Source organism: Hylobates moloch, unplaced genomic scaffold (assembly GCF_009828535.3).
Source record: "Hylobates moloch isolate HMO894 unplaced genomic scaffold, HMol_V3 SCAFFOLD_20, whole genome shotgun sequence".
NCBI lineage: Eukaryota > Metazoa > Chordata > Mammalia > Primates > Hylobatidae > Hylobates > Hylobates moloch.
The window spans coordinates 25,364,513-25,435,702 of NW_026652295.1; the positions used below are offsets into that span (position 1 = coordinate 25,364,513).

Consider the following 71,190-nt stretch of genomic DNA (forward strand, 5'->3'; position numbering starts at 1 on the left):
ACTCCCTTTCCTTTGTTGGAATGGTGTATAAGTCCGTGAGTCTAACTGCTTTTTTAAGGTTTCACTTTTTTTTTCTCTTTGGGAACTCTGTGCATGTAATATACTAATAAAATTGTATGCTTTTTTTTTTCGTATGTTTATCTGTCCTTTGTCAGTTAAATTTGCAAGACCCTAGTTAGTGAATCTAACAGTACAGAAAAAAATGTTTCCTCATTGACAGTTTCAAAAACTAAATAAAATTGAGGCAAGAATCTTTTTCATCTTAAAATGGCGAATTTTAATTTCCAAATGAATGGTTCCTTAGACCTAAGCCAGTAAGCTATATGAACAATTGTGATGGAATAAAACAAAACTAAAGAACATGAACAAAATTGAGAAAACATATGGAAGACTGAATCTAAAGACCAAGTAGAATGGAAAATTTTTCTAATTTTTAACTCTATAAATTAAAGGAATGTGTTTCATTTTATGGCTTTCATCTGTGGAAACATGTTTGCAGAAGACATTCGAAGTTAGGATTAATTGAAAGTACATAAATCAAATAGATTAAGACCCCAAAGGGCACTGAAGGAAATTAGAAAATCAGCTATTTTTGCTTGGGTTGATTCCTCTCCTGACTAACTCTTGGAGATTATAAGAACATCAACTAATTGGGTAGCCATGATAGTATCTAAGGGAGAAAGGAACACAGAAGTTCAATGTACCATAACTTTATTTTTATTTATTTAGTTTTTTGAGACAGAGTCTGGCTCTGTCACCCAGGCGGAGTGCAGTGGCGTCATCTTAGCTCACTGCAATCTCTGCCTCTTGGGTTCAAGTGATTCTCCCGTCTCAGCATCCTGAGTACCTAGGATTACAGGTGTGCAACACCACGCCCAGCTAATTTATTGTGTGCTTTCATGGCCAGGCTGGTCTTGAACTCCTGACCTCAAGTGATCCGCCTGACTCAGCCTCCCAAAGTGCTGGGATTACAGGCGTGAGCCACCGCTTCCGGCTTTTTTTTTTTTTTATGACAGAGTCTTGCTGTGTCGCCCAGGCTAGAGTGCACGATCTCGCCTCACTGCAACCTCCACCTCCCGGGTTCAAGCAATTCTCTGCCTCAGCCTCCCGAGTAGCTGGGATTACAGGCACTTGCCACCATGGCTGGCTAATTTTTATACTTTTAGTAGAAATGGGATTTCATCATCTTGGCGAGGCTGGTCTTGAACTCCTGACCTCGTGATCCACCCGCCTCGGCTTCCCAAAGAGCTGGGATTACAGGCGTGAGCCACTGCGCCTGGCCTTTTTTTTTTTTTTTTAAATTGTGTTATGTTGAGATGGAGAAACAGGAGGAGGTGGAAGGGATCTTAATATACACACGGAAAAATAAAAAATGGAATAACCAGGAAAATTCTGAAAAAGAATAATGAGAGAAAATTAGTTCTATCAGCTATTAAAGTCATGTTACAACATCTCGGTTAATTAGTCTCCCAAAGGGGACACTAATGTAAATGCATGTTTAATAAACTGCACCCCCAGTGGATGCCTGAAACCACAGATAGTACTGAACCGTATATACAGTTTTTTTGTATATACACATGGCAATGATGAATTTAATTTATAAACCAGGCACTGTAAGAGATTAGCAATAACTGATAATAAAACAGAAGAATTATAACAATATACTGTAATAAAAATTATTTGAGTCTGTGAACGGTGGTTCACGCCTGTAATCTCAGCACTTTGGCAGGACGAGGTGGGCGGATAACCTGAGGTCAGGAGTTCGAGACCAGCCTGGCCAACTTAGTGAACTCTCGTCTCTACTAAAAATACAAAAATTAGCTGGGCATGGTGGCAGGTCCCTGTAATCTCAGCTACTTGGGAGGCGGAGGCAGGAGAATCGCTTGAACCCGTGAGGCGGAGGTTGCAGTGAGCCGATATCGTGCCATAGCACTCCAGCCTAGGTGCCAGAGGGAAATTCCGTCTCATAAATAAATATAAATATAAATACAGATATAAATATAAGTTATATGACTGTGATCTCTCTCAAAATAGCTTACTGTTTTACTTGTGATGATGTGAGATGATAGAATGCCTGTAATGCGATAAACTGAGGTGAATGGAGTAGGCATTGTGAAGTAGCGTTAGGCTTGATAAGGTACTACAGATTTAGGTATTAGTTGACACCTGCCATTTGTCACATAATCATCTCAGCATTGAGGATAGCACACAGCACAATGTTTAAAACAGTACAATTCTACCTTAAGAATTGTGGGAATGACTAAAGGAACAAAATAGAAACCTGAGACAGTCCAGCTGTCCATGCAATTTTAGCCTATTAGCCTATGACAAAACAGCCAAAATTGATAGGAGTGTGGCGGGTGCCACGGGAGGAAGAAGGGAGAAGCAGAAATGAAAGTTCATAAATGGTCTTGGGAGAAAATATGCCCATATATTAAACCTTACACCAAAATAGAGGGTTCACCATGTAAACCGTGCTGTAATGTAAAATTAACAACACAAAATTACTTAAACCATGGGAGAATGTTTTTTCCTTCTTCTCTGCCTCTGTCTCCGTCTCTCTTCTTGCCTCCCTCCCCTTTCTCTTGGGATGAATCCGTGGTCACTATCACTAACAGAGAAATTAACTCACTACATTCATCATTGTGGAGATGGTAGAATAACTGAGCAGCTTATCTCCAGAAGCCCCGGTCCCCATAATTTAGGTCTCACCAAAATGTGCCCACCAGATTTTAAAAGAAGTGAATATAACACGCTAGGCTTTCTGTATTCAGAAGCAGCATGGATGTCAAATAGAGGGAACCATTAACGAAGCCTTTATTAGAAATGTCTCCCATTTATCCATACACTCTAAATAGTTAATAGTACAAATACTTTGTTTTCTGCATAGAAACATTTGGACTGCCAAACAAAATACGTTTAAAGGAACTTCGATTTTTAAATGTTGGTGTCTGTCTAAACACGGCAAGTAACCGTCATGCGAGGACAAAATGGCTGGCTAAAAGTTATGCTTTCGGTATGATCAAAATCGATACGCTCAAATCTGTCAGTTTAGCGGAACGCTACATGATATGAGGAACAAAAAGCTCCCTAGGTCCACGATTGCCTTGGGTGGAGGAAGGGCTACTGCCGCTGTTGTGGCTGTTTTTTAAATGCATTCCTTCGTTGCCACAGGAATGAGAAATTAACAGCAGAGGAATGTAGGACAAAGGTACCTGCACGCACTCTCCTCCCAGGGCTGGATGTTGCCACTACCTCCAGGAAACATCAACTTGACTACCAACAACATGGAAAGCGTCCGAAATCCCGGATATTAATATCAAGAGAAAAAGAGGCAAAACTTTAAGTCACAGTGAAGCAAAATACAGAATAAGCAACGTCTGCCACCATCCAATTGAAATACCGAAGGAAAGTCACGTACTAGAAGAACGGACCAACCCGGGAGCAGGGCGGGACTTTTGAACTTTTTTAGTCCAATCCGGATATTCCTTTGGACTAAGAAACTGGCTCTTGCTTTGCGGTCTTTTCTGCCGTTCACAGGCCTGAGGCGGGGCTGACTGCCATCCCAAAAACATCCGCCAGCAGGAAACGCCTCGGAACAACAGTCGGGACGTAGCAACCGCAATAAAAGTTTAAGTGCTGTAACCTCACTACGGCCACTCCCCCACTCCGTTACCCAATTCGTCTCTGATAACCTCAATAACTCCCATGCGACTAACCTTAGTAACAAGGCAGAGCAAGAAAAGAAAGGCAGGTAGCAAAGCCAAATATCCAGCTCTTTTATTGAGATCAGTGGTGGCTCTGAAAAGAGCCTTTTGGGTTTTTGTAAGTAGGCGTTCGCCTATTTCTTCTTGGGTGCCGCCTTCTTAGGCTTGACAACCTTGGGCTTTGCAGCCTTGAGCTTCACAGCTTTCGCAGCACTTTTGGCAGCTTTCTTAGGCTTCGCAACCTTGGCCTTCTTTGGGCTCTTGGCCACTTTCTTGGTCACAGTGGCCGCCGCCGGCTTCTTCGCTTTCTTCGGTGTTTTCTTAGCGCTCTTCTTCGGGGTAGCGCCGCCAGCCGCCTTCTTGGGCTTCTTGGCTGCCCCAACTGGCTTCTTAGGCTTGGTTGAGCCCCCCTTCTTAACCTTGGGCTTGGCTTCCCCGGAGGCTGCCTTCTTGTTGAGTTTAAAGGAGCCAGAAGCGCCAGTACCTTTCGTCTGCACCAGAGTGCCCTTGCTCACCAGGCTCTTGAGACCAAGTTTGATGCGGCTGTTGTTTTTCTCCACATCATAGCCGGCGGCAGCCAACGCTTTTTTCAGAGCAGCCAGAGAAACTCCGCTGCGCTCTTTAGAGGCAGCTACCGCCTTGGTGATGAGCTCGGATACAGGGGGACCAGACGCCTTACGAGGCGCCCCCCCAGCCTTTTTGACCGCCTTCTTCTTTACAGGGGCCTTCTCCGCCGGAGGCGCGGCAGCGGGAGCGGCAGGAGCAGTCTCGGACATGTTGAGGATCAACAACTCGGGTACAAGTGGCAAAGCGCCGATGAAGCAGTGCTTGGGCAGGGCCGCTGTATATATAGAGCGCAGGCGCGCTCTGATTGGTGCTCTGGTCGCCCGCCTGGCTGGCAGGCTCTGCGCCGCTGCGCTGCTCCCAAGTTGTGTTTGTTCCACCTCACAAAAGGGGAAAAATATTAAAATTCCCCGCACCAAATCATCCGGGTTTGGTCAGGAAAGGATCTCAGAAGCCTCGGGCTTCATGCTCTTCATTTACTTTTCCCACAACCACAAAAACAACGCGTCCAGGCGTTCCCAATTCCCCCAACTCCGAAGGAAGTCTGGGGCAGTCAGAGACCACTTTCTGTTTTTCTTATAAATTACCTGTTCGCTCCTTTGCCCCTGAAAGTTCTTTTTCCCAGGGGTGGTTGGGCACATGCTTCCCTTATTTTTGAAAAAAAAAACGAAATGGTTTCCATCTAAATTTTCATGATAATTCTGTTTCTTCACAAGGGAAGTAACACAGGTCCTCTGTGAATTCTTCGTGCAGTCGCACAGGAACTGTGGACTGGGACAAGGATTCCAGGGCCAGTCCAAAGCAATTAGGGCGGGATGGGAGGGGGTTCATGAGCCTTGGTAGGGTCCGGGGTGGTGGGGGGCTAGAGACTTAAATCTTTGATTTGAAGACATTGAAACTATCAAATCCCTCTTTTCATAAATGGGGGCGGGGCATCCTTTTCACTTCTCTACAGGAGAGAAATTGGGCTCTTTTTAAAAAGCTCTGCGGTCCCCCTCTGAGTTGTGTAAGGCAGGAGGTCTGGCCCTCAAGATAGAGATAATAAACAACAAGGGAGACCCCTTAAGTCTGCAAAAAAGCCAATAGATTTGGCAGTTAGAGGCACTGAGATAATATGTTTTCAAAGAAAACAAGCATTTATTTATTTATTTATTTTTGTACGCTGCAATATAGACATGAATTTCAGCCCATGAAAATTGTAGGTTACTTTCAGTAACCATACCTTACACAAGTTACCGTATAGGACAGTCTCCAGTTGGGAACTCAAATATTATCTTTTGAGTTGCAAATAAAGCAGCTGACTTTAATAAAACCCACTCTTGACTTCTAAGATGAACAATATATTTGAAATTTATTTTTTAAATAGCAAAATTTAACACAGAAAGACAAGAAAAGTACCAGAACACGTAATTTATTATAAGATCTGTTGTTGATGAGCTGACAAATCACCTCTTCTCATCCCCTCTGAAACTATTCTGTTCTAAAGTTTGCTACTTTAAGGTTCACTACTTCTTATTTTACTCTCCGACCCCAAGTAATTGCTATTTTTTTCTTGAGATTAAAGGCAAAGTAAATTGTCTGCCCATATATTTGATATAATTATAGATTCATATTTAGGGACAAAGGTAATATTACAACTCACCAACAATTTCTGCTCAAATATATGTTTTCATGAAAATATGTGTTAAAGAGAACAGCCTTAAATTGTGGGAAAATGAGAAGGGAACCTACAAATTGAGTTCAATGACAAATGAAAAGTGAAACATCTTAAGGGTGACCCCATTGTTTTATTAAATAACATTTGTCCAACATTTGTAAACATTGTCTGCTTGTGCGCTTCTGTCCTCTGGGAATTAACGGTCTAATGAGATTAGTGATGGATGAATTAGCAGTGGTGGAAAAACACTTTAGACCGGCCATTCCTCTGAGTGACAGGGTATAAGAATTATACAAAATTATGGAAAGTGTATAAACAATTGAAGCACCTGCATCATACTAATATGTTATAGTAAAAGAAATAACATAAGGCTGGGCCCCGTGGCCCACGCCTGTAATCCAGGCACTTTGGGAGACTCGGGGGCGGATCACCTGAGGCCAGGAATTTGAGATCAGCCTAGCCAACATGGTGAAACCCCATCTCTACTAAAAGTACAAAAATTAGCTGGGGGTGGTGGCACTCGGGAGGCTGAGGCAAGAGAATCGCTTGAACTCGGGAAGCAGAGGTTGCAATGAGCCGAAATGACGCCACTGCACTCCAGCCTGGGCGACAGTCAAAAAAAAAAACAAAAGAAAGAAACAATATAAGAACATGTCACTTAGGCCAGGCTTGCTGGCTCACGCCTGTAATCCCAGCACTTTGGGATACAAAAATTAGCCCGGCATGGTGGCAGGCAACTGTAATCCCAGCTATTCGGGAAACTGAGGCAGGAGAATCACTTGAACCCGGGAGGTGGAGGTTGCAGTGAGCTGAGATTGCCTCATTGCACTCCAGAAGCCGATATTGCCTCATTGCACTCCAGCCTGGGCAACAGAGCAAGACTCCATGTCAAAAAAAAAAAAAAAAATAGAACATTTCACTTAGATCTTATTCTATGTGCAATGAACCCCCTTCTCATTTAAAACTCAGCTAAGTATATCCATCATGAAAATAGCTATGAAACGTCTCAATTACCAGGTAACTGGACCTTCTTTCACTATAAATTGGTGTCCTGGTTTATAAATCGACATGTAAATTTAATCGCTGTGATTCAGTTCTCTAATATGATTTTTCTAGTCGACTCAATCTAATCACATCTCTTTATATGCAAATCTGAAGTCCACACCTCAAGCCATTAGGACATCCAGCCACCCAGAATCTTGTCCCCAACCTCCTGGCAACATGGTGGAGGCCAGAAGACAGAGAAACATGTAACCAACCCTTTTCTAGATCCTTTATAAAGTGTGTTGAAAAAGTTATGCAAAACTTAAAAGCAATGCAAAAATATTTCTCCATATCCTTCCAAGCTATTTAGAGAATTATCTAAAAAGCCTACTTATGTGGTACCTGATGATGTAAGGCAATACTAGACAGTAAAATTGAATGTGAATCATATAAATACTTTCCAGATTTCTAGTGGTCATATTGAAAGAATGAAAAGAAACAAGTAAAATTAATTTTAAGATATTTTATTTAACTTAATATATCTAAACTATTATCACTTCAACATATAATAAATAAGCTAAAAAAAAAAAGTTGACATTCTTTTTTAAATGATAAATCTCCAGAACCTGGTGTGTATTTCACAATTTTACAACATTTTAAATCAGTCTAGCTACAGTCCAAATGGTCAATGATCACATGTAGCTAGTGGTACCTTATTGGACAACACTGTCCTACGTGAAAGTAACTCTGACTTAATGTTTACATTTTATTGGTTGCAGATTATCTAAAAGTAAACATTCACTTGTAGAAGTTTAATAAATTAATAAGGATTTTGTCGTAGAGATGGAAATGAATTCTTAATATAGAAAAAATGACCCTAAAAGTTATTATTGTATTGACTAATAAGGCATTAAACAACTTTATATCTGATTTTCCATTCCTCTTCCAGTATACATTCTTTCCCTGATCAAATACATATTTTATTCTCCCATATCTTCCTTTGACCTAATTGTGATTCTGCTTCCTCCTTCATTAATGAATTAAATCATTCTTTGACACATACACAAGCTCACTATATATAGTACATATATGTCAGTCATGTTTTTAACTTCCTGAATATTGTGCTTTGACACTTGGTTGTTCAATTTGGCCTAAGAGCTCTGAATCAGAACCTTTAGAAGCCATTCTGAAAAACTGGAAGATACAAAGCTTTTGACTATCAACTCCATAGCAACCTGATATCTGGTTGGTGTTCCATGGAAACTGTATTTCTCTAATTTTGAAATAAGATTGAACAAGCCTGTGAGCAACAACAACAGAAAAGTCTATTAGAATGACCTCCGGCCGGGCGGGGTGGCTCACGCCTATAATCCCAACACTTTAGGAGGCTGAGGCGGGCAGATCATGAGGTCAGGAGTTTAAGACCAGCCTGACCAACGTGGTGAAATTCCGTCTCTTCTAAAAATACAAAAATTAGCTCGGCATGGTGGCGTGCACCTGTAATCCCAGCTACTCAGAAGGCTGAGGCAGGAGAATCACTTGAACCCAGGAGGCGGATGTTGCAGTGAGCCGAGATTGCGCCACTGCACTCCAGCCTGGGTGACAGAGCGAGACTCTATTCAAAAAACAAAAGAATACCTCTAAGGGAAAGTTCAGATTAAGGATGTGGTCATCCCACCCAAAACTCATGTCCTCAAGAAAGCCACAAATTGAGGACACAGTTAAAATATTGTAATGCAATATATTGTGTATTCTTGTATTTACACACACATCATAAATATTATAGGTCGACTAGTGTTGTTTCATGCCACACTCTTCAGGCTCTGGAAACCCTGGTAGAAAAAGTTAAAAATGCAGAGCAAAATGTCAAGTCCAAACAGCAGTAATGGGGCTACAGAGAGACTCAAACAGCCAAGATACATTCAAAGGATAGTGAGAGGAGTTGTTGGGACAGGCGTAAGGAATGAGGGTGACAGCTGGTTTTTCTTTCACTTTTTCCTTCTACTATGCCAACTAGAGTTCTTTGTTTTTGGTAGAGACAGGGGTCTCACTGTGTTGCTCAGGCTGGTCTCAAACTCTTGGCACCAAGTGATCCTCCTGCCTCAGCCTCCCGAAGTTTTGAGATTATAGGTGTGAACCACCAAGCCCAGCCTTAGAGTAGGGTTCTGTCAGCTTCTGGATGTAGCTAACCTAATATTAATATATCCTGTATAGGCCAGAACTTCAAATGATTTAAAGCTGTTTTTTCCTGACTCACCAATTAATGAGGCTAATAATAACAGCCACCCCACTGGCAGTGCCTGCCTCAAAAAGTAAGTGTTAGTGTTGCTATCTGCGTGAGACCAACAATACAGGGACTCCAGGATATTTTCAGCCTAAATAAGATTGTAGGGGCTCTTGTCTGTTGCCTGGCTTCAGCCCCATAAACTTTTTTTTAACATATAACCCAGAGCCACAGTTTTGCTCATTTTTCAATCTTTGAAGGGAAATGATGGCCAACAATTAGGAGATTAAACCTGAGGCTAAATAGTTCCTCACCTCAAGGGCTGAGACCAAAGTTACTGCATCTGTATTCTCTAACACGCCCTCAAAATGGGTTGCAGAAAACAACAGAAAATATACTAAAGCACACAGTGAGAGCATAATAAATACATTGATTAGCTGGGTGCAGTGGCATGCGCCTGCAGTTCCAGCTACTCTACTCATGAGGCTGAGGCAGGAGAATCGCTTTTGCCCAGCAGTTTGAAGTTGCAGAGAGCTATGATCGCAACACTTCACTCCAGCCTGGGCAACAGAGCAAGAATCTGTCCAGAAAAATAAATACATAAATATAAAATTTACAAATATAAATAAATACATAGAAAGTATTATAAAAGGAACAATATATTGCAAAATATATTTACCTAACATTTTGAAATTGCCATTATAATTGTATAAGTGACGGCGGAAACTGGGTCATTAACAGCTATCTTATTCTTCAAGCTTCTTTCAAATGATGTCAAAGCATTTCAGAAAGTCAAACCTACCCTCAAAGGATAAGAGTTTGTCAATTGTGAGGATATGCACATTTTTACACCTTCTAAATCTGTGTCTATATGAAGGCAGTTATAAAGCACAAGATGCAAACGTATATTAGGCGATAGTCTTCATCAGAATAAGTACATAACCTGACACAATGACTATTTTGGAAGAAACATGGAAATGCAAATTTCAATAGATTGGTTGACATTATTTTTTAATGTATAGCTTTTTACTGTGCTGTGTTTTTACACACTTAATGAGCACTTGTTAAGCACAGGACACCAGGAGAAATAATAAAAACTAAGATCAGCCTAGCAGTGTGTCCTCTCAAGAACTTATACCTGATGGGACAGATACAGACAAATATAACCATCATAGTGTGAGAAATCTGATAGGAAAGACACAGCCACTGAGAGAACAAAAGAATAAAAACATAAAAATGTTAATGTGCTGGTTAAACGTTTGCCTTCAAGTATTTACCAGTCTAGCTGGGAAAATAAGACAGAAGACAACAGCCTAAAATAGTGGTTCTTAAACACTTAGATATCAGGACTTCTTTATACTCCTAAAAATTATCAGGCCTCCAAAAAATCTTTTGCTAAATATAGGCATTTATCACTTTGGAAAACAAAGCTGAGTATTAAGTTTTTAATTATTTATATTAATATTTATTTGATAACCTTTAAAATATTATATAATTAATATTTATTCATAATGCATATATGTGATTATATAGTTCATATGTAGCTATATAATTATCATATATACCATAGATTTATGTTATATATTACATATGTATTAAGAAAAAATGGAAAGTAAACCCGAAAGTTCCCCATTCCCTAACCCATTCAAAACCCTGGAAGTCCCAGGCTAATCTGAAACTTGTAAAGCTGCCTGCATGTTGAGAACACAGCTGAGCTGGTAGTGTGGAAGAGCGGAAAGACAGCAGTTCTGGAGCAAGGAAGCTTTATATTTAATCCCAGTTTCTCCATTCATGAGCTTGGTTACCCTGCCAAGTTCCTTCTCTGTAAAATGGGAATAATACTCCCAGAAATATAGTGAGGATTAAATTAGATAATGTGCATACAGTTCCTGGGATTGGGATAAGCACACAGTAGCCTCTCTTTTGAGGCATATTTGCATTAGATCCTTGCTGTATGATAGCCTTTTCTGTTTCTTTTTTTTATTTCCTTTGGTGACCCTGAGAAAGATGATACTCTCCTTAACTTGGAGGGCTGGATGGGAAGAGCCCAAATCCAACAAGCTGGTTCGTTCTCTCTAATTATGTGTGCTTCCCTTAGCTGCCTCTGAAAGGATACAGGCCCTAGGTACTAGCCCCAAGACGCCTAATGATTAGAGACAGAGCTGGACCATCAGAGAAGAGATGAGTGTGTGTGTGTGTGTGTGTGTGTGCAAGCAATTATATGTGTGCATTTAGGAGTGGTAGGTGCGTAAACAGTCTAGAACACTCACTCTCACTGTGACGTGAGGATGTATCCCCACATCGCTGTTCTGGGAGCTCACTCATTGTCCATCATCCAAGCTTATGATGGACAATTCTTTCCCAAGTGGGAAAGAATTCTGATGACACTCACATAACTACCCAGTCCCCACATTCTGCATCCCAGGTGTGTGCATACCTTTGATAGCAGGCAGGTGTGACTAGCCAATACATTAGGAGCATGGTATTCCAGCACTCTGCACTTTTTTACTATAGAATTCATCTCAACCTGCTTACATTACATAAAATTTTTGATTGATATCAAATTTTTATTACGTTTGCTTATCGAAGGATTTGTAATTATGGTTCAGTTGATACATAGATTGTTTATATTTTTCATGGTTACTTGAAGCACTTATATTTTCCTCATACTTTTACAAAGTAATCAAGGAAAAATACAGAGGCAGCTTAGTATATTAGTCAAAAGAATAATTAGACTGGTTTGGAACCTGGAATGTCTGAGTTCAAATTCAATTTTGCCGTTTTACCAGCTGTGTGACTTTGGATGACTTAATAAACCTTTTCATGTCTCAGTTTTCTCACCTGTAAAGGGACAATAATAAGCCTACCTGTTTCATGGGTCATTATGAGGATTAAGGAGTTAATATTTAAATAGTTCTTAGAACAACCTCTGAAATATTTTAAGTACAGAAATATATACATATATTAAATAATAACTTTTCTAAAACATCTTACCTACAATCTTGTGTGCAAATTGGTGGCTCAATTCTGCAACTGTTGTTGTTGGTGTTGTTGTTAAGCTTTTGTCATGAATGTTATCAGTAATATTAATACAGACAGTTAACTGAACCCTTCCTCTGCACCAGGCATTATATGCACTATTTTCATTCTGACTCCCTACACCCTGTGAGACAACCACCATTGTAATCATTCTCACGTTGCCAATAAGGAAGTGGAGAATGAGAATTCAGACTTCTCCAAGAAGTGCGGCAGACTGATTATAAATCATGCATCCTAAACACACACATATTAAAGTATTAACTGAAATCAAACAATAAAACTTTTGTCTATCTACAAAATGCATGAATTAAAATATGCCCCAACTACTTAACTAATATATTTAGCAAGTAGAGGGATGGAAGTGTTTTCACTCCTTCAATACATTCTTCATCAACCTCTCTCACCTTACCCCTCTGTCACAGGCATTTCCTACGTCATGCTGTTTTTCTGATGTACGCTAGGTGGCAGTCAAAACCAGGAACTCTTGAAAGAGAGTATATTCCTATTTTTCTGCAGCCTCAACCTCCAGGGCTCAAGCGATCCTCCTGCCTCAGCCTCCTGAGTAGCTGGAGCCACAGGTGCAAGCCACCACACCTGGCTAATTTTTAAATTTTTGATAGAGACGGGGTTGCCATGTTAGCCAGCCTGGTCTGGAATTCCTGACCTCAGGTGATCTGCCCGCCTCAGCCTCCCAAAATGTTGGAATAACAGGAGTGAGCCACAGTACCTGGCCGGTAATTTTTAACTTCCAGCTATACACTTAGTTTTTTGTCCTTTTCAGTGGACAGAAATTATAATGCCTGTTTGACAGGGGATAATTCTGAGGCACTGGGAAGTCATGAGACTGCATGGATTGCACAGGCAGGCAAGAACATGGGAGGGAACAAGTGTCTTGGACTCTTGTCTCAGTGGTCTAGAAAAATATGCTAGCTGATTCATTCACTCCACAAACAACTGATCGACATCTTCAAGAAGCCCAACAATGTACTGAGTTCAGGGGACAAGACAGTAATTAAGACAGGCTCTACCTTCACGGTGGTGTTTGAAAAATAGGGATCTAGAAAAAGGTAGGTAATAGTGGCTGTGCAAAAGATATCAGAGATGATATGAAAAGGAGGGACTAGACCATTTTACCTGGGAGTGGAGGTTAAACATAGGGTCTTTAAGGGAAACGTAAAAATATTAATTCTTTTCATTTTTGAAGTAAAATGACCATCGCTTCTCGGCCTTTTGGCTAAGATCAAGTGAAGTAAAATGATTACACCGAGGAAGATGACAGAAATAAATACTGCTGTACAAACATGGTAGCGCTGAAATTGGCTCTTGCCTGACAGGAAGCAAAATTATAAAATTCATTATTTAGGTATATCAATAATGATGGTGATCATGGCTGTAATAATAATGTTATTAATCATTATGTATCAATAAGAATACAGGTTTGTGACTTTACAATGTGCCTAAGAGCAACCCAATATTTTGATTGTAAACCACATTCCCTTAAACACACACACACCTTAAACAAGACCCCATAAAGCAGACTGCACTAAAGTGGAGGTTATATAAAAGTCCAACAGAATAAGAACCCTCCCCCATTGTATATTAATCTGTGAACTAAAAAAAAAAAAAAAATCATTAAATTGAAAATATCTAATTGTCAACTAGCAATTTTAAAGAGTTTAGGCAGAGAATGAAATATAAAGCTTTTTTTTAACTTTTAGATTTTTCAAGGCTAGCAGAACTGCTGAAGAATAACAATTTGAAACATAGGTTTGCTTTGGTTTCAATCTCTGTAGCAAAAGGCATTTACAATGTAGGCTGTTGTTTGTGCTTGCAGACACTAGATGACGCTCCAAATCAAAATGCCGGTAGTGGGACAGCCGCTGATCAAGCCGCCTGGCAAATCATTAACTGGGTTGACACTGTATTACTCAGCAGATTTCAAAACTCATTCACATACAGAGTCTTTTGATGGACAAAAATAATTATTACCCACAATTGACAGTGACAGTACTGAGAAGCTGGGAAACTGAAGTAGGACCCCGGAGCATACAGAGCCTGGCTCCCAGGACCTATAGACAAGAAACTCATGTGAGTTGATTCATTCACTTCCCCAAAACAATTATTAAGCAGTAGAAATTATAACTACGCTGGTAGTAGGCATAGTTTACAGTAAAAGGGAAAAGACATGCAAAAAAAACAAAAAAAAACGGGGCCGGGCGCGGTGGCTCATGCCTGTAATCCCAGCACTTTGGGAGGCTGAGGCGGGCCGATCACGAGGTCAGGAGATCGAGACCATCCTGGTTAACAAAGTGAAACCCCGTCTCTACTAAAAATACAAAAATTAGCCGGGCTTGGTGGCGGGCGCCTGTAGTCCCAGCTGCTCGGGAGGCTGAGGCAGGAGAATGGCATGAACCCGGGAGGCGGAGCTTGCAGTGAGCGGAGATCGCACCACTGCACTCCAGCCTGGGCAACAGAGCAAGACTCGGTCTCAAAAAAAACAAAACAAAACAGGCAGTGATGTTTTATGTGGGTCAGTTTGAAGTAGTGATCAAAGGAGAAAATGGCCGATCTTACCAAATAATGGATGCAGAAATAATCTTCATGGAGAAGCCACTTTAATTGTGTCTTAAATGAGAGCAACAAATTAAACATAAGAACCTGTAGGGACAAAGGGAAAACTTACTCTTTGGCTTCTGAAGAGTCGCTGAAAACCACCGACAAGAGGAAGATTAATAGGATAAAATGCATCCAATTTATTATTTCTTTTTTTTTTTTTTTTTTTTTTTTTTTTTTTTTTTTTTAGACGGAGTCTCACTCTGTCACCAGGCTGGAGTGCAGTGGCCCAATCTCGGCTCACTGCAACCTCCGCCTCCCGAGTTCAAGCAATTCTCTTGCCTCAGCCTCCCGAGTAGCTGGAATTACAGGCGCATGCCACCACACCCGGCTAATTTTTTTTTTTTGAGATGAAGTCTCGCTCTTGTCTCCCATGCTGGAGTGTGATGGCACGATCTTAGCTCACTGCAACCTCTGCCTCCTGGGTTCAAGTGATTCTCCTACCTCAGCCTCTCATGTAGCAGGGATTACAGTTGCCTGCTACCACGCCCGGCTGATTTTTGTATTTTTAGTAAAGAGGGGGTTTTGCCATGTTGGCCAGGCTGGTCTCGAACCCCTGATCTCAGGTGATCTGCCTGCCTCGGCCTTCCAAAGTGCTGGGATTACAAGCGTGAGCCACTGAGCCGGGCCAATTTTTGCATTTTAAACAGATGAATTATATGGTACGCGAATTATATGTTACCAAAAATTGAAAAAAAGGAATAGTACTATCAGCCCCAATGTGCCCATCATCAATATTCTACATGTTTCCAATGTTATTTCATCTGCTCACTTACAGTTGAGGCCCTGATATCCTGTTTGATTTTCTTGAATTGCCAAAATCTGCATACACGCTTACAAAAATAATGCCTGTTGAATTTGCTAGATATGTAAAGGTTTGGAGCAAATCAGGTGTATTAAATTTATTAATATAGTTTGAAATGTCTAAGGCAATAATTCCTAAACTTCGTTGAGGGAGGAGGAAAGCTTTTAAAATCCCATTGCCCAGGTGGCATCCCATACTGTTACTGGGAATTATGCATTGGGATGGATCCTTTAACCAAAGAGATTATTAGAGCTGGAGCTCTGAACCAGCAATCTCAGTTCTTGTGATAGTGAGCAAAGAACTACAAACTAACACCAAAATGCAAGCTTAAAGCAAAGTTTATTGAAGCACAATAATACACTCTGAGGGAGAGCGGGCTGATTTCTGCGAAGTGAAATCAGCACTTCTTTACAGAGCTCAAGGTGCTTTTATGGGGTTTGTGGGGAGGAGTTGAGGTTTGGGCTGTATCTGGGTGACAGGATGCTGTTATTTGATTGAAGTTTATGGCTATATAATCTAAAATTGAACTGTGCATGTTCTTACCTATAATTCATTAAGAAAAGCCTCCCAGGGATGGGGGGGCAAAACTGTATGTAAATTCTATTATAATGATGGTATGATGAACTTGGGGTGAACTTGAGGACAGGCTTTTGTGTTATTGGGCATGTGCCACTTTAGGGAATTTCCACCTGTACCCTCCTTTCTCTTTCTCCAGGATATTTTGGCCACAGACTTTATCATAAACTCCATCCCTTAGGGTGGCATTAGGGTACTCTTCGGCCTGAACTTAGGTGGGCCAGTGGCTGTCTTAGTGACAGCCTTTCCGCTCTCTTCTGTCATCCCCTCCCAACTGCTAATGTCTAACTACCTAACAATTGCCCATTAAATCAGTGTGTCTGGGGTTAGGAGCAGGCCTCAATATGTTTAATCAATCTCCAGATAATCCCAATACTGTAAAGTTTGTGAAACACTTGTCAGATAATTCAATTATGAAGGCTGTGGAAGGTGTTTCAGTAGGATCTAATTGGTTAATATTATGATTTAATTAATTTGAATCAAAAAACAAAATGAAAAAGCTTTATATTTCTAAGTCAAATAAGACACAGGTTGGTCTAAGGTTGAGATAAAATTTTTAAATGTATAATTGAATTTTGAAAATAATAAATATTTAAATATCTAAAGTTCAGATCAGAACATTGCGAAGGTACTTTCCCCAATCAACAACACCCCTTCAGGATTTAAAAACCAAGGGGGACACTGGATCACCTAGTGTTTCACAAGCAGGTACCTTCTGCTGTAGGAGAGAGAGAATTAAAGTTCTGAAGACCTATTGCTTTTCACCAGGAAGTTTTACTGGGCATCTCCTGAGCCTAGGCAATAGCTGTAGGGTGACTTCGGGAGCCATCCCGTTTCCCCGCCCCACCAAAGAAGCGGAGACTTAACGGGGACGTGCGGTCAGAGCTGGGGAAATGGGCCCGCGAGCCAGGCCGGCGCTTCTCCTCCTGATGCTTTTGCAGACCGCGGTCCTGCAGGGGCGCTTGCTGCGTGAGTCCGAGGGCTGCGGGCGAACTAGGGGCGCGGCGGGGGTGGAAAAATCGAAACTAGCTTTTCTTTGCCCTTGGGAATTTGCTAACTTTGGAGGACCTGCTCAACCCTATCCGCAAGCCCCTCTCCCTACTTTCTGCGTCGAGACCCCGTGAGGGAGTGCCTACCACTGAACTGCAGATAGGGGTCCCTCGCCCCAGGACTTGCCCCCTCCCCCGGCTGTCCCGGCTTTTCGGAGTGACTTTTGGAACCGCCCACTCCCTTCCCCCAACCAGAATGCTTATAAATAAATCTCGTAGTTCCTCAGTTGAGCTGAGCTAAGCCTGGGGCTCCTTGGACCTGGATCTCGAGTTTATTTCCAATGTCAGCTGTGCAGTTTTTTCCCCAGTCATCTCCAAACAGGAAGTTCTTCCCTGAGAGCTTGCCGAGAAGGCTGAGCGAACCCACAGCAGGATCCGCAGGGGGTTTCCACCTCAGAACGAATGCGTTGGGCGGTGGGGGCGCGAAAGAGTGGCGTTGGGGATCTGAATTCTTCACCATTCCACCCACTTTTGGTGAGACCTGGGGTAGAGGTCTCTGGGGTGGGAGGCTCCTGAGAGAGGCCTACCTTGGGCCTTTCCCCACTTTTGGCAATTGTTCTTTTGCATGGAAAATTAAGTATATGTTAGTTTTGAACGTTTGAACTGAACAATTCTCTTTTCGGCCAGGCTTTATTGATTTGCAATGTGCTGGGTAATTAAGAGGCCTCTCTACAAAGTACTGATAATGAACATGTAAGCAATGCACTCAGTTGTAAGTTACATTCATATCTGATCTTATTTGATTTTCACTAGACATAGGGAGGTAGGAGCTAATAATATGTTTATTTTACTAGAAGTTAACTGGAATTCAGATTATATAACTCTTTTCAGGTTACAAAGAACATAAGTAATCTGGTTTTCTGATGTTATTTCAAGTACTACAGCTGCTTTTAATCTTAGTTGACAGTGATTTTGTCCTGTAGTCTAGCACAGTGTTCTGTGGGTCACACGCCGGCCTCAGCACAGCACTTTGGGTTTTGGTACTACGTGTATCCACATTTTGCACATGACAAGAATGAGGTATGGCATGGCCTGCTTCCTGGCAAATTTATTCAATGGTACACTGGGCTTTGATGACAGAGCTCATGTCTCCACTTCATAGCTATGATTCTTAAACATCACACTGCATTAGAGGTGGAATAATAAAATTTCATGTTGAGCAGAAATATTCATTGTTTACAAGTGTAAATGAGTCCCAACCATGTGTTGCACTGTTCAAGCCCCAAGGGAGAGAGCAGGGAAACAAGTCTTTACCCTTTGATATTTTGCATTCTAGTGGGAGAGATGACAATAAGCAAATGAGCAGAAAGATATACAACATCAGGAAAGGATGGGTGTTGTGAGAAGCAGAGAAGTCAGGGCAAGTCACTCTGGGGCTGACACTTGAGCAGAGACATGAAGGAAATAAGAATGATATTGACTGGGAGCAGTATTTCCCAGGCAAACTGAGTGGACCTGGCAAGTTGGATTAAAAAGTGGGTTTTCTCAGCACTACTCACGTGTGTGTGTGGAGGGGGAGGGGGACTACCATCTGCATGTAGCATGTCTAGCAGTATCCTGTCCTCCCTACTCACTAGGTGCTAGGAGCACTCCCCCAGTCTTGACAACCACAAACGTCTCTAAACTTTGCCACGTGTCACCTAGGAGACAAACTGCTGGTTAAGAAGCTCGGGTTGAAAAAAAAAACAAGTAGTGCTGGGGATTAGAGGCCAAGAAGTAGGTAATGGGCTCAGAAGAGGAGCCACAAACAAGGTTGTGCAGGGGCCTGTAGGCTGTGGTGTGAATTCTAGCCAAGGAGTAACAGTGATCTGTCACAGGCTTTTAAAAGATTGCTCTGGCTACTATGTGGAAAGCAGAATGAAGGGAACAACAGTAAAAGCAGGGAGCCCAGCCAGGAAGCTGTTACACAGTCCAGGCAAGAGATGGTGGAGTGGGCTGGGTGGGAACAGAAAAGGGAGTGACAAACCCTTGTCTCCTGAATATATTCTGAATGAAGTTGCTGAAGGATTCTATGTTGTGTGACAGAAAGAGAAGAATTGGCTGGGTGTGGTTGCTCATGCCAAGGAGGAGGCCAAGGAGGGCAGATTCCTGAGCTCAGGAGTTCAAGACCAGCCTGGGCAACACGGCAAAACCCCTTCTCTACAAAAAATACAAAAATTAGCCGGGTGTGGTGGCATGAACCTGTGATCCTAGCTACTCGGGAGGCTGAGGTGGGGGGTATTGCTTGAGCCCAGGAAGTTGAGGCTGCAGTGAGCCATGACTGTGCCACTGTACTTCAGCCTAGGTGACAGAGCAAGACCCTGTCTCCCCTGACCCCCTGAAAAAGAGAAGAGTTAAAGTTGGCTTTGTTCTTTATTTTAATTTTGTTGGCCTGAGCAGTGGGGTAATTGGCAATGCCATTTCTGAGATGGCGAAGGCAGAGGAAAGAGCAGTTTGGGGTAAATCAAGGATCTGCATTTGGACATGTTAAGTTTGAGATTCCAGTCAGGCTTCCAAGTGGTGAGGCCACATAGGCAGTTCAGTGTAAGAATTCAGGGCCAAGACTGGGCACGGTGGCTCACTCCTGTAATCCCAGCACTTTGGTGGCTGAGGCAGGCAGATCACTTGAGGTCAGGAGTTTGAGACAAGCTTGGCCAACATGGTGAAACCCCATGTCTACTAAAAATACAAAAATTAGCCCGGTGTGGTGGCACATGCCTATAGTCCCAGGTTTTCAGGAGGCTTAGGCAGGAGAATCCCTTGAACCCAGGAGGTGCAGGTTGCAGTGAGCTGAGATTGTGCCACTGCACTCCAGCCTGGGTAATAGAGCAAGACTCTGTCTCAAAAAAAAAAAAAAAACAAAACCCAAAACTGAATAAATTCCTCAGGATTTGGGTCTAATTTTCCCTGAGAACCAACTCCTGAGTTCAACTACCATGGCTAGAGACACCTTAACATTTTCTAGAATCCACCAGCTTTAGTGGAGTTTGTCTAATCATGAGTATTGGAATAGGATCTGGGGGCAGTGAGGAGGTGGCAGCCATGTGTGGCAGAGAAAGGCGCACAAGGAAAGAGCAGCCAGGACTACCATATGGAAGAAAGACAGGACTGCAACTCACCCTTCACAAAATGAGGACCAGACACAGCTGATGGTATGAGTTGATGCAGGTGTGTGGAGCCTCAACATCCTGCTCCCCTCCTACTACATATGGTGAAGGCCTGTTGCTCTGTCCCCAGGTTCACACTCTCTGCACTACCTCTTCATGGGTGCCTCAGAGCAGGACCTTGGCCTTTCCTTGTTTGAAGCTTTGGGCTACGTGGATGACCAGCTGTTCGTGTTCTATGATCATGAGAGTCGCCGTGTGGAGCCCCGAACTCCATGGGTTTCCAGGAGAACTTCAAGCCAAATGTGGCTACAGCTGAGTCAGAGTCTGAAAGGGTGGGATCACATGTTCACTGTTGACTTCTGGACTATTATGGAAAATCACAACCACAGCAAGGGTATGTGGAGAGGGGGCCTCACCTTCCTGAGGTTGTCAGAGCTTTTCATCTTTTCATGCATCTTGAAGGAAACAGCTGGAAGTCTGAGGTCTTGTGGGAGCAGGGAAGAGGGAAGGAATTTGCTTCCTGAGATCATTTGGTCCTTGGGGATGGTGGAAATAGGGACCTACTCCTTTGGTTGCAGTAACAAGGCTGGGGATTTTTCCAGAGTCCCACACCCTGCAGGTCATCCTGGGCTGTGAAATGCAAGAGGACAACAGTACCGACGGCTTCTGGAAGTACGGGTACGATGGGCAGGACCATCTTGAATTCTGCCCTGACACCCTGGATTGGAGAGCAGCAGAACCCAGGGCCTGGCCCACCAAGCTGGAGTGGGAAAGGCACAAGATTCGGGCCAGGCAGAACAGGGCCTACCTCGAGAGGGACTGCCCTGCACAGCTGCAGCAGTTGCTGGAGCTGGGGAGAGGTGTTTTGGACCAACAAGGTATAGTGGAAACACACTTCTGCCCCCACACTCTAGTGGCAGAGTGGAGGAAGATGCAGGGCATGGAATCCCTGGTTGGAGTTTCAGAGGTGGCTGAGGTTGTGTGCCTCTCCAAATTCTGGGAAGGGACTTTCTCAATCCTAGAGTCTCTACCTTATAATTGAGATGTATGAGACAGCCACAAGTCATGGGTTTAATTTCTTTTCTCCATGCATGTAACTCAAAGGGAAGTGTCTGCGGCCCTTGCTTTTTATTTAACCAATAATCTTTTGTATATTTATACCTGTTAAGAATTCAGAAATGTCAAGGCCGGGCGCGGTGGCTCACCCCTGTAATCCCAGCACTTTGGGAGGCCGAGGTGGGTGGATCATGAGTTCAGGAGTTCGAGACCAGCCTGACCAACACGGTGAAACCCGTCTCTAAAAAAATACAAAAATTAGCTGGGCACAGTCATGCGCACCTGTAGTCCCAGCTAATTGGAAGGCTGAGGCAGGAGAATCGTTTGAACCCGGGAAGCGGAAGTTGCACTTAGCCGAGATCATGCCACTGCACTCCAGCCTAGGCAACAGAGTGAGACTTCATCTTGAAAAAAAAAAAAAAAAAGAGAGAATTCAGAGACGTCAGCTATCATATGACTACCAGGACAAAATATCAAGTGAGGCCACTTATCAGAGTAGCAGAATCCTTTAGGTTAAAAGTTTCTTTCACAGAACATAGCAATAATCACTGAAGATATCTATCTTACAAGGCCCCTTCTTATAACAATGCCTCCTAGGTTGACCCAGGTGAAACTGACCATCTGTATTCAATCATTTTCAATGCACATAAAGGGCAATTTTATTTATCAGAACAAAGAACATGGGTAACAGATATGTATATTTAAATGTGAGGAGAACAAGCTGATCTGACTGCTCTCCAAGTGACACTGTGTTACAGTCCAATCTTAGGACACAAAATGGTGTCTCTCTTGTAGCTTGTTTTTTTCTGAAAAGGGTATTTCCTTCCTCCAACCTATAGAAGGAAGTGAAAGTTCCAATCTTCCTGGCAAGGGTAAACAGATCCCCTCTCCTCATCCTTCCTCTTTCCTGTCAAGTGCCTCCTTTGGTGAAGGTGACACATCATGTGACCTCTTCAGTGACCACTCTACGGTGTCGGGCCCTGAACTACTACTCCCAGAACATCACCATGATGTGGCTGAAGGATAGGCAGCCAATGGATGCCAAGGAGTTCGAACCTAAAGACGTATTGCCCAATGGGGATGGGACCTACCAGGGCTGGATAACCTTGGCTGTACCCCCTGGGGAAGAGCAGAGATATACGTGCCAGGTGGAGCACCCAGGCCTGGATCAGCCCCTCCTTGCGATCTGGGGTATGTGACTGATGAGAGCCAGGAGCTGAGAAAATCTATTGGGGGTTGAGAGGAGTGCCTGAGGGGGTAATTATGGCAGTGAGATGAGGATCTGCTCTTTGTTAGGGGGTGGGCTGAGGGTGGCAATCAAAGGCTTTAACTTGCTTTTCTGTTTTAGAGCCCTCAGCGTCTGGCACGCTAGTCATTGGAGTCATCAGTGGAATTGCTGTTTTTGTCGTCATCTTGTTCATTGGAATTTTGTTCATAATATTAAGGAAGAGGCAGAGTTCAAGTGAGTAGGAACAAGGGGGATGTCTCTTAGTACCTCTGCCCCAGGGCACCGTGGGAAGAGGGGCAGAGGGGATCTGGCATCCATGGAAAGCATTTTTCTCATTTATATTCTTTGGGGACACCAGCAGCTCCCTGGGAGACAGAAAATAATGGTTCTCCCCAGAATAAAAGTCTCTAATTCAACAAACATCTTCAGAGCACCTACTATTTTGCAAGAGCTGTTTAAGGTAGTGCAGGGGCTTTGAGGTTGAGAAGTCACTGTGGCTATTCTCAGAACCCAAATCTGGTAGGGAATGAAATTGATAGCAAGTAAATGTAGTTAAAGAAGACCATGAAGTCCTAAAGCAGGCAGGAAGCAAATGCTTAGGTTGTCAAAGGAAGGAATGATCACATTCAGCTGAGGATCAAGAAAGCCTTCTGGATCTTGAAAGAGAAGCTCGATTCCATTAGGTGAGGTTGAAGATGATGGGAGGTCTACACAGACGGAGCAACCATGTCAAGTAGGAGAGTATAAGGCATATTGGGAGATTAGAAATAATTACTGTACCTTAACCCTGAGTTTGCATAGCTATCATTCACCAATTATGCATTTCTACCCCCTGAACATCTGTGGTATAGGGAAAAGAGAATCAGAAAGAAGCCAGCTCATACAGAGTCCAAGGGTCTTTTGGGATATTGGGTTATGATCACTGGGGTGTCATTCAAGGATCCTAAGAAAGGAGGACCACAATCTCCCTTATATGGTGAATGTGTTGTTAAGAAGTTAGATGAGAGGTGAGTAGACCAGTTAGAAAGCCAATAAGCATTTCCAGATGAGAGATAATGGTTCTTGAAATCCAATAGTGCCCAGGTCTAAATTGAGATGGGTGAATGAGGAAAATAAGGAACAGAGAAGAGTCAAGATGATGCCTAGGTTTGTGATGCCTCTTTCCTGGGTCTCTTGTCTCCACAGGAGGAGCCATGGGGCACTACGTCTTAGCTGAACGTGAGTGACACGCAGCCTGCAGACTCATTGTGGGAAGGAGACAAAACTAGAGACTCAAAAAGGGAGTGCATTTATGATCTCTTCATGTTTCAGGACAGAGTTGAACCTAAACATAGAAATTGCCTGAAGAACTCCTTGCTTTTAGCCTTCTCTGTTCATTTCCTCAAAAAGATTTCCCCATTTAGGTTTCTGAGTTCCTGCATGCTGTGACCTCTCCCTAGCTGTGACCTCTCCCCTGGAACTGCCTCTCATGAACCTCAATCTGCATCTAGAGGCTTCCTTCATTTCCTCCATTACCTCAGACACATACACCTGTCTCATCTCATTTCCTATTTTTGGAAGAGGACTCCTTAAATTTGGGGGACTTACATGATTCATTTTAACATCTGAGATAAGCTTTGAACCCTGGGACATGGCTAGTCATAACCTTACCAGAATTTTACACATGTATCTATGCATTTTCTGGACCCGTTCGACTTTTCCTTTGAATCCTCTCTCTGTGTTACCCAGTAACTCATCTGTCACCAAGCCATGGGGATTCTTCCATCTGATTGTGATGTGAATTGCACAGCTATGAAGGCTGTACACTGCACGAATGGAAGAGGCACCTGTCCCAGAAAAAGCATCATGGCTATCTGTGGGTAGTATGATGGGTGTTTTTAGCAGGTAGGAGGCAAACGTCTTGAAAGGGGTTTTGAAGAGGTGTCTTTTTCTAATTGGCATGAAGGTGTCATACAGATTTGCAAAGTTTAATGGTGCCTTCATTTGGGATGCTACTCTAGTATTCCAGACCTGAAGAATCACAGTAACTTTCTACCTGGTCTCTCCTTGTTCTGATAATGAAAATTATGATAAGGATGATGATAATGATGATAAAAGCACTTACTTTGTGTCCGACTCTTCCGAGCACCTACTTACATGCATTACTGCATGCAATTCTTACAATAATTCTATGAGATAGGTACTATTATCCCCATTTCTTTTTTAGATGAAGAAAGTGAAGTAGGCTGGGCACGGTGGCTCACGCCTGTAATCCCAGCACTTTGGGAGGCCAAAGTGGGTGGATCACGAGGTCAGGAGATCAAGACCATCCTGGCTAACATGGTGAAACCCCGTCTCCAATAAAAATACAAAAAATTAGCTGGGCATGGTGCAGGCGCCTGTAGTCCCAGCTACTCGGGAGGCTGAGGCAGGGAATGGCATGAACTCAGGAGGTGGAGCTTGCAGTGAGCCGAGTTTGCGCCACTGCACTCCAGCCTAGGTGACAGAGTGAGACTCCATCTCAAAAAAATAAAAAACAAAAAATAAAAAAATGAAAAAAAAAAGAAAGTGAAGTATAGAGTATCTCATAGCTTGTCAGTGATAGAAACAGGTTTCAAACTCAGTCAATCTGACCGTTTGATACCTCTCACACACCACTACATTCAGTAGTTTAGATGTCTAGAGTAAATAGAGAAGGAAGGAGATGGCTCTTCTCTTGTCTCATTGTGTTTCTTCTGAGTGAGCTTGAATCATATGAAGGGAAACAGCAGAAAACAACCAGCTGATCCTCAGCTGTCATATTTCCTTTAAAAGTCCCTGAAGGAAGGTCCTGGAATGTGACTCCCTTGCTCCTCTGTTGCTCTCTTTGGCATTCATTTCTTTGGACCCTACACAAGGACTGTAATTGGTGGGGACAGCTAGTGGCCCTGATGGGCTTCACACACAGTGTCCTCCCTAGGCCAGTGCCTCTGGAGTCAGAACTCTGGTGGTATTTCCCTCGATGTAGTGGAGTAAGCTCTCTCATTTTGAGATGGTACAATGGAAGCCACCAAGTGGCTTAGAGGATGCCGAGGTCCTGCCATGGGGCCACTGGGGTTCCGGTGCACATTAAAAAAAAAATCTAACCAGGACACTCAGGAATTGCTAGATTCTGGGAAATCAGTTCACCATGTTCAAAAGAGTCTTTTTTTTTTTTTTTTTTTTTTTTTTGAGACTCTATTGCCCAGGCTGGAGGGCAATGGCACGATCTCGGCTCACTGTAACCTCTGCCTCCCAGGTTCAAGCGATTCTCCTGCCTCAGCCTCCCGAGTAGCTGGGATTACAGGCATGCACCACCATGCCCGGCTAATTTTTGTATTTTTAGTAGAGACGGGGTTTCACCGTGATGGCCAGGCTGGTCTCGAACTCTCCTGACCTCGTGATCCGCCTGCCTCGGCCTCCCAAAGTGCTGAGATTACAGGCGTGAGCCACCCTGTCCGGCCGTCAAAAGAGTCTTAATATATATGTCCAGATGGCATGTGTTTACTTTATGTTGCTACATGCATTTGGCTGCATAAATGTGGTACAAACATTCTGTCTTGAAGGGCAGGTGCTTCAGGATACCATGTACAGCTCAAAAGTTTCTTCTGTAGGCATTAAATTTTAGCAAAGATATCTGATCTCTTCTTTTAAACCATTTTCTTTTTTCTGGTTAGAAAAGTTATGTAGAAAAAAGTAAATGTGATTTATGCTCATTGTAGAAAAGCTATAAAATGAATACAATTAAAACTTATTTAATTAGCCAGTGATAAACTATTAACAACTTGTCTATTACCTGTTAGTATTATTGTTGCCTTAAAAAATGCATATACTTTAATAAATGTACATTGTATTGTATACTGCATGATTTTATTGATGTTCTTGTTCATCTTGTGTATATACTTAATCGCTTTGTCATTTTGGAGACATTTATTTTGCTTCTAATTTCTTTACATTTTGTCTTATGGAATATTTTCATTCAACTGTGGTAGCCGAATTAATTGTGTTTCTTCACTCTAGGGACATTGTCGTCTAAGTTGTAAGACATTGGTTATTTTACCAACAAGCCATTCTGAAAGCATATGACAAATTCTCTCTTAATTCGTACTATACTGAAAGCAGACTGCTATAAGGCTTCACTTACTCTTCTACCTCACAAGGAATATGTTACAATTAATTCATTAGGTAAGCATTTGTTTTATATTGGTTTTATTTCACCTGGGCTGAGATTTCAAGAAACACCCCAGCGTTCACAGTAACACATTTCGGTAACACATTTACTAAACATCAGCAACTGTGGCCTGTTAATTTTTTTAATAGAAATTTTAAGTCCTCATTTTCTTTCAGTGTTTTTTAAGCTTAATTTTTCTGGCTTTATTCATAAATTCTTAAGGTCAACTACATTTGAAAAATCAAAGACCTGCATTTTAAATTCTTTCTTATTCACCTCTGGCAAAACCATTCACAAACCATGGTAGTAAAGAGAAGGGTGACACCTGGTGGCCATAGGTAAACGTACCACGGTGGTCTGGTGACCAGAGATGCAGGGCAGAGGGTTTTCCTGAGGGTAAAGGAATAAACAATGGGTGGAGGGGCATGAACTGGAAATCACTTGTAGAGAAAAGCCCCTGAAATTTTGAGAGAACAAACAAGAAACTACTTACTAGCTATTTGAATTGCTGGAATCACAGGCCATTGCTGAGCTGCCTGAACTGGGAACACAACAGAAGGAAAACAAACCACTCTGATAATCATTGAGTCAAGTACAGCAGGTGATTGAGGACTGCTGAGAGGTACAGGCCAAAATTCTTCTGTTATATTATAATAATATCATCTTATAGTACTGTCAGTATTTTATAAAACATTCTTCACAAACTCACACACATTTAAAAACAACACACTGTCTCTAAAATCCCCAAATTTCTCATAAACTCAGTTTTAAACTAACTTTTTTTCAAACCACAATCTGATTTAACAATGACTATCACTTAAATATCTCTGACTTTCAAATTAAAGATTTTCACATGCAGGCTGATATTTGTAATTGTGATTCTCTCTGTAGGCTTTGGGTATAATGTGTTCTTTTCCTTTTTTGCATCAGCGATTAACTTCTACACTCTAACATGTAGAATGTTACTACAATATTAAAGTATTTTGTATGACAATTTTATCTGAAGGCCTAGGATGCCTTGACATCATGCATACATTTATTACTTGATATGCATGCATTCTGGTATCTCAAGCATTCTATTTCTGAGTAATTGTTTAAGGTGTAGAAGAGATAGATATGGTGGATTTGGAGTCGATACTTATACATTTTCTATTTCTTGGATGGATGAATTTGTACATTAAAAGTTTTCCATGGCAGAAATCCTTTCAAAAACTTTTTTTTTTTTCCAGGATGGATTGAAGGCCCTGATTTCACCACAATGCAATATATCAATGTAGCAAAATTGTACTTGTACCCCATGAATATATATAATCTTAAGAAAATTTTTTTACCCAATTATTATTACTTACTAGATATTAGGCTCTGTTCTGAATCTTAATTTAATTCCTCCAAAGAATCTTTTGAGGTAGGTAGGAGCTATGGCTGCTATTCTGTTATGCTTATGTTGCTGTTATGAAACCAAGGCACAGAGAGGTTATAGTTAACTTGCTGAAGAAAATGATTGTGCTAGATTTTTATTCTAGCCATTCTGGAATAACAACTACACAACCTTATGTCTGAACCAAGGAAACATATGGTGTGGCAACTGTTACCATCTTTTTCGGAATAGCAGCACTCCTAATGTTTCCTGCAGGGAAAAAGGAATCTCAGAATTTGCCTGATCCCTATAATTCTTTTTCTAAATATTTTGAAATATCTTTCAGATGTATTTTTAAATTTAAAGATATTTTGTTCCATTCATACAGAATTTTTTTTTTTTTCTTGAGACGGAGTCTCACTCTATCACCCAGGCTGGAATGCAGTGGCATGATCTCGGCTCACTGCAACCTCTGCCTCCTGGGTTCAAGCGATTTTCCTGCCTCAGCCTCCCAAGTAGCTGAGACTACAGGAGCATGCCACCACGCACAGCTAAATTTTTTTGTATTTTTAGTAGAGATAGAGTTTCACCATGTTGGCCAGGCTAGTCTCGAACTCCTGACCTCAAATGATCCGGCCTCCTCGGCCTCCCAAAGTGCTGGGATTACAGGCGTGAGCTACCACGCCCAGCCAAATTTCTAACTTGTTTTGTTGTTGTTGAGACAGGGTCTCAGTCTGACACCAAGGCTGGTGTGCAGTAGTGCAATCACGGCTCACTGCAGTCTCTACCTCCTGAGCTCAAGTGATCCTCCCACCTCAGCCTTCTGAGTAGCTGGGACCACCACACCTGGCTCATTTTTTTCTATTATTTATTGAAATGGGTTCTGGCTATGTTGCCCAGGCTGGTCTTGAACTCCGGAGCTCATGCGATCCACCCACCTCAGTGTCCGAAAGAATTATCAGGAGTGAGCCACCGTGCCCGGCCAAATTTCTAACTTTTGAAATGACATATTCATTTATTCTCTTTATCATTCAGGGAGAAATTTGGGGATGGATAGCCTTGGAGCATCATCCACCAAGTTATTTTACACACCAGATTTAGATACAAAGTATTTTTTCATTATTTAAAAAAAAATCGAATTCTAGCTTTTACTCTGAAGATTCTAAAAAGAATTTTGGAGTCTTTAATTCACACTTTGGGGGCAGGGGAATAAGTACCAATATTTGTATAACTTTCAGTGCAAGTCACATTAGCTAACTGTAGTCTATTGAGTTAAATATCCTTGATTTCTTCCTTAAAACTGAGTCACTACGACGGCACTTTTTTGTTTTTGTTTTGTTTTTTGAGACGGAGCTCGCCCTGTCTTCCAGGCTGGAGTGCAGTGGTGCGATCTCGGCTCACTGCAACCTCCGCCTCCCAGGTTCAAGCGATTCTCCTGCCTCAGCCTCCTGAGTAGCTGGGACTACAGGCACACACCACCATGCCCAGCTAATTTTTGTATTTTTAGTAGAGACAGGGTTTCATCATTTTGGTCAGGCTGGTCTCGAACTCCTGACCTCGGGATCCGCCTGCCTCGACCTCCCAAAGTGCTGGGATTACAGTTATGAGCCACTGCACCCGGCTGAATGGCACTTTCATAAAACAGTAAATAATCAACTTCACTACTGCCCCCAAGAGTTTTACTATGTATATGAGGGCATCTGTTTTAAGTATGGGTATAATGTTACGGGTTTTTCTTTGTGTAAGTTTGGGTTCAAAATTTCATCATTAAAACAAATGTGAAATACTTTGTGCTTTTTGTGTGCTATTAAGAAAGTATTCAAGGGAATTTCGAAAATCAAATTTAATTACTATCATGTTTGTAAAATTTTTGAAACAAATGTTTAAGACAGGATAATGTTAGAAATTATCTTTCCAGCCAGACCTGGTGGCTCACGCCAGTAATCCTAGCATTGTGGGAAGACAAGGTGGGCAGATCACTTAAGACCAGGAGTTCAAGACCAGCCTGGACAACACAGGGAAAGCCCATCTCTGCAAAATATACAAAATTAGTGGTCGGGCATGGTGGCTCACACCTGTAATCCCAGCACTTTGGGAGGCCGAGGCGGGCGGATCACCTGAGGTCAGGAGTTCGAGACCAGCCTCAACATGGAGAAACCCTGTCTCTACTAAAAATACGAAATCAGTCAGGCGTGGTGGTGCATGCCTGTAATCCCAGCTACTCGGGAGGCCGAGGCAGCAGAATTGCTTGAACCTGGGAGGTGGAGGTTGCAGTGAGCCAATATTGTGCCATTGCACCCCAGCCTGGGCAACAAGAGCGAAACTCCATCTCAAAAAACAAAACAAACAAACAAAAAAACAAAATTAGTCAGGTGTGGTCGTGCACACCTGTCGTCCCACCTACTTGGGAGGCTGGGGTGGGAGGATCACCTGAGCCGGGGGAAGTGTAGGCTACCATGAGCCATCATGATGCCACTGTACTCTAGTCTAGGAAACAAATAAAAACTAAAAATTAAAAAAATTTAAAAAAAGAAAAGAAAAAGAAATTTTCTGTCCAAATATCTTTATTTTTAACAAATTGAAGTGTATTAATAGTGTTTATGGGAGAGTGCCCACACAAGGACAGCAAGCCTAGGAAGTGCAAGTCAAGAAAACTTTTTGTAAAGTAATTTAAACTGAAAAGAAAAAGCAGAGATTTTTTTCTTAGAAAAGTAAGGAGTGGAGGTAAAAAAAAACACATCAGAGACATAGGTTATGCTACGGAACCAAAGGTGTGCCAATGGCACTGACAGTTTAATTCAGAAAAAAATTAATCAGAAAATGGATATTTTTAAATAAGTTAGGTTGCTGAAAAAGAGAAATGCAGTGAAGCCTTAGATGGGAGTGAGATAAATCAGCCATTGGCTAGAGGAGTTATTTGCCCAAGACCAATGGTGATGTCCCCAAATGCCTGGAAACAATTGTTGTGACATTATAAAGCCCCCATAGTCTAAGTTGGGTGAGACTATACTTATGCATTTTCTCACCTGTAATATAGCTCAAAAATATTTCTATTCTGGGATTTCTTTACATTTTACTAAAGCGCAATTATATACTTAAAACTGATAGTGTATGCAGGACTGCTAGTCATTCTCAACCCTGGCCAATTATCAGAATTGTTTGTTGAATATACAGGTGCCATATATAGGTGCATACACACACACACACACACGCACATACACACACAGGCTATATTCCATTCCTCATATCAAATATTCTGAGAGAGTTAGTTTGTGGACGGTAGTTCTGGACAATTTATATTTTCATAAGACCTCTGGTTATTTTTTTTTTAAGTAGAGATGAAGACTTGCTATGTTGCCCAAAATGGTCTTGAACTCCTGGGCTCAAGCCATTCTCCCAACTCAGCCTCCTGAAGTGCTGGGATTACAGCCGTGAACCACTGCATCAGTGCAAGACCTCTAATTAATATCATAGGTTTATTTGTTTGAATGCTTCACGTATCCTCTCAATCACAACTTGTTTGCAGAGTTTTAATCTGAAGGACTTAGGTCTCTTGTTCAATGAATGAGTTTGATCTGATGGGTGAGAGGAAGGTGAAATGGAAAAGAGAGGAAGGTGAAATGGAAAGGGAATGAGAAGCCATACAGATTCGGCGAGTGAGCCACCCCTCTCCCAAACCATAAGATTGAGTATGCCTGAATTCTTCCTAGAGTGAAAGAATCCATTTTAAATATGTATCTACATATATAGATCCTTTAAATATTTGTTCTGACATTCATTGTTTTTGAGTCACTGTCATTGAGAAAAGTTTAGAAAGGAGATATTAGGAGCAGGAAATAGAAAGCAAAAAAAATCAAAATAAAAATGGAGTTGTATAAATAATATAATAGGCAAAATAAAGGAAAGGCATCCTAGACCTCTGGTTTAAATGAAGATGGCACTTGGCGAGATGTGTTCCAGGATAGTTCACATGATGTATGTTTTCAGAGAATTATCATATTGCATATGCTGCTATATTTTTTATTTTCATGAATTAAAAGGCACGTTGAGATTTCAGAGTTTTACTTACGATCTCAGACTCTGAATTTTTTCTCTGTAATGTTTGACATTTCTTCCTAGCTAAGTCTCTAGTTATAAGGTCTGTGTTGTGGCATGTGGACAGTGAGTGGAAAAACCTAAGAACTCAATTTGGGGCAGAAGAATGTAATCTATTTCAGAAGTGATACAAACAATATGACATGTAGAGCATTCTGGCCTTTCTTTGGTCTTTTTTCTCCATTCCTGGATTTCTTCTCTTCATGTGAGCAAGTCTGAGGTTACTATATAATGTCTCTCACAGGCCACAGCCCCATTCTAAATATTCCCAATAGAAATTCATTTATTAACCAGAGAGTGGTGGGTGGGGTTGTGTTTTTGTTTTTTAAACAAAAGTGGATCTTTTGGGCATTCTGGAAAGCTCTGGCAGGAAGCTAAGAATAAAATTGTGAATTGAGAAGTCCCTTTCTTCAAACCACATTCAGACCCAATTCTGCTATTCTATTTATTTTTCAAGGGGATTAGCCTTATTTTAACACCAATAATCTTATCACAAAAACCTCCCAGAGGAAGACCCTGTAGATTTTGTAATGACCTTAATCAAGTATTATCCCTACACTTCAATTAATCCCCAACTGTACAAAACGTATGTTCTTTTCTCTAAAGCTGGAGCAAGTTGAAAGGGGATTAAAAACGGAGGGAAGGGAAGAGTGTTTGGAATTTCAGGCACACCAAACAGGTACAGCAGACCAGGAAGAGCGTCCCGGGAAAATATATTATCCAGACTTAAGTTTATGTTCCCTGTCTCTCGCAGACTTTTGCAGAAAAATGAGTCATTCAATAAATATTTGAATCGAGATAGGCAAGGTGACGAGGAAGAAGTTTGCACTTACGAGGTTTTAATTTGCAATTATTTGGCTACCTTTTTGCCTTCCCAAAACATAGGGTCTTTAGGAGTGAAACTTCATAGCCAAACTTATACTTTGTCCAGCACAGAGAAGGCCATCAAAATGCCTGGTTTAAATAAAAATTTTAAAATGATTGGGAAGGTAAATCCCTTGACCTATAAATCTGACCTCCTTTAAACATTATTTGTACGTTCCCCAATAAACTATTCCGTAATTTATTAGTTAGTAAGTGGAAATAAAAAGAAATGTGGAATGGGGCTGTGCTTAGCGTAATTAAGCTGAGGGGAATACAGTGCATTCAACTTGCAGACACCCTTCCAGTCCCACAATGAGCGAGCTCTCACTGGCCAATCAAAACAATGAACTCGTAATGAAACAGTTTTCTTGCTCCACCCACTTGGTGACCTAATTTAAAAAAAAAAAAAAAAAATCCGCGCCAACTCATGTTGTTTTCAATCAGGTCCGCCAAGTTTGTATTTAAGGGACTGTTTCAGTTCATAATTTTCACTGCGATAGAAATCATGTCTGGTCGCGGTAAGGGCGGAAAAGGTTTGGGAAAAGGTGGTGCTAAGCGCCATCGTAAAGTGCTCCGGGATAACATCCAGGGCATAACAAAGCCGGCTATTCGCCGTTTGGCTCGGCGCGGTGGCGTCAAGCGCATTTCCGGTCTTATCTATGAGGAGACTCGAGGTGTGCTTAAGGTTTTCTTAGAGAACGTTATTCGAGACGCCGTCACCTATACAGAGCACGCCAAGCGCAAAACTGTCACAGCCATGGATGTAGTATATGCCCTGAAACGTCAGGGGCGCACACTGTATGGCTTCGGCGGCTAATACGCGGTCTTCTGGGAACTTCAAAAAAAAAAAAACAAAGGCCCTTTTCAGGGCCGCTCACAAAGTCGTTTAAAGAGCTGAAATGCGTTGCGAGAACGTGAGTTTAGATGGCAGAATTCACTGTGATAGCTTGCATAACAATGAATTGTGTTTGCAATGACCGGCGACATTGTGACAAAATTTCAAAGCATAAAGTAGGCATAGAGAAGTAAGCGCTAATAAAGTGGCTCCACAAAAGAAGCATTTTGCTGGGCGCAGTGGCTCATGACTCAATCCCAGCACTTTGGGAGGCCAAGGCCAGTGTATCACTTGAGGTCAAGAATTCGAGACCAGCCTGGCCAAAATGGTGAAACCCCATCTCTACCAAAAAAAATACAAAACAGTCGGGCGTGGTGGTCTGCATCTGTAGGCCCAGCTAGCCCGAAGGCAGAGGCTGCAGTGAGCCGAGATCGCGCCACTACCCTCCAGCCTGGGCGACAGAGCGAGACTTCCTCTCAAAAAAAAAAAATATTTTAGAGCATTCTAAGAATGGTACTTTGGACTTAAGCCAAGGGCTGGAGGCGCGTGTTGAACAAAGGTTATCACCTTTTGGCTCATGTGGCACACAGCTATGTAAATAAAGCATCTTTAGGCACAAGCTCTCATTTGCGGAGGGTTCTATGGCTGTTGTCCTATTGGCCAAAACAAAGTGGTCTAAGGCTGGGTGCGGTGGCTCACGCCTGTAATCCCAGCAGTTTGGTAGGCCAAGGCGGGTGGATCACGAAGTCAGGCGTTCAAGACCAGCCTGGCCAAGATGGTGAAACCTCCGTCTACTAAAAATACAAAAATTAGCTGGGCGTGGTGGCGGGCACCTGTAATCCCAGCTACTTGCGAGGCTGAGCCAGAGAACTGCTTGAACCCAGGAGGTGGAGGTTGCAGTGAGCCGAGATTGTGCCACTGCACTGTAGCCTGGGTGACAGAGCAAGGCTCCATACAAAAAAAAAAAAACAAAAAAGTGGTCTAATAATCCCCAGAACTGCAGGAAGAACCATAACTGGTTGATTTTGTTTTTAACCTTATGTATGCCAGGCATGCTAGCCTTGTATACATACAAGGCTAGAGGAGCAAAGGTGCAGGAAGCCATCTTGAGGGATTCACATATTATTGAGAGACCAGCCAGCTGCTGGGAGAGGCCAGTTGTTCATCCTCACTGTATGTGATGAGAATCTGGCGACAGTCCATTGCTGGACACAGCATTTAGACAAAAGGGCTCTCTGCTATGTCAGGCAAGTGAGGCATATTTTGCACAATCCTCGTAATTTTAAACTCATTGGGAAACAATGACAATTACATCCAAGCAAGGAAAGGTCTGTGGTTGATTTTATCTATACAAATTTAAAACATAATGTTTATAACCTTTCATTATAGGACACAACTTAATTTTTAAAAAGATGCCAAACTATACAAATAAGTTCAGAAAAGTGAGGTACTATTGAACCGTCTGGAAAACATAAATGTATGTGAAATAATGCAATGCAGTTTTGCAGGGGACTTTGTTCAAAGTTTCTCGAAATACTATGGTCCAAAGTAGACTAACATTAGCATTGATTATTTATGATCAGTAAGAATACTAAATCACAAATCAAAGGAATATTAAAATAAACTATGTTTGTTTAAAGAGAAACGTACTTTAGCTCAGACCAAGAGTTAAAACAATTTTGTGATTCAGGAAGGTTGAATTCAGAACCTAATTGGACAGCCTCCAACATTTCCATTAAGGTTTGGATTCTTAAAATTTTTCAGTCTTCGGAATCCTCTGGCAGTCTGATGAAACTTACAGATTCTTTTCATAAATAAGATACTTAAAGTAATTCATAGGGTTACAATTGTATTAGACCAGTAATATTAAAATAATTATCAAACCACTTGACAGTAATATGTGTGTTTTTGTTGATATATCTAATAATAACAGTACTTTGGAAATAAGCAAGCACGATTTCAAGATTCTTGCAACAACTATAACCTACAAATTTGTTATTTCTATCAGTCACACCCAATGGAAGAAAATTCTAAGTTTCAACTACAGGTTAATGAATAGATGAAAAAAAAAACCTCCTCTAATCCATATTCTGGGACATCTTGATTCCTATTTATTGATCCTTTGAAGTCAGTGGACAGCATAATAAAGAAACAGTAGTTACAATGACACCACAGAAAGACTACTTGTGTTAAAAAAAAAAAAAAGAAGTATCAGCAAATTATGTTTGGATGCCGAATTGCTCTCCACTTCCCTTCCCCGACAGAACTTAGATGCTCTTATATGTAAAAGCCTACTCTAGTGCACCATCGAGCTTTTCAGAACTGGACATCAGACTTTAGTTCCTGGACCTCTAGATATACACCAGTCTCTGACAAGAAGCCCTTTTTCTGTTTTAACTTTTTTTTTTAAGTTTGGAGACAAGGTCTGACTCGCTGTCACCCAGGCTGGAGTGAGGTAGCACCATCATAGCTCACTGTATCCTTAAATGCCTGGGCGCAGGGACTAAAGGAGCACGCCAACCGTGCTTAATTTACTTTTTGTAAAACCAGTAGACTCCAACCTTTTTGACACCAGAGGCCGGTTTTGTCTAAGACAATTATACCACAGACCAGGGGGTGCAGGGGCTGGGGGCGATGGTTTCCGGACTAAAACTGCTCCAACCTCAGATCATCAGGCATTAGATTGTCACAAGGAGCCTGAAACCTAGATCCCTTGCATGTGCTGTTCACAATACAGTTTGAGCTTATGAAAATCTAATGCTGCAGCTAACCTGACAGGCGGTGGAGCTCAGTTGGTTAATGTTCGCTCACCCATCAGCTGTGCGGCCCAATTCGTAACGTGCCACCGACAGGGACCGGTTACCGGTTGGTGGCCGGGGTAATGAGGACCCCTGGTATAGATGGTAGTCCGGCTATGTTGCCCAGGATGGTCTTGAAGCCTGGCCTGAATTAATTCTCCAACCTCAAGACTTTTCAGCTCAGCTGCATCACAACTTAAACCCATAGGTAACTGTCACAGAAACTTGTTTCCAGTGTTACGCCATCTTAAAATAATGTGGGTGGCTCTTAAAAGAGCCTTTGGGTTCTTTCCAAATCGGCCTCCCGGAAAGCTCTTTACTTCTTAGATGTGGCATTCCTAATATTAGCTTTATGATGTTGGATCAATTTTGGCTTCGCAGCCCTTGCCTTCACTGGGCTTTTCTGCGGTTGCTTACCCTTGGCTCCTTTAGCCTTTCTCCCGCTAACAGCTTTTTTAGGAGCTGTCACCCTGGGCTTCTTGGCTCTCTTACTGGTTTTAGCAGTCTTTGGTGACTTGGACTCCCTGGATAAAACCAGCTTCTTGGTCTTGGCAGAAACTGACTTTTTAGCCTTGCTCTTGGTAGATTTAGGAATGACCTTTTTACTAAGCTTAAAGGAACCGGAGGCACCAGTACCCCTGGTTTGCACCAGGATTCCCTTGTTCACTAAGCTCTTGAGGGACAGTTTGATGCGGCTGTTATTCTTCTCCACGTCGTAGCCAGCAGCGGCCAGTGCCTTTTTGAGCGCAGCCAGAGACATACCTACTCGTTCCTGTGACACTGAAAGGGCCTCGGTGATCAACTTGGACACAGAGAGGTTCGGCGCTTTGCGACTTGCATTTGTCAACCCAGCCGACTTCTTCCCTCGCTTCTTGGCTAAAAGTTTCTCCATAGCGGCCGGAACAGCACCGGCAGAAGATGCAGGCACGACCTCAGACATAACTGAGAAACGCAAGACGTAATAACCAGCGAAGAGCAAAAAACGCCACAGGGCCTCGGGGCCTTATATAGGGTAGGGCGCGCTGTGATTGGTGCATCACCTAGGCACCGCCCCCGCCCCTTGGAGGAGGAGTATTTGTGTTTGTTTTACCCGGAAAAGTTGACTATAACAAAACCCCTCTTTACAGAATCTCCCAGGGTCTAGTGCTGAATAATCTGCGGAAATTCATATTTCACATGACTTTTTGCTTTTTAATGAAAAATGACGCTGGATGCCAAAACTATTCGAGAAAGCCCTCGATTTTCAGTCAAATTCAAGGAGAGGAACAAAACTTCCCCTTTTCCTTGTAAATTAATAAGTAATTTTTGGCAGAAGATTTATTTCATCTCTTCAGAGTGGTCTTCCAAATGGATAGTTTCAAATCGGTAGAGGAAATAAATTATTCACGCCATAATTTTTATTTAAAATTATTTATATATGTGAGGGAAGTAACACAGATCTCTTAGCTGTCTAATTGCGGAGTCAGAAGATGCTTATAGAATTGTCAAAAGACTGCAGAGGATGTCTTTATTTAGGCATGTGCAATCTAATAAACCATAATCCACAGGAACATGGGTTGTCTGTAATTAAAGGTGCTCCCAAGTCCCTGTAGCTTTATAGAGGACTCTCAAGGATGGGGTAATATCAAGATCTCACACATTATGTAAGATTGGCCATAATCAGGCCACTCTCATGACCGGTGCCCTCAACTGAGTTTTGCTTCAGGTTTCATTAATTGAAGTCCCCTCTATCCCCCTGCCCGCCCCTACCTCCCCAGATAAACAGACACAGTCCCTCCCCTAAATTAACTATAAAACATGAAGTAGGAACTCTAGACTCAAGAACCTACTAGAAACTACAGACCCCATGGTCTAACAAGACTGGGCGGGTTGGCTGGGTGCAGTGGTTCATGCCTGTAATCCCAGCACTTCGGGAGGCTGGAGGCCAGGAGTTCAAGACTAGGTTGGCCTGGTTCCTACCAAAAAAATAAATTAATTAGCTGGGTGTGGTGGCACATGCCTGCAGTCCCAGCTTCTGGGTAGACTGAAGAGGATCACTTAGAGCCCAGGAGCTTGAGGTTGCAGCTACTGCACTCCAGCCTGGGCAGACCCTCATCTCTGAATTGCTTAATTAATTAACTGAGCTGGCAGATTTGGCTGCATAGCTGTGGGGAAAGGTTGTTGGAATAATGTACAGTGTGCTCCCCTGAGCTTCTACTGGAACAGGTCTTTGTGAGAGGCCTGGAGATAAGAGCTTGCTCACAAAGGCCAAGGCCTTTCTGGGATGCTGAATGAGTTCAGTGTGGCCAGAGCATAGGGTCTCAGCAAAGGAAAGCTCCATAAGGGCCATTTTGTGAAGATCCCCAAATACTTGTGTGAGACATTTGGCAGATATTAGAAGTTTTGTTTTGTTTGGTTTGGTTTGAGACAGAGTTTTGCTCTTGTTGCCCAGGCTGGAGTGCAATGGTGTGATCTCGGCTCAGTGCAACCTCCACCTCCCAGGTTCAGGCAATTCTCCTGCCTCAGCCTCCCAATTAGCTGGGATTATAGGCGCCCACCACCACGCCTGGCTAATTTTTCGTATTTTTAGTAGAGATGGGTTTCATCATGTTGGCCAGGCTAGTCTCGAACTCCCCACCTCAGGTGATCTGCCTGCCTCTGCCTCCAAAGTGCTGGGAATACAGGCGTAAGCCGCCGCGTCGGGCAGACATTGGAAGTTTTTAAGCAGAGAATTTGTTGTATTGTTGTAGTTGTCTTGGGTTTAGATTTATTGCATAAACAATCATTATTGAGAAGGGCCCACAGTCAGAGGTTGGGAGTCTGTTGCAATAGTCTCAGAAGAATGGCAAAGACCTTGCCTAAGGGGACAGTGTGGTAAAGGAGAGAGTCTACATTTCAAGTATTTCTGAAACAAAACCCAAAAGATAAGACTTCAAACTTCTGATTGCAAAGTGAGATAGAAAAGTTTCTCTCTCTCTCTCTGTTATACCCATACACACACACATATGCATAAACACCTGAAAAAAAAAAAATTCAGGAAACAGGCCAGGTAAGGTGGCTCATGCCTATAATCCCATAAATTTGGGAGGCTGAGGCTAGTGGATCACTAGAGCCCAGGAGTTCAAGGCCAGCCTAAGCACATAGCAAGACCCTGTCTCTACAATTAAAAAATTACCTGGGTGTGGTGGCACGTATCTGTGGTCCCAGTTACTCAAAAGGCTGAGGTGGGAGAATCACTTGGGCCCAGGAGGTCAAGGCTGCAGTGAGCATGATTTTGCCACTGCACTTCAGCCTGGACAACAGAGCAAGACTTTGTCTCAAAAAAATTTTTTTTTTTTTTTTTTTTTTTTTTTTTTTCAGAAAACAATACTATCTTAAGCATTAGCACTTTAGTATGTTTTATTGTGGACTAGTTCATTTTTAAAAGAACACTAGGTTGGAAATCATGAGATTGACTTCACAACTCACTAAAGCACTGTGTCACTCAGTTTGGAAAATATTTCTCCTTAGAGAGATTACAGGTGCATCTTTTCTGAGCACCTGTATGTTTTTACATTTGTTTGGCTTCTCTGACCTTTGATAATTTCTGAGCATTGTACTATTAAATATTAGTGGCTAGGGGTCAAATTGTGGGTCAGGTTTACAAGTTGACAGATATGTTACTCCATTGCTTTAAAACTAACACAGAATTAGAGAATTTAGAAAATTCTTACATTCCATAATTTAAGACCCAGAAAAAAAATTTCATATTTTGCATTAGATAGCTAAAATGGTACCATAAAAGCAAATTATATCCATATATATATAGTATATGGTGCTTCTCCTGTGCCAGTCACTATCCTAAGTTTTTCTTCCCCTCCCCCAAAAATGTAGGAATTAACTTTATAGATGAAAAAACTGAGGCACAGGAATGTCACATGACTTGCCCAGAGGAAATTCAGTCTTCCTTTTTCAATTTTTTTTCCTTTTTACTTTCCTGCAGAGTCTCGCTGTGTTGCCCAGGATGGTCTTGAACTCCTGGACTAAAGCGATCCTCCTTCTTCAGCCTCTCAAAGTGCTGGGATTATAGGCATAAGCCACTGTGCCCAGTCAGGAAATTCAGTCTTCTAAACATTCATTATTGAAACAGTACTTCCATAAACGTTTTCTTAGATAAACTTTGGCATCTCTAACTTCTAAGTAGCAAAGTCATGGAAACAGTCACAAAGAAAATAACTATTTTCTTTTAAAAATAATAAATTCTTATCTCTGGTGATAAGTATACAGCCCATTTTTTAAAGTATTAATTTTACATTCTAGTTTGGTTTTTCAAATGTTTACCATATATTTCTTTTTCTACATATGTGTGTGAGTGAATAAGATAAAGGCATCTACAGATTTTTACATGTTCAGTGAGATTAGCAGGGTTTCACTTGATAGCACTCTTACCATATTCACTTCCTGGCTTTTCCTGATATCTAACATTTTTAAAACGAGTACTCCCTTTTCATATGATTCTTCCTTTTTCAGGCACTATTTTTGAACTTTATATTTGATTGGCAATAATTTTTACAGACATTATTTTACAATTAACTTTAACTCTGTTCAAATGATTTCTTCATTTTCAAGTATTTTATTTGAACTGCTTTTTTTGGTTCAACTACCGAGTATTTAATTTGTCTGTTTTGTAGAAAGGGTATGTAGATAATTCCATGTTTTGTAAAAGTTGTCTCTAAAAATCTAACAAGTGTAAGTATGATGCTATTACAGGGCTGAGAGACGCAGAAAAAAAAAACACTAAAAAAATTTTTTTTTACGTATTACTTGGTCTCTAAAGAATTTACCATCTATTTTGGGAGATAAAATCCAAACATAAGCAATGACAACAATTATTATGTGCTTAAATCAATGTCCAAGACAATAATTGACCCCAAGGCAGGGAAATCACTGAAAGAGTGTAGCAGAGAGGGTGTCCTCTCTGTTCAGATGAGCCTGAATAATTTGTTCAGTAGGTTTCTGCTACTCATTTATAAACTGCACATCTTCTATATATAGTCCTGGAAAATGTCTAAGAGGAGAGAGGAACTAAGATCAGGGCTACCATTTAATTAGGAAGTTCTGGAAGTACTGATCTGGAAGAAAGATTAGCATAGCTGAAAATCACCCATAGGGGAAACATCTAGGTGGTAATCTTATTTCCGTTCCACCTGACATTTCAACTTCTCTTTTCAGCTATAAGTATGTAAGTACTTACATGTAAGTAAAGAAATGAACCCACATCATGTTATTTTTTATTCTATGCTTAACATGTATAATGTTAACAACACAGACTTGATGTCCAAAACATTTCTATGAACAGCTCATTACTCGATGACTGAAATAATTTTTCCAAGCCACATGGAGGCTAATGAGTCAGTTTTTGAAAGCAAGGAGAGAAAAACATTAGAATTTAGGGTGACATTTCTCTTGCGTTGTAATCCAGAATACAGAAGTCAGAAAAAAGCAGAAAGTCTTTCTTCTTAAATTTTCTGAAAACCAAGGTGTGCATTAAGATGGTACATGCCTACTTCCCTTTGCCTTTACCCTTTTTTCCTGCATGGAACATAGATATGACCCCTAGACATGCTGCAGATGACCATGAGGTTGAAAGCTACATGGAAGATGGTTAACACAGGATGATAGAAGAGACTTGCATACTTGGGCAGCCTAGACAGCTCCTGCCAGCCCCCAACAAAACAGCCTAGCCATCTTGCCAATCGAGAAAAACAAATCCCTTCTGGCTAACCCACTGTAAGTGAATTTCTGTAAAATGTGGCCCAATGTATCCATAATTGATATACAAATATTAGTTTAGTGGGTGGCACCTCTCCATGAGCATGTCGACTTCATGAGACTGAGATTTTTGACTGTCATGTGCAATTGTCCCATTACAGTGCCTGTTGCATGGGAACAGCTCAACTGTGCATACCCATTGAAGAAATAGATGCATGGTCAATTGAATTTCCAGGTATATCTCATATCTTTCCATTAAAAAAGTAAACGTACAGCATATCTCCTTCCAGTTTATTTGTCTCTCTAGGACCAATTTACAGTCTATCAGCAGTGTGTGAGCACCTGTTTCACCACATATACAAACCCCTCCAAGACTATAAGGATATCATTAAGCTTTGTATCACTGTCAGTTAAGTGGCAAGCATAGTTTTCTACATACTTTGCATTTTTGTTTTTCATGAGGTTCAATATTTTACATGGGTACGTTGTTAGAACATATTTATTCAAGATGAGGCATTTGTCTCCTGGCAAGACATCTTGGTCTAATGCTGACTCTGGGGTGGGGACATTTGGCTGTTGACTGTGAGGTGGCTATCTACATGTGGAGTGGAGGAGTCTTGGCCTTGGATTGAGGAGAACAAGGTCAGCTTCTCACCTCACTTGTTTCTGGCTTTTGTGACCTTGGACAAGTTTAACTTTTATCTCTCCTAGTCTTAGTTTTATTGTCTGTAAGTGACAGCAATGATGCTGTCTTTGTTGGCTTGGGCTGCCATAACAACATACCATAGATTGTGTGGTTTAAACAACAAAATTTTCTCACAGTTCTGGAGGCTGGAAGTCTCAGAGCAGGGTATAGCATGGCTGGATTCTGGTGAGAGCTCTCTTGCTGGCTTGTAGAGTGCTACCTTCTCACTGTGAGAGCTCACATAGCCTTTCCTCAGTATATGTGCAGAGCTCTCTCTCTTCCTCTTTTTTTTTTCTTTTAAATAAATTATTTAATTTGTAAGACCAAGTGCAGAATCTTCCTCTTCTTATAAGGCCACCAATCCTATCCAGTTAGGAACCCATCCTACTGATCTCATTTAACCTTAATTACCTCTTATAAGTCCTGTCTAGGAATAGAGTCATATTGGGGTTTATGGCTTCAATATATGAATTTGGGGGGATGGGGAGACAATTCAGTCCATAGTAAACACTTTCTCAAAGAGTAGTTATAATGTTTGTAAGAGACAATGTAGGTAAAAGTAGTTTCAGTTGCATGCAGCTAAATGCAGTTTAGTATCCCTTCAGAGTCCTCCGCAGAAGAGGCACCTGATAAATATTTATTTGGCTTTAACCTAAGGTATTATTCTTTATATAGTGCCTTCCCATGTAATGACTGATAATCATGTTTATCATTTTGCAGCGCAGTTTATTTCTTATAGGGTCATGGCTAACAAGAAACATGGGAAAAATGACCCTCAGTAATAGAGTCATTAAAATAAAGAAATGTAATTTCAATTTTTTTTCTTTTGGGGGCCTATTAGGTTAACAATGATTTTAAAAATTTATTGTAAATATGAGTGCTATAAAGCAGGAATTTCCATATTATGTTGGGATTATAAATTGGTATGATCCTGAATAGCAATTTGGGAATGTATATGTTAAGAACCTTAAAAAATGTTTTTCACTTTTGATTTAGTATTTCCACTTCATGAAGTCTATCCTTAGGAAATAATATTTGAACAAAGATTTATGTACAAAGATGTGTGAGCTGTATAATCTATAATATAATGCATAAAAATGGGAATCAATCGAAGTAGTCAATAACGAATACATAATTATCAATACATCCATAAATTATACATCCGTAAAAAATTTTCTAAGTATATTTATCTAAATACATGTCATATGACACCTAAATTTATTTTATATATGATACATGATGTGAGATATGTATATATGAATATGAACATATATGATATACATATAAAAAGAATAGGAGATACTAGGAGTTATTTTAATTTTGTCTTTATGTTTCTCGAGTCATAAATTTCTATGAAGAACATTTTAATAGTTTTATGCATAGAAAAAAAGCTAATTTTTCTTAGCCAGGTGTTCATTTTGTCCTTCTTTGATTGTTCAAAATACCTCCATTTATCTTCTTCTATGATCACTCATTTTCATTGGTTTATTTGCAAGATGAAACAGTGTCCAGCAGCGATGACCGTTGGAAAAGATATGTCTAAAAGCTGTTGTCTCCCCCTGGAGAAAAGAAAGTGATTGATTCACTTCTGTAATGTATCAGATATGAGATATTGTATTTGACTATGAGAACAATGATAATGATGATGGCTGAAGTTCATTGGATGTTTGCTCTGTGCCAGGCAGTGTTTTAAGCACTTTACATAATAGATACCAATGCATTTAGTTGTTGCAACAACCTTATGCGATACCTACTGTCATTCTCCCTGCGTTATAGATGAGGAAATTAAGGCACAGAGAGGTTAAGTTTCCCAGGTAGCACAGCTGTTGGATAGTGAGCCTGTGCAGTAAACCCACACCCTCTAGCCCTTGAATCTCTGTACACTCTTAAAAGATGAATGTAACCTAGTCAGTGTCCTAAAGTTCCATTTGATCTAACCTTGAAGGATAAGAATTTGTCCAGCGAGGAAAAAGACTTAGTGTTTTTCATAAAGAAGATAATAGCGACAAAGGCCAGGCTGTGGGGACTGTCTGATTTTTAGAGCCTAGAACCCTGAGCACTCTCTCTAAACCCTCCAACATGCTCTTACTCTGTTGCCTGCTGAGCATCTTTGATCCACTCTTGAGGCTAGCAGTTTTCCTTCCATTCAAGATCTCAGAACGTGTATTGTCTCTGCAGAATTTTTAAACGTGCAATTTTATTTTTTAATTGTTAAAAATATATTTATTTCAGTGCACTGAAGCTCAAATCTGTGTGTTTTAAAATCTAGTGTCCAAGGTTCATTATCCCAATTGTTTAAGCAAGTCTAAGAACAAAAGGGGCACATTTTAATTTTCAATTTTTTTTTGTTCTAGCCTACAGCTGAGTTTGGGCCAATAACAGTAGACAAAAAGGTGAAAAGAAAACTAAGGACAAGAAAATAAAGGAAGGGAGAATGGGGGGAGAGGAGGGAGAAAAGTGAAAACAAAAGTTTATTCATATTTCTCTTGAATCCAATTCTTTTACCGTTTGAAAACTTGATATGGTCAGAGAATAAGCCTAGAATTTTAAGTGATGAGGATAAGGTTTTACCACAGGTAGCTTCCTCTACATAGGTCTACTTCCTCATAGAATGAGAGAAGCCCCATCATTTCTGCTCTTTTACCCTTCTGAGCCAGCAGCAAGAGATCTACTATCAAGGCACGAACAACTGTAGAAACACGAGACCAGATGTCTCTATTAATTATTCTACAAATTGCGCACTGGATGAATTACATGAATCTTTAAATCAGCAAATCAAAGTCCCATTATTATTACATATTTTTTCCTCCTTAGAACTGAGGTGGGGCGGAGTACAGTGACTCACGCTAGTAATCCCAACAATTTGGGAGGCTGAGGCAGGAGGATCACTTAAGCCCAGGAGTTTGAGACCAGCCTGGGCAACATAGTAAGACCCCATCTCTACAAAAAACTTTTTAAAAAATTAGCTTGGCATGGTGGTGTGCACCTGCTGTGGTTCCAGATACTCAGGAGGCTGAGGCAGGAGGATGGCTTCAGCCCAGAAGGTGGAGGTTACAATGAGATGTGATTGCGCCACTACACTACAGCCTGGCAGCCTGGGCAACAAAGTGAGACCCTGTCTCTGAAAAAAAGAACTGAGGTCAGGAAGTAGTAAGAAAGTGGCTCATTCTCCAGATTTACTCCCTTTTTCTTAATTACAATGAACTCATGATACTTGAGGATATGTCAAACTGATCTTCAGACCCCAAAGAAATTACTCAGAGCCTAGAATACCTTTCAGGAAATGTTACAGTGGTATACTCTACTCAATTTAATTTTATGCTTGGTCATCCAGGATTACACAGGCTAAAGGTAGGAAAAGTTTCACTAATTTTTAATGTCTTTTAATTTAGGACTACTGGGATTATCTGTCAATGTGCTGAGTATATATATATATCCTTCCAAATCTGGAAGATTTAAGAGAAATGACAGTTATTCTTTAAGTCCTTAGGAATATGCCTAGAGAGCTAATTTCATATATTCAGGGGAAAAAAAGTGTATTTTTTCTCAACCTGTTGGACCTCAGTAAACATATTATGATCAACTGGCATTTTTATATCAAATAATTTATGAAATTCTTATAATTTACAGAAGGCCAACTCCTACCAAAGTCTTCAGTCATAAGCTGCTTCAAGTCCTTTTAGGAGTGTAAAGATGGTTATAAATAAAATTTGTCAAACAGCAGTAAACACAGTGGTTTACATGCATTAAGGATCTTTAATCTTTACATACTTCTAGAAGGTAGGTGCTATTACCATCACCCTTAAGGTATAGAGAAGGATACTAATGCACAGAGAGATTAAATGACCTGCCTCAGAGTCCCACATCTGATATGTGGTGATCTGGGAGTCAAACTTGGAGTTTGTCTCCAGAGGCTTCACTTTTTGTCATCATTGAGCAATGCTGTGCAGCCATTTTACTAGCATGATACCATGTCTGGAACTAGTGTTCTATAGGTGCTATTTCATTTAATCTTCACCCCATCTTTATGAGTAGGGCAATTATTACCACTCTATAGGCTCAGGGTAGTTGAGTTTGTCAAACTGTGACTCAAAGACATTTAATTTTTGGCATACTATTTACTTATGCACAAGGTATATCAAGCAATGGACTGATCTCACTCAACAAAGTATTTTAAAAAGATGATTTATAAAATAGAAATGGGAGAAAAAAACTACAAACTGTCTAGGAATAGGATGTTATGTTTGCATATTATTTTCAGTAGAGAAGAGTTTAGTATGGATACTCTCTTCTTGTATAAACCAAGAATGTTAAAAGAAAACAATTAGTGATTCTCTAGAAACAATTTGTGATTCTCTAGAAACACTTAAGATTGGCTGTGCAGCACTGTGGCTATCTCTGTGTAATATTTTCCACTGACAATCAACATTTCCATGTTAGGTAGGCCATGTCTTCACGATTTCTGGCACCAGAGTTTTTCAACTCCTCCATTTTTGGTAAAAATATCTCATAAAGGAGCAAGTCTAACCATGTGAGTTTGTTTAGTTTTTTTTTTTTTTTAAATGGCTTTGTAACAACATTTAATAATTTGCATATTAGAGAAGTACAGAAGTAGGGCCAAAAAAAAGTTATGAGGGTAATTACAAATATTATAAGAATTCCTTAAAATCCAAATTGTCTCCAAGAATTTAATTGGCTTGTCTAAGTTAGATGAATAGGTCTCAAAGATCAGTTTGGTCAACTTTAATTAAACAAGTTCATTTTTCCTAATTGATTATTTTGACTCAAATGTGGGCCATAGGCAGAAATAAATTTTCTAGTAAATATTCTTATTTAGGAACTTTTAGTCAAGGTACAAAGGTCCTTGTTACAAACCTGCAAAAAGTTAGCATGCCAATCTCTTAGTAAAATATAACCGAGATTTGTTTATTTGCTTGTTTTTTAATACTTGGGAGGGCCAGATCAAAATTTCATCACTGAAAAGACAGCTAATGGAGAAAAGGACAAAACAGAATAATACCACAGGTAAAGGAAGGAAGAAGCTGTCTATTTCAGACCTCATCTTCATCTGTAGACTTTGAAAAGGAAACTTCCTACTTCCAGAATTCTGGAGGTCTTTTAATGAATCTCAGAACTGTATTTTTAGTGATAGTGTATTTCTCAGTGAGATTCCAAATGTGTTTACAACTGGGAAGCACATATCCATCTGCTCTGAAGTATAAAAGCAGTATTTGCTGTTTGAAGTACTGAAAATGGAGGTTCCAGCATTGTTATAATGTTGTCAGAGAAGATTGGTTATTACATTAAGATATGAATATAAATCATGGCTATATAAAAATAAGAAAAAGATTGAAGTCTTATTTTAGAGTGACAATCCATAGTAAATTGAATGTACCACATTAACAGTAACAGCTTTTTAAATAAGTAAAGGCTCAAGGTAGTCATTATCTTGAATGCTTACCTGTGTTTCTCTGTAGCTATAGTACTCGATAGAGTCAGAGCTGTTTGGATTAACCATAGCCCTTAAACAAAGCAGGCAATTGTGTTCCCTCATAGGCATGAGGCAGTCATCCAAAACCTGCATGGTCCTCTAGGCCCACACGTATACAGTACGTGATTTACAAATCTAAAGTGGCAAAAGCAACACTATCTATTCTAAGGCAATCATATGTTCTCTTATCTGTTTATCAATGGTTATTCTAAACTGTGTAAAAATGTTATTTGCATAAACTACACTGTTTTTTGTGATTTGTATTTTGTACCCTCCAATTTAGACATTGTCCAGGTATCCAAAGATTGAGCATTAATTTACTCAATTTAATAATATTCACCTAAATTCTTAAAGTTATCATACATTGTGAACTCAGTACTTAAGCTCACATTGAATCCTTATAATTAGTAACATAAAATTTAATTCCATTTTTTAAAATGACATTATCTATTATGATTTAATTTGGTTCAATGAATAATTTACAATTTTAAAATTACAAATAAAGTGATGTTAACTCATTTAACCAGTACAACTAGTGGAAATTTAGTAAATTCAAATTAAATTAGCTTTTGTTTTTGTTTTTTAGAACATGAACCCTAAACTTGTGTATACTATAATATTATGCTAATATTATTTTTACATTATAATAAAGAAGCCATTTTTAAAATTAAATTATTAAGCCAATTTGTCCAAAAAATAATCTTGATTAGATGTATTATATATTTTCCCTATAAAAAAACTAATAAGAGGTATTAATATTTTTAAGTTATTTAAAAATTGTGAAGTTTTTTTTTTTTTTACAAAATACTTTAACCTGTTAACTAAGACCACTAATGAAACTCACAGTTAAACTTTTTTTCTCTGAATTACAACTTAAAGAGGTAGCACATTTAAAGCACAAGGAAAATTTTTGATTTTTTTTTAGACAAATGAGTTTTTATTTAAATTGATGTATTTTAAGTCTTTATGTAAGCCAACTAAAATTTAAGATTACATTATAATTTATTAATTCCCGTAAGTGGATAATTTCACAATTATTTAAATTCATAAAATAAGATAGTCTTTTCTGGGCATGGTGGCTCACGCCTGTAATCCCATCACTTTGGGAGGCCAAGGTGGATCACCTGAGTTCGAGACCAGTTTGGCCAAGATGGCAAAACCCCATTTCTATTAAAAATGCAAAAATTAACCAGGCGTGGTGGTGCGCCTGTAATCCCAGCTACTGGGGAGGCTGACGCAGGAGAATCGCTAGAACCCTGGAGGCGGAGGATGCAGTGAGCCGAGATTGTGCCACTGCACCCCAGCCTGGGCCACAGAGCAAAATTCTGTCTCAAAAAAAATAAATAAATAAAAATAAAAAAGATAGTCTCGGTCTTATTGCCAATTAGAAAAGCTAACTGTGCTAATAGAACAGAATTTAAAGTGGCTAAAAACAGAGCCACAGGTTATCTATTTAGCATGTTGATCAGTTAAAGAAATAAAAGTATGTAATTAAGATCAGAGGTCCTCAGGTGGTACCATTGCTGAGAATATGAATAATTCTCTGATTCTCAGTTTAGTAGAAAATTCTAGTTTCCAGCGTCATATCCCTTACAATAAACTCATTAAGGTTTAGAAAATATTAAATCTTTGTTTTATTCAGATATTGAAAGCACTCTTATTTTCCTGACTCAATAGTCCAATTTGTAACAACATGTTTCTTCTGTCCTCTAACCTTAAAGAACCTGAAGGGGCAATAATGTGAAATTACTAAAATTAATAATAAGCTGTAGAGCCTCTGGCATAGCAGTTATTGAGACCAGACATTCGGTTTCCTTGATTTCCTTTTTGTCTCCTGTTAGACCTAACACTTTCTTAAAGTCAAAAGTTAAAACAGGGCAGCCATTTTATATTCATATCATCTTAACACAGGAATACTGGTTTTGCAGATATCGACAACTATTTGGACTCAAAAAATTCAAGTTTTGGAAGGTGGAAAGAGGCATACAAGCACAAAACATCAAATCCCATGTAAAGTCAGAAAGAAAAACACCAACTCTAACCCTGTGTTCTCACAGAGAATATCAACATCTTCAAACAAAAACACCCCAAAAAAAGTTAATAAACCAGATTTCCTGTCCTCTCCACTGACTAATCACTTAATGATGTGACCAGAAAACCAGAATTCAAATTCTACTACTGCTACCAATATGCAACCAATCAGCCAAGTCCAATTAGAATAACCAAAACAAGAAACAAACGCAGACAATAAACTTTTAGCATGCAAAAGCCAAAGGAAGGTGAACAGAAAACTCAAAGGGTCCAGGGATAGACAAGCTGTTTCCAAGTCACACATTTCTGTTGGTTCTTATTGTATGACTCACATAAACACTGTCTTGGTGGAAAATTCAGAAATAAATGACCAAGAAGTTAATAATTTGCTTACTGGGTACTTGTACAGAAGAGAGAACAAGCAATAGAATTATTTCATCTAACACAGGCAAAAACAAAATTTATGTAAGAGAAAGGAGAAAAGACGGGGAAAGAATACTGAATTTTGTTTGCAGATTTTGGTTACACTGATTAGTTGGCAGGTAGGAGAGCGGTCAGTCTGAATGGGAATAAGTCTTTGACCAGGTCCATTAGAGGCATAGAAAAAAAACCATTTAGGCCCAGCGGGGTGGCTCACGCCTGTAATCCCAGGACTTTGGGAGGCCAAGGCGGGCGGATCACCTGATGTCCGGAGTTCGAGACCAGCCTGACCAACATGGAGAAACCTCATGTCTACTAAAATTACAAAATTAGCCAGGGTGTGGTGGCGCATGCCTGTAATCCCAGCTACTCCGGAGGCTGAGGCAGGAGAATGGCTTGAACCCGGGAGGCAGAGGTTGCTGTGGGCCAAGATTGCACCACTGCACTCCAGCCTGGGAAACAAGAGAGAAACTTCGTCTCAAAAAAAAAAAAAGAAAAAAAAAAATTTACTTGTGAGGGACTCCGGAAATTTCATTTCTCATCAGAATCTCTCAGATAAGTTATCTAGGCAAGGCAGCCTGTGATTGCACAGCAGTGTTCAACTATAAGGCCTTGTCTGGCACCAAAGACGGGCCTTAGTTGATTTTCCGGATGTGAAAGAAATTGCAGATTTAAGATCACACAGTCCTTAAGTTAAATAACTGTAACCTAAATTACATGGTATTTAAATTTGTAAAAATCTGCTTTAACACTAATTTTATTTATTGTATATTCCCGGTTTTTAATGGAGAAAGCAAACTTCACTTCTAAGTGCTAAAAACGTGTTCTAGACTTGAATAAAAAGATAGGTAGACTACTTCTAACCTTTCATCTTAAAATCTTTGCCTGGAAAAGACCATGAGTAAAATACTTAAGGGAATGTGGAATTTCCCAGGCCATAAAGCGGCCTGCAGTTGTCTAGGAAGCGAAGGTCCTCTGGGAGACACAGGGTACGTGCTAAGTTTAATGGCGTCTCCTCTTCATTCTAGGCCTAGTGCTTACTGGCCTTCAGTTCAGTGTTCGAAGGCTTGTCAATTTACCCAGCAATTAACAGTTGGCTTCTACTAAAGCAACTTTCAAACTTTTCCGCATGTTACAAGCCCCCTACGGAGATTTTAAGTTTCAATCAGGCAACACACCATTTATGGCTGACTGAGCACTGGGATTCAGTAAAATTTGATTTGAATCTTGAATAAACCAGTTGAATAGAATAAGATGTATGAAGCAACATCTGGCGCAGGGCTTAAATCTTTAGTTCTGTACTGCCTTAGTCTTGTTATCAAAACTGACGCATATTAGGTTAAAAGACTTTATTACCGGGGCAGTTGGAAACCCAGGAGACACAGCCTTCAGTATACTACGAAGGTGTGCGCCACGAAAACAGAGGGGGTGTCCCTTCCTTAGACAGTTACTGCCCAGGTTCCCACTCCGGTCCGCTATGTAAATCAGCGTTTCAAACCAGCTTTCCCTCGAATGGTTAATATTAAAAATGACAAGACAGCCTATTGGCTGGAAGCTGGTGGCGAAATTATGACATTACGGCAACCGTTGATTCTGGCGACGTAGACAGCGACAGACAGCTGGGTCCGAAACCTAAGCGAGCCAGGTTTCTTCCGGGAACGCCGAGTTAGCAAGCAAAATGGCCGCTTGTCTCCATTTTAAATTTAAGCACAACGAATTGACCCCCCAAACCCATTTTTAATAGCTGGCTTCTTCCGGGTTCAGGCTCCTTTGTCCCTCTCTAAGCTGCAATACTTGTCCCCACCCCTCTCCAATCCCTACCTTCTAATACCCTCCCGCCGCCAAATAAAATTTGGCGTCTGGCCACAGCTCTTTTAGTGGGTATGTTGGTGGCTCTTAAAAGAGCCTTTGGGGTTAGGTGTTAAGACGCTTACTTGGAAAGTTTACTTGGAGCTCGTGTACTTGGTGACGGCCTTGGTGCCCTCCGACACGGCGTGCTTGGCCAGCTCTCCGGGAAGCAGCAGGCGCACCGCCGTCTGGATCTCCCTGGAGGTGATGGTCGACCGCTTGTTGTAATGCGCCAGGCGGGAAGCCTCGCCCGCGATGCGCTCAAATATGTCGTTAACGAAAGAATTCATGATGCCCATGGCCTTGGAAGAGATGCCAGTGTCGGGGTGGACCTGCTTCAGCACCTTGTATACGTACACAGAGTAACTCTCCTTCCGGCTGCGCTTGCGCTTCTTGCCATCTTTCTTCTGTGCCTTGGTCACCGCCTTCTTAGAGCCTTTCTTCGGGGCGGGAGCAGACTTGGCTGGCTCAGGCATCTTAAAACACCAGAAATGTGTCGAAAGTAAAGAGCAGATTTCTGCTACTTATAGGGCTTTTATGCTAATGAGGGATGGAGAGTACCTCTTAGTTAATTGGAAGACAAACTGCAGAGTTGTCATCTGTGGGCAGAGCTATGCAAATGAGGTATGAAAGTACAGCTTTTCTATTGGCTACCTGACTACCATTTGCTACCGACCAATCAAAAAGTCGGATTTACTCCCCAGGAACTACCTATAAAAGCAGCCATGTTTTACATATTTCTCGATTTTGTTTGTTTTCTCGTGAGCTTCGGCCGCTGGTTTTGGTAATTTTGTCTGATTGCGATGTCTGGACGTGGTAAGCAGGGAGGCAAAGCTCGCGCCAAAGCGAAATCCCGCTCTTCTCGCGCTGGTCTCCAGTTCCCGGTGGGCCGAGTGCACCGCCTGCTCCGCAAAGGCAACTACGCAGAGCGGGTTGGGGCAGGCGCGCCAGTATACCTGGCGGCGGTGTTGGAGTACCTGACCGCCGAGATCCTGGAGCTGGCCGGCAACGCGGCCCGCGACAACAAGAAGACCCGTATCATCCCGCGCCACTTGCAGCTGGCCATTCGCAACGACGAGGAGCTCAACAAACTGCTAGGTCGGGTGACAATTGCTCAGGGCGGCGTCCTTCCTAACATCCAGGCCGTGCTTCTGCCTAAGAAGACCGAGAGTCACCACAAGGCCAAGGGCAAGTGATTTGACAGGCATCTGAGCTCCCGGAAACGCTATCAAACCCAAAGGCTCTTTTCAGAGCCCCCCTACCGTTTCAAAGGAAGAGCTAACCTCACTGCTTGTACATAGAAGGAAAAAAGATACTAAGGTAAGTTGGTAAGTTAATTTTATGCCAACCTGGAGCAAGGTGTATTCTTGCTTTTCGGTTTTTTTGGGGAGCGCCGTTACTAAAGGTTGGTCTGTTTGTATGTAATAGGTCAGTTATGGATCTAATATTCGCACGTACTATCATACTCTAACGAAATATTCTATTTAACGTTTTGTAAGATCGACCATAGTTAGTGCCTAACAGTTTACATGCAGGGATGCCTTGTGATCTAAAAGCTTTGTTTTGATTACTTTAAAAATGTCAGTTGAAGGCAAAACTAACGTGTTGGCAACCTTGTTCGGTCCTCCGACTAGTCCTCCGTCTATTTTTTCCTCAATTTAGGCTGTAGGCAGCCTCACTTTCTTAAATCTGTGAGACAGGTTCCATTCCTGCTGAAGTGCAGAGTGTATTATCTAAAAGTTAACCAGGGAGTGTGAAAGGTGTCTGTAAAAAACAGACTAATGTCCCTAATGTAGAACGATGCCTGACATGCAACTTACTCTTGTATTTTAAGAGGCTCAAGCGTCTGGGTTGCCATTACAGGCAGAAAAGGAAATAGAGTGGGGCATGTGGCCACTCAAAAACCTTTGCTTTCTGCTCACCCCTCTAATCCTAGCACTTTGGGAGGCCGAGGGGCCTGATCACCTGAGGTCACGAGTTCGACACCAGCCTGGCCAACATAGTGAAACCCCTCTCTACTAAAAAAAAAAACAAATAAAAATAAGTCAGGCGTGGTGGCACATACCTTGTAATCCCAGCTACTTTTGAGGCTGACGCAGGAGAGTCGCTTGAGCCTGGGAGGCGGAGGTTGTAGTAAGCCGAGATCGTGCCACTGCCCTCCAGCCTGGGCAACAGTGAGACACCGTCCCCCAAAAAAACCTTTGCTTCTTGGGATCTGGTAACAGCTGCCCCACCCACAAGAAATGGAGATCTGGGACCATGGACAAATTTCTAGAGACCTGTTTTCCTGGATTCTGTGAATCTAGCCGAGGTTTTCTTCCGGATCTCGGTTTCTGCAGTTTGTTTGCTTGCTTTTTTGAAACGGAGTTTTGCTCTTGTTGCCCAAGCTGGAATGCAGTGGCGCGATCTCGGCTCACTGCATGCAAACTCCGCCTCCCGGGTTCAGACGACTCTCCTGCCTCAGCCTCAGCCTCCCTAGTAGATGGGATTACAGGCGCCCGCCACCAGTAGAAACGGAGTTTCACCAGGTTAGCCGGGCTGGTCTCGAATTCCTGACCTCAGGTGATCCGCCGGCCTCTGCCTACCAAAGTGCTGGGATTACAGGCGTGAGCCACCGCGCCCGGCCGGTTTCTGCTTTGATCGGAATTAAGTGGACAGGAAAGTCTAGGTGGGCTAAGTCTTGCCTACGCATCAGCTCCCAGCTGCTCAGACTGGCCAAACAGACCCAGTCGTTTAGTCTAACGCTTCTGGAACTCCACTGAAGCGTTTTGCATTGTTTCGTTTGGAGCCTTCAAATCCGAGTGTGTGGCAGGAGATAATAATCCTAGCAGAAGCTGTGTACTGCTGACGCGCCTCCCACTTCCCAGATACTGATACCGGGTCGGGGCGGATCCAGCCTTTTCCGCTCTTCCCTCCCTCCACCCCCTCCTTTCCCTACAACTACCCTCAAAGGAAAAGGGTTGGATGTCCCATTTGGGTGAAAACAAAGTGGCATAAAAGCAAATGATCACCTTTGATAGCCACATATTAGAATTTTCCGAGGGTATTTTTAAATTACAACGATTCTAATGGGCAGCTGGGCTGAGAATCATCAGATTTGAAGGTCTGGTTTCCACATGGCTCTTGGGCTGAGAAGACCGGATTTTCCCCCTCAGCATTTCCTGTATGTCCGAGAACTTGGAACCTAAGGTTAGAATTGCCTTATGGGCCTTGGAATCCTTTTTATTCCCAGGCCAAATTGCCTTTGATTCCAGCTCCCAATCGGTATGTGACGTTGGCCTAGGGCTTAATCTCTTCCTGCCTTCATCTCTTCCTTGTACGCTTTCGCTCACCTTGAAATGAAAAGAACCTGGCTCAGCAAGTGTAGATTCTGAAATCAGAAAACAGGCTGAATAAGATAGATGGTTTATTAGACACTACTGTGTGCCAGGCACATTTCATGAGCTTCCAGTATGTTAATTCATTTAATCCAACAATCTAAGAGATAGGTTTTATCCTTATTCCGAATTTTGAGATGAGCAAACTAAGAAACAGCTTAAAGAACTTGTCTAAGTTCCAAGGCCAGGAAAACAGTATTTATAACAGCTGGCTATTCTATAACCACATCTCCTTAAGAAATTATTGTCAGAAAAATAGAAAGAGTAAAACATCCATACATAATGGGTAAACTGTCCACATACCAGAATGTTACTAATGGCTTTCTAACTTCTGAATAATTTAAGGGAAGGAGGAAAGGTAATTTTCCCCAGGGAATCTACATGAAGAGGTAAATCTTGACAATGTATTAACACTATAAACCCAGGGAAAGAAAAGCCAGTACAATTTTTATTTAGGGTGTGGCAGATAAAACAAGGGGACAGGTGAGAAGATGGCTCAGTAAAAAGCTACAAGACTTGGTGCAACTGACTTTGGTGAGAAAAAAGGAGAGAGAGAAAACTTGAATTTCAATTTTTCTCTCTGGGCTCCAATAACAAGATTTTGTATTTGGTCTGTCTAGTAGTGAATGATACATTGTGTTAAGTTTGTTAACCTAGAGGCTTTCATCTAAAGCAATACTTAAGATGTAGACCCCCTCTTATTCGATTACTGATAATCAGCATAGAACTTGGCATACAAGAGACACTTGGTTGTTGGGCATTGAGAAAATGTTGAACTGAATGAATCAATGACTAGACAGCCAGGAAGCACTTTATTCTAGAGAGTCGGTTTATTACTAAGGAAGACATTAAGTATTAAACATTAGACTAATAGGTTGCTAATAGTGTTTTCTCTTTCCAATAGAAAATGTCTTCTGAGGCTGGTCTGGTGTCTCACATCTGTAATCCCAGCACTTGGGGAGACTGAGGTGAGTAGATCACCTGAGGTCAGGAGTTTGAGACCAGCCTGGCCAACATGGTGAAACCCCGTCTCTAATAGTACTACACAAGCTAGTCAGGCGTGGCGGTGTTCACCTGTAGGCGCCTGTAGTCCCAGCAGCGCCTGTAGTCCCAGCTACTGAGACTGAGGCAGAAGAATCACTTGAACCCAGGAGGTGGAGGTTGTAGTGAGCCGAGATCGTGCCACTGCACTCCAGCCTGGGCGACAAAATGAAACTTTATCTCAAAAAAAAACCAACCCCATCTCTACTAAAAAATACAAAAATTAGCTGGGCATGCTAGTGCACGCCTGTAGTCCCAGCTACTCGGGAGGCTGAGGCAAAAGAATCACTTGAATATAGGAGGGGGAGGTTGCAGTGAGCCGAGATGGCACCACTGCACTCCAGCCTGGGCGACAGAGTGAGACTGTCTCAAAAAGCAAACAAACAAAAATAACAACAACAAAAAAGAAAATACATTCCGAAAATCCAAATTGCATTTGGCAGTTTGTTCTGGGAGCTTCAGAGACATAGAAGGTGCCAGTTAACCAGTTCTTACCTAAGAGGTACTGCTAAGAGCCTAGTCCCTAAGCAAAGGGAGCGTCAGAGAAACACAGAAGGTGCCAGTTAACCAGTTCTTACCTAAGAGGTACTGCTAAGAGCCTAGTCCCTAAGAAAAGGACATTCCTCATAGCTCTGTCCTGTCTCCTTATCTCCAAAATACTTTACCTTCTACTTTGAAATGCCACTGTTATATTCAAAAGCCCTAGTTACTTCTGGGGAAAATTATCTATTGAGCAATGAATTTCGGTAGCTTCAATTGGATTCCAACTCTTGAGCAAGTTTTCATCTACCTTGCCTGAATGGCCCTGGGGAGGACTATTTAAATTGAGGCAAGTGGATGAGGATGCTAAACCTAGAGGTCTCCCAATTACCAAAGGCACCTGGGCACCAGGGACAAAAGTTTATCTCAGGAATTTACTGAGATGTGAGGCTGAGATAAAATCATATTTCGGTACATAAGGTATCCTGAACAAAGCAGATCAGTTTAACACAAAGTCAACAATTGTAATTTCCCTTTTAAAATTTCCAAATCTATGTAGCAATATCCTTTAATTCATTCATCATCTCTATTCACTTGTATTCTGTAAATCATTTGAACTCTTTTATAAGAATTATATTTTCCCCTTGAGGTCACAAAAAAGAAAGTATTAGAAATTTTATAACCAATTTTTAAAAATAATATTTTAAGGTTAAATACAAACCTTCTAAAGTTTTGTCATCTGTTGATCCTAAATTGTAATTATAAATTTATATATTCCTGTTAAATATAATGCATGTGTGTTACAAGATTATTAGCAATTTGAGAATTTCCCATGCATATTGGAGATGAGCAAATGGAATAAGGTTTCATATGTAGTGATAGGATTCTCTATTTTATTTCAATACTTAATATTGTACCAAACCAAGTAAGAGGAGCATCATGAGAAAATGTACTAAAGGACAGTCATTACCTATATTTACACCTAGAAAACTATATTATTGATAAACTGATAAATCTTATTTATTTATTTATTATTTTGCTCTTTCATCCAGGTTGGAGTGTACTGGTGCGATTTCCACTCATTGCAACCTCCTGCTCCCAGGTTCAAGCAATTCTACCTCAGCCTCCCTAGTAACTGGGACTACAGGTGTGCACCACCACGCCCAGCTAATTTTTATATTTATAGTAGAGACAGGGTTTCACCATGTTGGCCAGCCTGGTCTCAAACTCCTGACCTCAGGTGATATGCCCACCTCAACCTCTCAAAGTGCTAGGATTACAGGTGTGAGCCACCGTGCCCAGCCTGATAAATCTATATGAAAAAGAATAAATATAACCACTGCACCTTCAACAGAAATTGGAATATGGCACATAGATTTCAAAACAAAATGAATTCTTTGGCATTGAATTAGTGTACTCATGTTGAAGAAATGTCAGAACTTCATTGGCTGTTATTATATTACAGTTGTTTGAGTTGTAGTTTGGGCGCAGAGTGAAGGAACCAACATGTCTTAGGATTTAGAGCTTGTGCACATTGCCTACAGTTGAAAGAAGAAAGTGTGCTAAATTCCAGACTCTTTGGTATGTGGTTGGGACGTAAAGTTTTACCACATCCTTCATTGTCTTAGCCTACTCAGGCTGCCATAACAAAATAACAGAGACTGGATGGCTTAAACAACAGAATCTTTTTTTTCCATATCTAAGAGGCTTGGAACAGAAATTCGTTTTCTCACAGTTTTGGAGACGGAAAGTTTAAGATCAAGATGCCAACATAGTTTATGGTGAGAATCTGTTCCTGACTTACAGATGGCTGCCATCTCACTGTGTTTATATGGTGTTTCCTTGGTACCTGAGTGGAGAGTGAGCTCTAAGTGTCTCATCTTCTGTAAGGACACCAGCCCCAATGGGATTAGGGCCCTATCCTATGATCTTTAGTTTTATGTACCCCCTAAAGGCCCTATCTCCAAATACAGTCACACTGGGGTTTAGGGTTTTAATAAATGAATTTTGCGGGACACAGTTTAGTCCATAACATTCTGTCCGTGACCTGCCAAAACATGTCCTTCTCCCATACAAGATAAATTTATTTCATCCCGGCCTGCCCTGTGGCTCACGCCTGTAATCCCAGCACTTTGGGAAGCCAAGGCGGGCGGATCACAAAGTCAAGAGATCGAGACCATTCTGGCTAACACGGTGAAACGTCATCTCTACTAAAATAAAAAAAAAATTAGCCGGGCATGGTGGCGGGCGCCTGGAGTCCCAGCTACTCTGGAGGCTGAGACATGAGAATGGCATAAACCTGGGAGGCGGAGCTTGCAGTGAGCCGAGATGGCGCCACTGAACTCCAGCCTGGGCGACAGAGCTAGACTCCGTCTCAAAAAAAAAAACAAAAAAATTATTCCATCCCAAAAGCCCCCTGAAAGTCTTAACTCATTCTAGCATCAATTCTAAAGTTCAAAGTGTCATCTAAATGAGGTTATGGATGAGACTCAATGTATGATTCATCCAGAGACAAAATTCCTTTCTAGCTTTGAACGTGTGAAACCAGAAATGTTACATGCTTCTAAGGTACAATGGTGAAACAGGCATAAGAGACATTCCCATTAGAAAATGGAGAAACAGGAAAGAAGGAAGGTGTAATGTGTCCTAATCAAGTCCAAAACCTGGCAAGGCAAATTCTGTTAGGTCTTAAGAAAAACTCTCTTCGGCTTGATGCCCTGACTTCCAGGCCCAGTGGTGTCTCAGTGTTACCTCTGGCTCTGTGGTTGGCCTACTCCATCTGCCCTGCCTGAAGTCTCGGTCTTTCAGTTTGGTGGGGTCCCACCCAGGCAGCCATCTGTGAGGGACTCTCCCACACAGTTTTGCAGGGCATCTTTGAAACTCAGGTAGAGTCAGCCTTGACTACATGTTCCCACCCCCACCCTATCCCATCTGTACTCTCTGAGTCTGAGATCAAAGTGGCAGCCCTGGTGGCTCCTGCCTGTAATCCCAGCACTTTGGGAGGCCGATGAGAATGGATCACTGGAGGTCAGGAGTTCCAGACTACCCTGGCCAACATAGGGAAACCCTATCTCTACTAAAAATACAAAAATTCGCTGGGCGTGGTGGCAGGTGCGCTACTCGGGAGGCTACAGATTTAGAGCCTGTAATCCCAGCTACTCGGGAGTCTAAGGCAAGAGAATCCCTTGAACCTGGGAAGTGGAGACTGCAGTGAGCTGAGATCACACCACTGCCCTACAGCCTGGGTGACAGACTGCCTCAAGAAAAAACAAAAAAAAGTCAGTCCTAGTTATCTTGTAAGTTGCCTTTGGTGGGTCAGTCTTTCCTTTTCTTTTTTTGTTTTTTTTGTTTGTTTGTTTTTTGCTTTTTTTTGAGACGGAGTCTTGCTCTGTCCCCCAGGCTGGAGTGCAGTGGCGCAATCTCGGCTCACTGCAAGCTCTGCCTCCCGGGTTCACGCCATTCTCCTGCCTCAGCCTCCTGAGTAGCTGGGACTACAGGCGCCCGCCAACACGCCCGGCTAATTTTTTGTATTTTTAGTAGAGACGGGGTTTCACCGTGTTAGCCAGGATGGTCTCGATCTCCTGACCTCGTGATCCGCCCGCCTCGGCCTCCCAAAGTGCTGGGATTACAGGCTTGAGCCACCGCGCCCGGCCAGTCTTTCCTTTTCTTAAAGAATAGTACACATTGACAGCCAGGTAGCTCTATGATCCTGTTCTATAGAATTCAAAACGTCGACAACCTTCCTTTGTTCCTTCTGTTTTCTCTGCCTACGTTAGTTTAAATTGGCAGTGTCTCTGCTGGAATAATCCCATCTCTCTTCCTGGCTTCTGCTGAGATGGCTGATTAAATCCTTGGGTCACACCCGTTATCTCTTTATCAAATGGTTGTTCAGGCTAGGCTCAATGTTTCACGTCTGTAATCCCAACACTTTGGGAGACTGAGGAGGGCAGATCACTTGAGCTCAGGAGTTAGAGACCAGCCTAGGCAACATGTCAAAACCCCATCTATAAACAACAACAAAAAATTAGCTAGGGTGTGGTGATGCATACCTGTAGTCCCAGCTACTTAGGAGGCTGAGGTGGGAGGATTGCTTGAGCCTGAAGGCAAAGGTTGCACTGAACTGAGATTGTGCCACTGCACTCCAGCCTGGATGACATAGCCAGATCCTGTCTCAAAAAAAAGAAAAGATGGTTCAACCATACCTCTTCAAGAAAAGCTTTCTCAATTTTTACAATATAGATTGAGAAATCTATCCCAAATCTCCAAGTTCTGATTGTGTTTTGCTTAAAAATTCCTTCTTTATTTAGGCTCTTTCCTCTCACATTTTACTATAAGCAATAAGGAGGACCTAAATCACACCTTCAATACTTTGCTTAGACATCTCTTCTGGTAAATATCCAGTTTCATTGCTTATAAGTTCTTTCCAGTAAACACTAGAGCGTAATTCAGCCAAGAACTGAGACCTCACTAGAGTTGACTTTAATGTCCATATATATGTATATATACATACATATATATATATATATATTTTTTTTTTTTTTTTTTTTTTTGGTCCTGTCTCCCAGGCTGGAGTGCGGTGGTGTGATCTTGGCTAACTGCAACCTCCACCCCCCGGGTTTAAGCGATTCTTCAGCCTCAGCCTCCCGAGTAGCAGGGACCACAGGAGCGCATCACCATGCCCAGCTAATTTTTGTATTTTTAGTAGAGACAGGGTTTCGCCATATTGGCCAGCCTGGTCTCAAACTCCCGACCTCATGATCTGTGCCCTCAGCCTCCCAAAATGCTGAGATTACAGGCATGAGCCACCACGCATGGCCTAATGTCCATATTTTAACCAACATATTTAATATTCTATTCATGATCTTTATAAATCTAAGTTTCTATGAAAAGAGAAGTTTCTCTCCAGCTCTCTTCCTTTCTGAGCCTTTGCCAGAATTGCCTTTAATGTCCATATTTCTGTCAATAGTCCCTTCACAATTGGCTTTTTCTAGTATGAACCTCAAACTCTTCCAGCCTTTACCCATCACCAATTTCCAAAGCCACTTCCCCATGTTCAGGTATTTGTTGTTGCCTGGGTACCAAAACCTTAGTCAGCTTGGGCTGCCGTAACAAAATACTACAGACTGATGGCTTAAACGATAGACATTTATTTTCTAACAATTCTGCAGGCTGGAAGTCTAAGATCCAAGTTGCCAGCATAGTCAGTTTCTGGTGAGGATCTCTTCCCGGCTTAAATTATTTCACAGACACCAGGCAGATAACCATATCCATTCTTTCTTGTATTCGTTAATAATCCGAGCTAAAAGTGTAGGGCTCTGAATTTACACTTCAGCAAATTGTTCTGTCATTAAGTATTCACCTCAAAATGACCAGACTGTACTGTGCTCTAAATTTTAGAAACTTGGAGCTTAGCTCTGGTCCCTACTCTTTGTTCTGTCTCATTAATGGCTTCATCAATACTACGGTTCCAAAGACTATCTATATGCAGTAAACTTCCAATTTCACATCTCCAGCCTGACCTTTTTTCTGAAATGCAAATGTGTGTAGCCACATGTTCATTTGACATCTCCATTTAGAACTCTAATAGGTCTTACACCCTAAACACTTCCAAGACACAGGAATAAATGTGCTCCTTAAGCCTGTTATCCCTTGCAGTTCTCCCCAGTTCAATAACTGACACTACCATTTACTCAAATCAACATTCTAAGAGTGTCACTTGCTACATTTCCTTCATCTCTGCAAATCCAAAGTATCTGTGAGTCACGTCACCTACATATTCAATACATGCAATAATTCATTCTCCATACTCCTTACCATGACTTGAGGGCCCACTCAGTGACCACCTCTGGCCTCTGTTCACCTCTTCTGTTCTCCTTTGCTGTTCCAGCCACGCTAGTCTCTTCACATCAAGCAGCTAAGCTCTGCTCATTTAAGACATTTACCTTTTTGGCCTCAATCTCTGAAATGCCTGTTTGATTTTTCTTCTGGTGAGCTCATTTTCACTCATCATGTCTCAGCTCTGTTTCACACAAGGCTATTTAAAATAGACCTAGCTAAATGGATTAAAAATCTGAGAATATGAAATAAATATCAGATGACATTTTAGGAGACCCTTTATATACCTAATTTGTGTGTGTGTGTGTGTGTGTGTGTGTTTGGAAATGGTAGTGGGAGGGTGTCATTACTAAGTGAGGTGAAACACAAGCCATATAGGAAAGGACACAGACTAGATAGGTCCAAAAGTGGTTTAAGACAGAATATATGTAAAGAGAGTTGTAGAAAGAGCAATAAATTGGGATAAAGGATTTCCAAAACATACAGGGTTAGTAACCTCAATTTACAAGGACAAACTGCAAAACGTTAGTAAAAAGGCAAACAACATAATATAAAAAATGATTAAACGATATTTTATATCATGTATTAAATTCATATGGCCAATACATATGAAAAACAAACAAAAAACTTCCATAATAATTCAAAATTATGCATATTAATACAACAAAGGGATACTTTTTTTTTTTTTTTTTTGGAGACAGAGTCTTGCTCAGTTACCCAGGCTGGAGTGCAGTGGCACGATCTCAGCTCACCGCAACCTCCACCCCCTGGGTTCAAGCGATTCTCCTGCCTCAGCCTCCCGGGTAGCTGGGACTACAGGCGCCTGCTACCACGCTCAGCTAATTTTTGTATTTTTATTAGAGATGGTGTTTTACCATGTTGGTTCGCCAGGATGGTCTCGGTCTCTTGACCTTGTGATCCGCCCGCCTCAGCCTCCCAAAGTGCTGTGATTACAGGCGTGAACCACTGCACCTGGCCTAATTTTTGTATTATTAGTAGAGATGGGGTTTCCCCATGTTGGCCAGGCTGGTGTCAAACTCCTCCTGACCTCACATGATCCACCTACTTCAGGCTCCCAAAGTGCTGGGATTATAGGCATGAGCCACTGCGCTCAGCCTGGGATACCATTTCTTACCTATGAATAGACAACCACTAAAGCCAGTATACTCAGGACTGCAAAGGATGAGGAAGAATTGCCATTGTCATATAGTTTTTCATAACTTTTCCTGGCAATGTCTATTAAATTGTATTAATAGACATTTGGAAAGGGAGAGTATCAACAATCTAGAATAAAGGCCCCACTAGGTAAGGTTACATATGTAAGGACTCTTTCAAAACTGTCACAAGAGGTCGGGCGTGATGGCTCATGCCTGTAATCCTAGCATTTTGGGAGGCTGAGGCGGGTGGATCACTTGAGGTCAGCGGTTTGAGACCCGCCTGGCCAACATGGTTAAAACCTATCTCTACTAAAAATACAACGATTAGCCATGCGTGGTGGCAGATGCCTGTAATCCCAGCTACTCGGTAGGCTAAGGCAGGAGAATAGCTTGAACCCAAGAGGCAGAGGTTACAGTGAGCCGAGCTCGCACCACTCCAGCCTGGGCAACAGAGTGAGACTCCATCTCAAAACAAAACAAAAAAACTACTCAAAACTGTAATAAGAAAAAAAAAAAACCCTAATTATACATGTAAAACATTTAAATAACTATAAATAAGAATACTGTTGACATAGACATCCATTTATACTATGGAATGTTACGCAGCTACCCGAAACAATAATCCGGTGAAACAAAATCACACACACAATAGAGAACCGTATGGAAGAAAACATATCACATTAATTATCTTAGAGAGCTGAAACTAAGTTGGTGCAAAAGTAATTGTGGTTCTTACTATTACTTTCACTGGCAAAAACTGCAATTACTTTTGTACCAGCCTAATGGAATGGGGTGAGAAGAGGTTAAACCTTTATAAACATCTCTGTGTGAACTGTTAAAATGAGCAAGTATATTTTTTTAAAGTATAAAGAGAGAAAGTAAGCTTTCTCCATTTCCCACCTCAACTTATGTTCTATCACTCATCCTGTTTATATTCTTTCAAATGCAGTTTGAAGTTTTATTTATCAGATTCCTTGTTGTTTGCCTCTTTCCATTAAACCTAGCTCCACAAAGTAGAGACCTGGTCTATTCATTCACTGTTATGTCCCAGCATCTAGCAGAGGGCCTGACACTTAGTGGGAACGCAAGTATCTGGTAAATAAACCAGAGAATAGATATTTTTTAGCCCAGAAAGCTGTTTCACTGCACAGAGTGTGATTATCTGAATTTCTGTATAAAAATGTCTATTTAAATCATTGTTAATACATTACCTACTCACCTTACCCAGCTACCAGGAACACTGTGAAGTTTAGAATTACACCCCATTTGTTTTCCACACTCTTACCATTTTCCCAGTTTCTGCACTAACCTCTCCAGACATCATGTATACTGATAATTCTAAGTTGTCTAGATTGTTAATTCTTTTAAGGGCCTGTTCTCTGCTAGCTGGCATCATGCATAAAATAATTCTCTTTAATATGCTCTGGGTCCAGGGTTAATAGATATTTGCTTAAAATCATGGAAAGAAAATGGTCACACAGCTGGTGTGTGTGATCAAATTTGTGCTGTTTCATCCACTTAATGTTTACTTTGTAATAATGGAATCTCCCAGCTTTTATCTTCCTTCCTTCCTTCCTTCCTTCCTTCCTTCCTTCCTTCCTTACTCCCTCCCTCCCTCCCTGCCTCCCTTACTTTCTTGACAGAGTCTAGCTCTGTTGCCCAGGCCGGAGTGCAGTGGTGTGATCTCAGCTCACTGCAACCTCTGCCTCCCGGGTTCAAGCGATTCTCCTGCCTCAGCCTCCCAAGTAGCTAGGATTACAGGTGCATGCTGCCACACCTGGCTAGTTTTTGTATTTTTAGTAAAGACAGAGTTTCAGATGTTGGCCAGACTGGTCTCCAACACCAGGCCTCAAGTGATCCGCCTGCCTTGGCCTCCCAAATTGCTGGGATTGACAGGCCACAGCCACTGTGCCCGACCCCAACTTTTATATTCTAATGCTGAGATGATTCAGCATTAGAATAATCTTACCTGCTAGGATAAGTTTGTTGAAGAATTTTACCTTAACTTGTACCCTTTACCTTCACATCTACCTGTACCCTGGCCCTTCACATCGTTTCCATATAATAAATCTTCAGTAAATACAGGGAAAAAAACTCAGAATGATTATGTTGACAGCAAAACATGTTTGTGCAGAAATGGAGTAGTCACTATCTAAGCTACAGAGACTTAGGAGTGTATTCCTGAGTTACGTATCATTTTAACCATCACTGGATCTTAAATCCCAGTTGCTAAATTGAAGGGGGGAGATACATTACTCTTTTTAGAGCTTTGCTCTCCGATACAGTAACCATTAGCCACATGTGATATTTTAAATTTAAATAATCAAGTCAAAAATTCAGTTTCCTCAGTCTCACCACATTTCAAGTTGCTAGTGTCTACTGTATTGGATACACAGACACAGAACATGTCTATCATCACAGAAAATTCTATTGGATTGCACTGGGCTAGGTACTTTTTGTGCCCCTGGACTAATAAGTTCAAGTGCACTTAACTAGCTTCCTCCAAGTGGAATCAGAGGATAAATTTACTATACAAAATACAGGACACCCAGTTATATTTGAATTTCAAACAGGCAACAAATAATTGCTTAAGTATGCCCCTCACTGGCCGGGCGCGGTGGCTCACGCTTGTAATCCCAGCACTTTGGGAGGCCGAGGCGGGCGGATCACGAGGTCAGGAGATCGAGACCACAGTGAAACCCTGTCTCTACTAAAAATACAAAAAATTAGCCGGGCGTGGTGGCGGGCGCCTGTAGTCCCAGCTACTTGGAGAGGCTGAGGCAGGAGAATGGCGTGAACCCGGGAGGCAGAGCTTGCAGTGAGCCGAGATCCCGCCACTGCACTCCAGCCTGGGCGACAGAGCGAGACTCCGTCTCAAAAAAAAAAAAAAAAAAAGTATGCCCCTCACTGCACACCAAAACATTACATGAGACATCCTATACATTAAAATATATATATATGCTGTATATTTGAAATTCAGATTTAGCTGAACATTCAGTATTTTTAATGTGCCAAATCTGGCAGCCCTATCTGAAGAGCAAAACTGGAGTGTCTAGCCTGGATAGGTCCTTTTACACCATGGGGAGTTATTTGAGGAATTGAGAAGGGCTGTGGTACCTGTAAAGAAGCTAACTCATTATGAAGAAAAGGATCTGTAAGTTTTTCTGTATGCGTAAGGAAGGACAAGAAGGAGGTTTCCAGATATATTTACTTTTTCTTCTCTCTCTTAGGTTGCAAAAGCTTCTCATTTCAGAGAGATGCCAGGATCCTGAGTGCCTGCCAAACTTACCAATTCTAAGGATTAAGTGGATGGATGGCATCAATGTTCCTACATTACTGATTGATTCTGCATCCGCAAATTTTTTTGTTCAAAACATTCTACATCGTGTGGGGAGATAAGGAGGGTAAAATGAAGAGAAAGAATATTGAGGGGAAGTTCTTCAGAATACAAAATGTGTTTAATTTTTTAAATAAGTATAACATTCACAGGGTTCAAACGATGTGAAGTAAAGAGGTATATATAAAGAATCCACCGCTCAACTTACCCAGGTGATCACTTTTCTTTTTCTTGTGTATCTGCCCAGTATTCATTCCTGCTGATATCAGTCAATAATGAATGATACGTGTTATCTTCACTTTTTTCATTCTTGGTCAAGTAGCAGACTGTATACACTTTTCTGCACTTGCCGTTTTTATAACAATCTGTCTTGGAGAACTTTCCCTATGACAACAACATACAGAGCTTCCTGTACACAGTTGCATGTACTACATTATGCAAATGCATTATATTTTATGTAACCTGTCCACTGTTGGTAGCCACTTGAGTTGTTTTAGCCTTTTGCTATCAAACAGTTCTGGGATGATTTACCCTGATTTACTGCAAAATTGAAATTGCTCTGCTATTCTGCTGGAATGGTGGTAAGTGAACTGAAAATTCCAGTCACTCTTGGGCTAGACTCAAGGTTCTTAAAAACTATGTGGCCATCACCAAATTAGTTATTTTGAACCTTAACTTCTTCACCTCTAAAATGGAGGTAATACTTACCTTAGGTGGCTATGAGAATGAAGATCATGTGTATGAATTGTTTGGTGCTCTAAAGAACAGCACAAATAAAATTATTTTATTTTCAAATTTAATTCTAATTGTACTATGTGTAATTTCTTAGTTTTGAAATAATTTTATTTGTAATTGCATAATCTTATTTAATGTATACATTGTAATAGAAACAGATTTCCCAAATTCCAGCCTGGTGTGAGGTAATAAAAGGTAACGCAAAGGGAGAGGAAAGCATGTGCCATTAATTTTCTGCCTAGGACACCTCCCTGGTTAAATTGATATTTCCTCCCTTCCTTGCATAATGATTAGGAAACACATCCCCCTGACCTGCCTGCCCTCTTTTGCCTCTTTTTTCATCTGCAGTCAAGGTCTGATTTTAAGACTGACTGTTACTCTTACAAAATCTGTGTGTATTGGTGGCTAAGGGCCTGTATGGTCCACTGCTGTATTCCCAGGTCCCAGCACGGTGCCTGATGCTGCCTGGCAAATAGTAGTCACTCGAGAAATGGCTCATGAATTCATGAGGCCTACTCTGGATGGAAATTTCAATTCTGGCCCTGTATTTTCAGGAGCTGGCAAGAGAGCCACCTTAATATCATAGGCTGAGTTGGAAGAAGGGAACACCCAGTTTATTCTTAAGAAGTACCTTGCCAGGTACTGTGGCTTAGGCCAGTAATCCTAGCATTTGGGGAAGCCAAGTTGGGCAGATGGCTTGAACCCAGGATTTCGAGACCAGCCTGGACAACATGGCGAAACCCCATCTCTACAAAATATGTAAAATTTAACTGTGCTTAGTGGGCCTGCACTTCTGGTCCCAGCTACTCCGGGGCTGGGGTGGGAGGATTGTTTGAGCCCTGGAGGTCAAGGCTGCCGTGAGCCATGATTGCAGCACTGCGCTCCAGCTCTGGGCAACAGAGCAAGACCCTGTCAAAAACCAAAAATGCCTATACAATAAACCTATAAAAAGTGGGTTTTGTGTGTCTACACACACACACACCTACCTGCATAGACACTCAGGTGTTCTGGAAAGACAGGAATCAGAAGCCAAAATACTTGTGATTTTGTTCCAGCTCTGCCACTCACCAAGTGTCTGATGGGATTAGTTGCCTGCCATCTCAGAATTTTTCTTCTGTAAAATAAGGTAATAGTACCTCCCAGAGTTATGAAAAACTATCAAATGAGATGGCAGATGAGAAAACAGTATATTCCTTGTAAAGCCTGACGTAAATGTGTGCAAGATTATATAAAGACTGTCTTCTGTCCATTTTCAAATGTGGAAAAGTGAAAGCAGGAGAGGATGTTGGGATTTCTGTCAGAGATTTGCTGGCTTCCACCTGCAGAAATTGAAGTAATTGGGGTTCTTACACCTAAGTACTAACTGATTCTGGTTGCAGTTTGCCCCCGTGGCTAAGTGAAGCTTTTAGAAGAGTCAGCCTGGTAGACATGGAATGTTGAATGGTGGTGGAGTGTACCCACACACCTCCCACCAAGTCAGCTCCAGGTTCAGAAGCAGCAGCCCCAGTGGAGGGCATGCGTGTTTGTAGCTCAGCTGAGCCACCTTTCCAGAAGCAGAGGCTTTCCAAACAGGGATGCCCCCCCACTGCCCATTCTGCTTTTGGTTCAACTTGACTTCCTACCATCAGTGAGGGCATGGGGAATTCATCTAGACTGGGTACCTGAGCAAACTTGGCAGAGCAAAGAGAAATGAGGAAGGCCCTAGGTAGATTGGGCCTGTAGAAGGAAAGAACCAATGAAAGAGCACAGAAAGAAACTCCCATTTTCTTTAGCACAGTCCCTTCAGATTAAGGATGAAGAGGCTGGGGCTCTGAACTGGTTGGCCTTAGGTATGGTCACAAAAACAAGTTAATGGCTTTTCCACATCCACACATTGAGATATATTTCTGCCCTTGGTACTCATTTTCTCTGATCTCCAATTAAAGATCTATCTATGCCTCATTTTAAAGCCTTTCTACTCTGGCCAGTGTAACATTGGTGGTTTGAAACTGGCCATAATGGCAGCATTTACACCATGGGAACTAGCATATGTTACATCAGGGTTTTTTGTTTTGTTCCTGGAGAGCCAGTAAACATGCATCATCACACCACTGCCTTAAATATTCTCTGCTCCTTCCTGGTAATGACAGCCTCATCTCTCTCCCCACTCCTCAACTCCATCCAGCACATGCACATTGGATCACTCTATTGTGCTGTTTTCCTACCCAGAAGGGCCCTGTCTCAAATGACTCCTACGCTTCTGGTCTGATTTAAGTTCCATACTCTTTCCTATGAGCTGTACCCACTGCATATATTTCTATATTGTTTCTCACCTTCCC

General features: G+C 41.4%; 5 protein-coding genes across 7 annotated transcripts; 2 read left to right on the top strand and 3 right to left on the bottom strand.

Annotated features, from left to right (window-relative positions):
- Positions 1-3,757: 3,757 nt before the first annotated feature.
- Positions 3,758-4,525, bottom strand: H1-2 (H1.2 linker histone, cluster member). Its single transcript, XM_032140629.2, has one exon. The coding sequence runs from the start codon at positions 4,481-4,483 to the stop codon at positions 3,842-3,844; it is 642 nt and encodes a 213-aa protein (XP_031996520.1). The 5' UTR covers positions 4,484-4,525; the 3' UTR covers positions 3,758-3,841.
- A 12,537-nt stretch (positions 4,526-17,062) lies between these two features.
- On the top strand, positions 17,063-27,956 carry HFE (homeostatic iron regulator). Its single transcript, XM_032140614.2, has 6 exons — positions 17,063-17,138; positions 20,435-20,698; positions 20,907-21,182; positions 22,276-22,551; positions 22,709-22,822; positions 23,774-27,956. The coding sequence occupies exons 1-6, from the start codon at positions 17,063-17,065 to the stop codon at positions 23,812-23,814; spliced, it is 1,047 nt and encodes a 348-aa protein (XP_031996505.1). The 3' UTR covers positions 23,815-27,956.
- A 9,007-nt stretch (positions 27,957-36,963) lies between these two features.
- Positions 36,964-37,683, bottom strand: H1-6 (H1.6 linker histone, cluster member). The gene has a single exon (XM_032140631.2). The coding sequence runs from the start codon at positions 37,643-37,645 to the stop codon at positions 37,022-37,024; it is 624 nt and encodes a 207-aa protein (XP_031996522.1). The 5' UTR covers positions 37,646-37,683; the 3' UTR covers positions 36,964-37,021.
- Positions 37,684-52,945: 15,262 nt separating this feature from the next.
- LOC116459891 (histone H2B type 1-C/E/F/G/I) lies at positions 52,946-53,418 on the bottom strand. Its single transcript, XM_032140651.2, has one exon. The coding sequence runs from the start codon at positions 53,384-53,386 to the stop codon at positions 53,006-53,008; it is 381 nt and encodes a 126-aa protein (XP_031996542.1). The 5' UTR covers positions 53,387-53,418; the 3' UTR covers positions 52,946-53,005.
- Positions 53,419-53,647: 229 nt separating this feature from the next.
- On the top strand, positions 53,648-68,937 carry LOC116459881 (histone H2A type 1-C). 3 transcript variants are annotated; one of them, XM_058432415.1, is made up of 3 exons: positions 53,648-56,099; positions 57,192-57,255; positions 68,031-68,937. In XM_058432415.1, the coding sequence occupies exon 1, from the start codon at positions 53,714-53,716 to the stop codon at positions 54,104-54,106; it is 393 nt and encodes a 130-aa protein (XP_058288398.1). In that variant the 5' UTR covers positions 53,648-53,713; the 3' UTR covers positions 54,107-56,099; positions 57,192-57,255; positions 68,031-68,937. The 3 variants fall into 3 exon arrangements, with proteins under 3 accessions (XP_058288398.1, XP_031996528.1, XP_031996529.1); XM_032140637.2 differs by having other exon boundaries at positions 53,648-54,230; XM_032140638.2 differs by lacking the exon at positions 57,192-57,255 and having other exon boundaries at positions 53,648-54,230.
- Positions 68,938-71,190: the final 2,253 nt, after the last annotated feature.

Coding starts and splice junctions, on each gene's coding strand:
- HFE (XM_032140614.2), top strand. CDS start 17,063: ATGGGCCCGCGAGCCAGGCCGGCGCTTCTCCTCCTGATGCTTTTGCAG. Junction 17,139..20,434: donor CCTGCAGGGGCGCTTGCTGC/GTGAGTCCGAGG, acceptor CTCTGTCCCCAG/GTTCACACTCTCTGCACTAC. Junction 21,183..22,275: donor AGGTGTTTTGGACCAACAAG/GTATAGTGGAAA, acceptor TTTCCTGTCAAG/TGCCTCCTTTGGTGAAGGTG.
- LOC116459881 (XM_058432415.1), top strand. CDS start 53,714: ATGTCTGGACGTGGTAAGCAGGGAGGCAAAGCTCGCGCCAAAGCGAAA.
- H1-2 (XM_032140629.2), bottom strand. CDS start 4,483: ATGTCCGAGACTGCTCCTGCCGCTCCCGCTGCCGCGCCTCCGGCGGAG.
- H1-6 (XM_032140631.2), bottom strand. CDS start 37,645: ATGTCTGAGGTCGTGCCTGCATCTTCTGCCGGTGCTGTTCCGGCCGCT.
- LOC116459891 (XM_032140651.2), bottom strand. CDS start 53,386: ATGCCTGAGCCAGCCAAGTCTGCTCCCGCCCCGAAGAAAGGCTCTAAG.